Below are 71,184 nucleotides of genomic sequence, written 5' to 3'. Positions count from 1 at the left end.
GTTTTATGTTCTCAATAAAGACCTACCGCTTGCCTTGATAGCCGGGTTCCCTTCCAACATGTCATGAATATTCCCAGAGGGTCAATGAGGCTTTGCATCCACCCCGGCACTCTGCGCTACTGGAATGAAGTGTGTTGTCTTAAAGAAGCAGCTCCTGGCAGATTCCTGCTCCCCAGATGGGCTCTCCTGTTCCACGGAGGAGGGGGAGCGCATCCTTATTTTCCTAGACTTCTTGTCTGTGTCTGCTCCCTCATGCCAAGCGAATGCACCTGACCTTATCTAGTCCTCATTAATCCTCCCTAGGTGTTTTGGTTTAGAGTCAACGTTACTCTTCGCTGGGCACCGTGGAGCATGCCTATAATCCCAGTGGCTCGGGAGGCTGAGGCAGGAGGACTGTGAGTTCAAAACCAGCCTCAGCAAAAGCGAGGCACTAAGCAACTCAGTGAGACCCTGACTCTAAAGAAAATACAAAATAGGGCTGGGATGTGGCTCAGTGGGTGAGTGCCCCTGAGTTCAATCCCTGGTTCCCTCCCCACCAAATATAAACCAGGTTCTCCCTTTCCTGATTTACTAACCTATACTGGGAACTCCTGGTAAATTAAAAGCCAGGCTGATTTAAATTAACATTGTTACAAATCTCAGGTGGCTAGCAGTAAGTAGACCTTCACACAGAGCTTCTCTTTCCCCTTCCATTTTTCCTTCTCCCTCCTTGGTGCGATGGCCTTTGTTCATAACATCTCCTTCCTTACCTGATCCCCACTTGCTAGAACTATAATACTGATGAGTCTTTGCCTCCTAAGGAAAGAACATTTTGCTGAGTATTTTCCTTTTAAACTATCTTCTTGCAGATTGAAAAGGCTTCAATATATAAATAAGTGACTTTTTAATGGTGGAATTTCCAGTAACAGGGCATCCAAACTAAAAGTTATAGTCTATGATCTTCCCAATATTTCTCAAATCATAGCTCACAGAAATTCACCTACTCCAGCTGCTCCGGGGGTTAACTCAAATTTAGAAAAAGAAAGAGTTGGTGGTTGATGGTTCTTACACCCATGACACATGCACACCCTAACAGTCCGGAAGATGCACCACCCTGAGTCACTGCTGGAGGAAGCATACTTTACACACCACAAAGCACTTTTCAAAATTTAAAAATAGAAAATAATTTAGAATAATAAAAACAGAGCACAAGACTTACCAAGTTCTTCTTGCACATCTTTTTATGTGCATGACAAAAAAAAAAAAAACTTGTTTCTTACTTTTCCTTTTCTGTAGTTTAGTGCCTAACTTTCCAGATCTGTCTGCTACCCACCATCCCCCTCCCACAGAGGACGGAGACAATCCCTACAGCCTTGGGGAGCACCTCAGAAGACACTAATTACAAGGCATCTAGAGGTTCCCTGCTTTTCTATTTGTCTGCACAAATATATTAATCCAGAAAATACAAAAAAGGCATGTGGAGAAGTCACCTTTACAGAAGAAGATTATGATTGAAACACTGACCCCGGTTTTAACTGGATATGTCGGCTCCTGAGTTCTGGAGTAGTGAAACAAAAACTAAATAAGAAAAGAAAAGTTATATCAGTATCAAGTGTCACTTGCTCAAATGTGGCAGCTGCACACCCTTGTCACTGGGGTGGAGGTTACTCACCCTTTTGAATATGTCTTGATTATCCTAGAAAGAGAATTGAGAGGGATTTTGACTGAATTTACTCATGCATTATGAAATATAGTGCAATCTAAAAAGTAATTCCTCCATTACACAAATTTAATAAGACTACAGTTGGTGCAGGATCTTACAATAAAGAAAGTTGCCAGCAATACATCATCATTTTAAAACAAGATCCCTTTGCAATCTTTCAAGGGGAAAACCTACTCTCTAATGCATGAAAGAAAGAATCTAATTGAGTCCCAGATGGTTACTTGACTATGCAGTGAGACCAATTCACATCTGCAGCCTTTGGTTTGCTGCTGGTTGTATCCTAGTAATCAATTTTTTAGGTTGGGTTTAAACTAACCAACTATTTTTGTTGTTTTCCAAAAGTTTTCTGCATGAATTTTCACTCTTCTTGCAGAAAGCTCAACTCTTCATTTTTAACTCCCTGTTAGTGCCTCACCCTGCCCTCGTCAACGAGGTTAGCAGGCATCTACGTGACATATCTGACTCACTGGTGTGCTGTGAAGGCGTTTGCAAAACGTTGGTGTCTGTTTTCACATCCATACTTTATGAAATTGCCGAAGAGGACTACTGTGACATCACTACTGAGAACGATCTTTAAATACACTGATCCAGAAAGTGTCCATCATTCGAGTTATCCACAAACACTCTTGAATCAGCTCAAGCCTCAATCAAGACAGAAACTAAAGTTGTTAACAACACTTCTAATTTTATTTCTGTGAGTGCAGTTACATCTGTCTGCAAACTTTGTGGAGAGATTCTTTGGTGCAAGCTGACAGTAGCAATGCATTCTTGCATACGAGCTCAGTGGGTGTACATGCACAGACATCCAATAGAACTAACCAGCATTATTAATAGCAGAGGCTCTGTGCAAATTCACTACTTCCTTATAACCACCATTTCTTAAGTATTTATTGTTTATTGCTTCTGGTCTTTGTTTGTTTGTTTGTTTTGGGTATCAGGGATTGAACTCAGGGGCATTTGACCACTGAGCCACATCCCCAGCCCTATCTTGTATTTTATTTAGATACAGGGTCTCACTGAGTTGCTTAGCACCTTGCTGTTGCTGAGGCTGGCTTTGAACTCGTGATTCTCCTGCCTCAGCCTCCCAGGCCATTGGGATTACAGGTGTGTGCCAAAGTGCCCAGCACTTCTGGTCTTCCTGTTGGTATCTGTTCACAGTAGTGTGCATGTATGCATGTGCATGTGTGCACAAATAATTTTTATTTGTTCCATATTCATCAGCTTTACTCAATTACTTTTGTTTTTCAAGCTAAAAATGAGGAAGATGAGAATGGTTTTCCTGATTCTAATCATCCCTTCCCACATTTCCTAGGTACCTTCCTTTCATTATTTATTTTTCCAAGAAAAAAAAATCATGTATAAGATTTTACTCACCTATCTTTTCATTCATTTTCCCCAACTAAAATATACACTCCATGAGAGCAGGTGGTTTGGTTTGTTTGGGTCATTATGTATCCCCGGCCCCTGGCATGTGACATGCTCTCAATAAATATCTTTTTTGACTGAATAGCAGGATTCAGTTCACAACTACCTTTTGCCCTTTTACCCACTTAACATCTAATCCCATGTGGTGACATAAGACATGAAGAGTGTCTGTAGGTGGCCTTACTTGTAGAATGTCGTAACTGCTCTCTGAATTGCCTCAAGATAAAAGTTCCCTGGCATCACAGACCTGGCTTCTTTTGGAAAACAGAACAGGCACGGGCACAGAGGACACAGAGCCCAGGTGACTCTGGTAGCCCTTGGGCAACTGAGGGAGCCAAGCTCCAGGAAGGGAAGTGAAATGCTGAAGATCACATCTTGGGGCAGCAGCAAGCCCAGGAAGAGCCACCATCTCTCCATAGCTTGAAAATATTGGCACTTTTGTTTGTTTGTTTGCGCTCTGTAATCGGAAACAATGAGTGGGATCAACTGCAGACAAATGGAGATGCTAGAAGGAAAGTCATTCCAAGGGGGCCTTGCACTTAGGAACCCCACCACCCAGTTTAATGCTGTGGGTAGCACAACCCCACAGCCTCTGCTTTTGCAGGGAAGACCCTCACGGCCTTGTGTGTGAGATAAGGAGCCCCCTTACTAAGGGGGGGAGCAGCACCAAGGACATGGAGAACTCCGAGTTCTCTCCTTGGATTTTGGCTCCAGGAACCAAGGCTACAAGGACGGTCATGACAACTGTCTCCACATATTGCTAATGACAAACTGGAACCAAGAAGAAACAGGCAGGATCATTCGTGAAGTTTGACGAGTAAGTGATAGTTGAGTCTTGAAGAATGAGAATTACTTGCATCAAGAGGCCACGGTGCCAGGCACAGTGGCATGTGCCTGTGATCCCAGCAACTCTGGAAGCCAAGGTGGGGGGATTGCAATTCTGAGGGCAAATTAGTGATACCTTGTCTCAAAATAAAAAATACAAAGGGCCAGGTGTGGCGGGACATGCCTGTAATCCCAGTGGCTTGGGTGGCCTACATTGGAGGTTCAAAGTCAGCCTCACCAACTTAACAAGGCCTTAAGCAATTTAGCCAGAGCCTGTCTCTAAATTAAAAAAATTAAAAGGGGCTGGGGATGTTGCTCAGTGGTTAAGCACCCCTGGGTTCATCCCTGGTACCAAAAAAAAAGGGACGGGGGACAGGGTGTAGCTCAGTTGTAGAGTTCTCCTGAGTCCAATCCCAATATCACAAAACAACTTAAAAAAGACAATGGTAACCACTTAATGGTAAGTTATCGTGTATCATGTTCTGGTCACTGTTGAAAGCACCTCACATACGTTAGAGCAACTGATCTGCACAACACGGTGCCGGTGCAACCATTATGTCCATATTACAGATGAGGAAACTGAGGCACAGAATGGTTAAGAAAACCCCAAGTTTGAACAGAGCTAGGCGTCAAGCCAGGTAGTTGGTTTTAGAGTCTGGGCTCCTAACTGCAGCTGTGAAGGAGACAAAGGCATCTCTGGTGAAGGGAAACACCGTGCAAAGACATTGAGGGTCTGGTGCACCTGAGGACTCGTGAGATGCTGGCTGTGGCTGGAGCATGGTGTGTTGGAGGTGGGAGGTGAGGAAGCCAGAGATGTGGCTCCAGGTGAGGAAAGATGAACCAGGCTGAGACTCACAGACAATTCCCTTTTGAACTTTTGATTAAATCAATATTTACTTTTTATCCATTGATCTATTTTATTGGAGTTACTATTAGATCCTTTACATAAGATGTATTATTTGGAGTTACTATTAGATCCAATTTATAATGAATCATGATATGTGATTAATTTTATTATATGTGGTTATGATAATTGTAAGATTAGACATGAACTACTAATAATTTAGGTGTATGTTTAGGTGTGTATGTTTGTATGTGTAAGGATATGGTTTATATATTTTAAATAATTTTATGGTAGTTTATATTGAAGAGAAAAAATTTGATATTTCCTAAAACCATATCCTCACACACACAAACATACACACCTAAACACACACACAGCATTCTCCTGAAGGTAGAAAAATAAGGTATTTATTGAAGATATAAATTGTCATGTAAGATCAATGTAAGATCATGCATTTTTATAAGAACTATCACTATCAAGCTTATATTAGCTTTTTTTTTTTTTTTTACCTTAGGTTGGTTAAAGAGAGCTGCCCGCTGATTCAGACAATATACCAGCCTCTAGAGCAAAATGAAGGAAACAAATCAAAGAATGAGTTTCTTGGTCAATAAAATTCTATTAGAACATATTTAAAATTCTAAAATTCCACTTATGAGCACAGGATGATTTTCTTCTACAATGGCAGCGGATTTCAACCCAACCGTCAGCATGCCTTAAATGGGGCCATGGAAACAGCAGCAGTGAGTTCTTGCTGCAACAAAAAATCTGACCTTAAAATGAATTTAAGTGAACATGATCCACATGATATTTTCGAGACCCAGACTACATAAAAATCTCACCGTACTAACAATAGCGTACCTCAAGCTGCACAGTGTTCAAACCATCTGGAGGCTCCACTGAAGGTTGAGAAACTCCTAGGATGAGAAATCATAAAAACATCAATTAGAGAAAAGAGGTCATAGCACTTATTTTTATGCCTTTGCCATGAAAAACAAACCGAGATTTTATTGAAACAATAAACCCTCAAAGAACCATACAATGGGGTCAATGGGAAGGTAAGATGTGATACAATGTTGTTAAGAGGATTTACAAGAAAACACAGGTCTACTTACCACTAGCCACCTGAGATTTGTCACAATGTTAATTTAAAACAGCTTGGCTTTTAATTTTTAGGAGTTCCCAGTATAGATTAGCAAATCAGAAAGGGGGGACCTGTTTATCTTGGCGAGGTACCAGAGATTGAACTTAGGGACACTCGGCCACTGAGCCACACCTCCAGCCTTATTTTGTATTTATTTAGAGACAGGGTCTCACTGAGTTGCTTAGCGCCTTGCTTTTACTAAGGCTGGCTTTTAACTCCCAGTCCTCCTGTCTCAGCCTCTGAGCCGCTGGGATTATAGGTGCCTGGCGATCTGGTTTATCTTTTGATGAAACTTATAAAGTTAGACTATCAGAAAATGGTGTCAGCAGGGTCTGTACCTCAGACTCACCTGGAACTTTTGAGAGGTCAGACACCTGTCTCTTCCTGGTGAAGTCCTCCAGGGGAGGGGTTCTGGGAAAAGTTGGGGCCAGCATGCAGCTAGACTCCATCCAACTTTTACTGACTTAAATGAAAATGTCTTCCTATTTGCATGTGATAGGAAACATGGAGGAAAAACTAATACTGCAGTGGAAAGAATCAACCGGTCAGGTCAAAACTAACCAGGTGAAGTTCAATGGCTACATATCAAACCTCAAGTTTGGATTTTTCTAAAATGTGGGACAGGGAATTTACTCCCAAGAGCAGTTTGCATTTTTAAAAAAGACTATATGGTATTTTGCTTCCTGCAGTCTATTAGTCAAGAGAAATAGAAGGCCATCTTATGTTATATTTAAATAATAGTGTTTAAGCCTTGAAAAGTAATAGTCTGGCTTGAAATGAGAGACTATAAGGTAGAGTTTAAGTAAAGTAACTAATTATAAATTTCTCTGGAAAGAGAAAAATTAAGATGTGCATATTAGCTGCCTTCAACTATTTTGAGAACTGCCATAAGTAGGAAACCATAGACTTATTTTATATATTACCAAAGAACAGAAATAGAGCTCAAGGTTAGAAGTTACATGTGATCAAATTTCAGCTCAATATAAAGAAATTTTCAATGATGGCAATGATTCAATAATGCAAAGTGATGGAAACCAATATTGTAAGAATTTATTGAGATTGGTTTGTATTAATGAGAAGATAAAGATCGCCAGGGACAGTGGCACATGCCTGCACACCTGTAATACCAGCAGCTCAGGAGGCTGAGGCAGGAGGATCACAAGTTCAAAGCCAGCCTTAGCAAAAGTGAGGCACTAAGCAACTTGGTGAAATCCTGTCTCCAAATAAAATACAAAATAGGACTGGGGATGTGGCTCAGTGGTGGAGTGCCCCTAAGTTCAGACCTGGTACAAAAAACAAAAAAGGGATTTTCAACAGGGTAATATAAACAGGATTCTATTGCAGCAAGAAGACACAGCAGCTGGCTGTCTTAGGGTGGCAGTGAGTTGGAGGTCACTGAAAGAAATCAAATAGAATCTAAAAGACCTTTGCAGGGGAACTGCAGAGTGGAAACCTACACTCTGGGTGATGTCAAATCTGATGATCTCCATGGTTCCTTGCAATGCCCACGTTTTGTGATTAAAAATTGGGGCATGGAAAAACAAGCATACTACTGTTTGGAATATGTTTTCTCTTTGAATAGATTTGTAAGTATTTTCTACTCCTCTAAGTCAAAATTTGAATGGAAAAAAATCTAAAATTTTGCAATAGTCCATGTTTCCTACCATAGATTTTCTGCCACAACACACTTCCCTGCATCCTATGGAAAATTACTTGGAGATGCTGATAATGCATTAGGGATAAAAACCCTGACCCCTCCGCTGGTTCCCTACAAATGCACTGGTTCTCGCCATATACCTGTCCTCAGTATTTGTCCAAGAGAATTAAAGCCAGCATGCTACAGGGACATGTCTTTATAGCAGCACCATTCACAATAGCCACGTTATGGAACCACGCTAGGCGTCCATCAACGGTTCAAGAAAATGTGGTATCTATACCCGATGGAGTTTTATTCAACCATAAAGAAGAATGCAACTATGGCATTTGCTGGAAAAATGGATAGAATTAGAGAGCACTAGGTTAAGCAAAATAAGGCAGCCTCAGAAAGCCGAGGATCGTATATTCTCTGGCATGTGGAAGCTAGAGAGGCGCAGGGTGGGGTTTCATGAAGTCAGGGGGTGTCGATTTCATGAAAACGGAAGAGAGAACAATAGACGTGGGCCAGGTAAGGGAGGGAGGAAGGAGAGGTATGGGCCATGAAACTGACCAAATCATGCAAGTACGGGATCGAATATGCAACAACGAACCCACTATTGTGTGCCACCAGGATGCACTATTTAAAAGGAGGAAAAACAACAAGGCAAACTGCTCTCAGTTCAAGTTGGTGAGAGGCGCCCGCGCGGGGCCAGCACCTCGGACAGCGACCCGCGCCAGACAGATGCTGGGCTCTGCGCTCGCTCGGGGGACCTGCCCCGGGAAAGGCTTTGAAAATATTCTTTTTTTTTTCCGCTCCTGTGCGCGCTCTTCCCCCGACCCCTCTCCAGCCGCCGGACCATTCCCAGTCTTTGGGACCCCAAACTCAGGGTCACCTCCTCGGTTCTTGTGTCTTAAGAATTCCAGGACCACAAAGCGCTAAGTGGGGTCTTCCCCAACCCATATAGGGCCATGCCTCACCCTTCACACTCCAATCTCAGCAGGACACCTCTGGGGTAGGAGCTGTGAACGCACAGTCCCGCTCCTTCGGTAACAGGCGGCGGCATCTCCCCTTGTCCACTCTCCCTTAAAGGGTCAGAAATAAACTGAGCCAAGGATCGTACCAAGGATCGATCGAAAAAGGGGTAGGTAGGTGAAGGAGTGAAACTTGACCCCCTCCTGAACTGCCCTGAGGGTCAAGGTCAGTCTCAGTGTGGCTGAGAGGCCAGGTGAGCCAGACGGTGGTCCTCTTACCTGAGGAAGGGATCTGCAGCATGCAGAAGCAGTAGACAGCCAAGACAGGAAGGAACTGGGGAAGAAGACGAGGCATCTTTACCGCCTGGCTTCTCTCTGCTGGCCACAGACCTGTGTTGCTAGGACAAGGGTCCAGCATTTCTCCAAGTTCCCCAGGCGCAGGCCACCCCCGCCCCGTGTCTGACCAGCCCAGTCAGTAGGTGCCTTTACTTGCAATATCCTGGAGCCCATTGGCTGAGCACCGATCAGCTTTGACGCAGGAGGACCCTGACTTTCTCATAGATGTCACGCTGGGCCCTTATTTGTAGAATAATATCCTCCTGGTGTAAGCATTGTAGAGCGTCATCTTTTCCAACCAGCAATAAAAATAAAAAGTGGAGAGTCGTAATTGTTAGGCTATAATGGCCTGAGGAGCACTTCTGACTCAGGAAGGGCCTTTTCTCTATTTTTTTTTTAATCAAAGAAATGGACATAAATCTACAAGCTCGTGCATGCTGAAATCTTACTTCCTAGGAAGGAATTTATTTTCCACCACTAACAAAGGGTGTTTGGTATCCTTTGGTGCACCCAAGGAGGACGACATTTGGAGCCCTAGATGTCGTATTTCAAGAAGCCAAAAGTTCAGTTAGAGTTCTGTTGTCCTTTCAATCACAGTTAGAAATCTGCCTCTTTAAGGTTTTTCCCCTATTGGTTTCTACGAACCAGTTAAATATTTATAATTGCTGGTATTCAAGAAAGCCTGGTGATGTTGTTATTTAATAATAATAAAAATAAAATTACCCTGTCCGCTGAGTTCCTCCATATTGGGATCTGTTTTAAGCATTTCACATGGATTGCTCCATGCAGTTCTCGCAGAAAATGCATAATAAAAGGGTTGTTGTCCTTATTTGCGGACTGAAGAAACGGAGGCTAGGAGAGATTAAGGAATTCAGCTCTCAAGGAGAAGAGCAGGAATTTGAACTCAGAGATGCCTGGGCCCAGTCACATCTGTAAAGATTTTAGTTAAAAATTTTGTGTTGTTTTAAGTTTCCTTAGGGTTAGATATAGGACAGAAGGAAGGAAAATGAACTCTTCTATATCTTGCAAAAATAGTAACATATATATAGCACACATGAGATAGTACCCCACCCCCAGGTAGGCCCACCTCTAATTTTTGCCCATTTTGAGACTAGGGGGTAAGTAAAAACTGTTGAAAGCTTTTAATGCCTCAAACACGTTAATATGATGTGAGTTTGTATGCATGTGCACACACACACACTTTTTAAAAGTTTTTTTTTTTTGGTCATTTTTTAGTTTACTTACCTAAGTCATGTTATATAATTTTTTTTAAGTCAATGAACTTTTAAAAAATAATTTCAGGTGACAATTGCTCAGAAGAGATTATTTATTTGTGATTTAAAATGTGATATTTCTGAAAAAATTCAATTCATAACACAGAGGGAAATTTGAATTATTTTACAGCCATGATAGTTTGCCTACTTCCTTGAGTTACCAAGAAATAGCGATGTCTATTTGTTACAGTATTCAGCACTTAGGTTCAAGGAGAACCAACCAAGTTCTTTATGTCTTAGGCCAGAGATTTTGCCATTTGTATTAAAATATACCCACCGCCTAACAGCAGATCTTTACTGAATCCAAAGAAAACATGAATGACTGCTTTTGGAATGTAAATCACTTACCTATGTGATACCAAACACAATTACTTCAAACATTTTAGATGACACACATAACGGCAAAGTTATTGCGGTAGTTCTAGTAGGTATTAATCAAGTTCTTCTTGAACATCTGGTCTAGGTCCACCACTAACTGCTGTTGTATATACAAACACACATTTTTTTTTTCAAATAAATATATGTGACAACTTCAATTTGTATCAAACTTAGGCTTCCTTTACATTTTGTCCACATTATTTCTTGGCTATTCAGGACAAAACATAAAAGTTTTATTTTTAATGTTAATTCAGAAAAGGAAAAATATAAGGAAAAAATCTGCATTCTTACTATTCAAAAACATTGGTAGGACCATGCTGTGTCCCCAGAGAATCTGTAGGTTAAAATCCTATACCCTAATGTGACTGTATTTAAAGACAGGGCTTTCAAAGAGGCAACTAAGGTTAAATGAGGTCTTAAGAGTAGACTCTAACTAAAGAGGACTGGGGTCCTTCTAAGAACAGTAAGAGACCCCAGAGCTCTCTCTCCTGGCTTGTGCACAGAGGAAAGGCTCTAGAGGACACAGTGAGGAAGGATTCTGTCTGCAAGCCAAGAAGAGAGACCTTGCTGGAAACCAACCCTGTGGCTCTTTGACCATAGACCTGCAGCCTCCAGGGAAGTAGAAAATAAATTTCTGCAGTGAGAAAATAAATCTCAGAATGAAAATTAAAACTACACTGAGATTCCATCTCACTCTAGCCAGAATGACAATTATCAAGAATACAAGAAACTATAAATGTTGGCGGGGATGTGGGGAAAAAGATACATGCATACATTGCTGGCAGGACTGCAAATTGGTGCAACCACTCTGGAAAGCAGTATGGAGATTCCTTAGAAAAACTGGAATGGAACCACCATTTGACCCAGATGTCCCACTCCTCAGTTTATACCCAAAGGACTTAAAATCAGCATATTACAGTGATGGAGCCACATCAATGTTTATAGCAGCTTAACTTACAATAGCTAAACTGTGGAACCAACCTAGGTGCCCTTCAACAGATGAATGGATAAAGAAAATGTGGTACATATACACAATGGAATAGTACTCAATCATAAAGAAGAATGAAATGATGGCCTTTGCCAGTAAATGGATGGAACTGGAGACTCTCATGCTAAGTGAAATCAGCCTTTGATAAGAGGATGCTAACCCACGATAGGGGGAGGGGAGTAGAGGTTCACAGGAATGGATGGGGGAGGTGGCAGGAGAGAGGGGAATGGGAATAGGAAAGACAGTAGAATGAATCAGATATAACTTTGCTATGTTCATATCTGAATACACGACCAATATAACTTCAAAAATGGGATGTTATATGCCATGTGTATATATCAAAATATACTCTACCGTCATGTATAACTAAAACGAACAAATAAAAAATTTTTAAAAAAAGAAATCTCAGTCTGTGGTATTTTGTTATGGTGCTCTAAGCAGAATAATACAAACATAAATGATTTTTAACCAATTCAATACATAAAATAAATGAAAAATAAACTTGGAAACTCTCCTTGTTTTCAATGCTTTAAATGCTATAAAATAACAAGAACTAAATGGGATAATAAATATGCAACACATTAAAGAAGAAAACTAAAAAATTTTACTGAAGAACTGAATATTCATTTATTCTTGAATAAATGAAAGGGTGCTTATTGTCTTAAACAAGGTTCAGTCTTGTTAAAGGTACAATTAAGTATGAATTTATAAATTATGTATGATTCTTAATGAAAATCCAAAATCACTTTTTCATGGAATTTTAAAACTGATTCTAAAATTAATTTGGGAGAGAGAAAATATTTAATAATATTTGACAAATTTGGGGGGAAAAACCCTGAGATTTTGTCAATGTCAAAATGAATTATAAGGCAGTGGTAATTGTGGGAGTGATTTTTGTTATTGATCCAGTAACGGGCCAATAGATCAAGAGAATGGAGGAGAGTCTCGAAGCCAATTAATTTAGTACGGAAGAAAGGTGGCATTTCAAATCAGCAAAAAGGGTGAACTGCTCAATAATGGAGTTCAGGACAATTGGCTAGATCATTTAGCAAAAAATGTTTTCCCTATTTCACACTCTACATTAAAACAAATCCCAGAAGATTAACACACTACAAACTAAGCCCAACACACACACACATTCTCTCTCTCTCTCTCTCTCTCTCTCTCTCTCTCTCTCTCACACACACACACACACACACACACACACACACACACAGTACTGTAAGGGTTTTCACATCGTCTGTATATTATGCTGGTTGGACATTTCCAGAAGCCTTGCTGGCTGCAGGGAGACCAGCCTTCCCAGGGCTAGACAGAGACTCAGCCAGGAGCATGCCTGTGTAGGTTAGATCCAGAGGGTCCCCAGAGGCTTGATTCCAGTCTGAGGAGCTACTGGGAGGTGGTGCAACCTTTTGGTTCCAGGGTCTAGTGGGAGGAAGTTAGGCTATTGGCAGTGTGTCCTTGAAAGGGACATAGGAGCCCCAGTTCCTTCCTGTTTCCCTCTTTGCTTCCTGGTCACGTTAAGGTAACTTCCTCGACCACACACTTCAGCCATAAGGTACTGTCTCACCCTAGGCATAAAACCAGTGAAGCCAAGTGACTGTGGAGAGGAAACTGAACCCATGAGGCAAACAAAACAAAACGTTTTTTTCTTTTAAATTGTTCCTCAGGTGTTTTGTCACAGCAACAGAAAGCCAACGCAATGCATTCCATATGCAAACTCACAATCCATGATGGAACACCTCTGTCTGGTCTCTGTACTGTAGGAGCCAGTGTTCCTCTACCTGAGTCATCCCAGAGCCAGGTACCAGGGAACTAGGCGCCATTACTCTAGCCCAAAGCCTGGGAAGTTATTTAAAGGAGCCACTCCTAAACCATTCACCAGGTCCGCCTTGCCTTTCCCATGGGAACCCCAGTGGTGGTATTGGCATCAGTCTTCCCCTTGCCCCTCCTTTCTGCCTCCACGTGTCATGTGTCTTTCTCGTGCTGTCCTTTGTAATGTGGAATGTCACCAGTCTCTAGGACCTATCAGAGCAGACGCTGTTGGACAAACAATAGAGTTACAACTCAACAAACCCTTCATACGTTGAAAACCTAAACTGAAAAGGCATTGAGTGCACCTCAGCTCCCAGGCATCATTGGCGCTCTGCCTCACAGCACTGGGGTGTCGTTGTGTCTGCCCGTGATTGGGGGCTACCTGGCAGCTCATTCTTCCTGCTGCAGTCAAGCACTGCCAAAAAGAACTGTGCTGCATGTTGAAAAGATCAAAATCCAAAATTGGAAGCGGAATTCTCAATGGCTGAGCCTTGCCCCCGCACCATTGTAAAGAAATCATACATAAGTCAACATCATAGTTGGGAATCATCTGCCTGATGAACTGGCTCTGCCTGCACTTCTGCCTGTGTCTTCTCTTGTGGCCACACTTGCCTGTCCACCACCTAGAAGGATACAAGGGTTTGGAGTGTGGGTCGGTGACAGAATGCTTGCCTAGCATGCATGAGACTACTCGATTTGATTTTTTATTTTATTTTTTGGTACCAGGGATTGAACCCAGGGGTGCTTAACCACTGAGCCACATCTCCAGCCCTCTTAACATCTTACTAGAGACAGGGTCTAGTTGAGTTGCTTAGGGCCTTGCTAAGTTGCTGAGGCTGGCTTTGAACCCGTGAGCCTCCTGCCTCAGCCTCCAAGCTGCTGGGATTGCAGGTGTGCGCCCACTGTGCCCAGCTCAGTTTGATTTTTTTTAATACAAGCCCCCAAAACACAGAGATACTTATTTTTTAAAAAAAAACTTGTAAAAAATAGTAGAAAATTGCTCTTGAGCAAAGCATAAAATAGGGAAGCCATAAAAGTAAAGATTAATGAATTTTATTATATTTTCAAAAGTTCTAAATTTTAAAAAGGAGATTATGTTCAAAATCAGCATGGAAAACATAGGACAAGTACTCACAAAAGCTGTAGGGGATCTTAGGGAGAGGAGGAGGAGGAAGAGGGGGTAGATGATGAGGGCGTGGAGAGAGGAGAGGGAGGAGGAGGAGGAGGAGGAGGAGGAAGAGGAGGAGGAAGAGGAGGACTGTGGCAGGAACAAGCCATGCTGGAAAGAAGCAGCATAACTCCCCATTATAGAGGAGATATAACTATGGAATATTGATGACATGTAAATGTCTGTGACTGTAGGAAAGTTCTTTATAGCATAATGAGTAAAGAAAAAACTTATAAAGACTGCATTCCATATGCTCTAGTATCAGTTTGCTTCTGCTCATAACAAGCCACTCCAAAATAGCCAGTTCAGCCATCCGGGCTGGGCTCCATAGGCAGATCTTAGGGTCTGGGCTGGACTCAGGTGATGACAGGTGGGCTCCTTACACACTCACACTCACCTGCTGAGCAGACAGGGCACCTGAGTTCTTTTCCCATGAAGACTCTTGTTCTCCAGTTATCAGGCCCAATAACAGTATTAAGAGGGGTGACCTTTGGGTGGAGGTTCAATCATGAGGGCTCTGTCCTCATGAATCCATACTATTGTTCTCAAGCTTGTTTGAGAATTCTAAGACAGTGAGAGTCGGGGTCACAAGGCCTCTTGAGTCCCAGGTTTGGAGCTGGTACAACTTCACTTCTCTTGTACCATATGTCACCCAAGGTCGGTCACAAGGCTAGCCTAGATCCAAGTGGTGGGAAAATAATTCCACCTCTTAACGAGATGAACTGACAAGTGTTATGGCCAATTCTGCAATCTACCAACTTCCACTTATATAAAAATCTATTCAAAAAATAACACGTGATTACATACATATGTATGTAGGAGAATGCAAAGTCAGAGGTCGGGGTATTGCATGCCCAGCTCCACCAATATCAGTGATTCTTAAGAGGAGTGAGAGGGTGCAGGATCATTAAGATCTTTGGCATCCACATGTGCTTTTTGATTTTCACGCTGACTACTTATGAATAACTTGTGTAAGTAAAGCTAAATATAAAAAAGTAATAAGCTCTGAAATAATCTTTGAGCATCTGAATTAATATCCAAAGATCTGATGTTACATATAAAATAGGCCAATTCCATACATTATTTCATTACTTTTCTTTTTCTGAAGTATTTTAATGTGTTAAGCACTATTCAGAGGGTTGTAGCCAGTGGATTCCTCTGTTCCAAGCCAATTTAATAAGATGTAACTGTTTTTGAATAGATAAGCTCACCCTGTAGCGATCCCATACTATTTGAAACACTCATTTGCAGAGAACTCCTTCTTCCACCTTAAATTAGTTTCCACTTTTGTAAATGGCTATTATGATAAAACTCAGCAGGCTTTCAAGAAACTGAACTTCAATCTCCAAGATATAAAAAGTGGCATTTCTAAATCGATGAGAAGTTTCCACACTCAAAGTATAAGTTCCTGAGTTCTCAGTGGTACTTGATGTCCTTTGATAACTATGAGTCCAAAGTAAATTAAGATGCACATATGGAAATTGATGTTTGAGGGCACTGCAGGAAGGAAAAAATGATTTTCCCTCTTAGTTGGGATAGAACCCTGTGAAGAAAGGCAAATTAACAAAGAAAAAAATAAATAGAACTTTGACAACAATGTGCTATGGTTTAAATGATGGCATCTCCTCCCAAATTCATGTTGAAACTTAATTCATGTTGAAATAAAATTAATCCTGTAACAGTATTAAGAGGGATGACCTTTGGGTGGAGGTTAAATCATGAGGGCTCTGTCCTCATGAATGCAATTAGCTTCCTTACAAAAGGGCTCAAGGTTGACTGGAGCACTCTCTTGCCCTCCCATCCATGTGAGGACACAGTGTCCCACCCCTCTGGAGACACCATCTTGGAAGCAGAAAGCAGCCCTCACCAGACAGTGCCATTACACTGATCTTGGCCTTCCCAGCCTTCACAGCTATAATAAAAAAAAATTTTCATTCTTTAATTATCCAACCTCGGCTATTTTGTTATAGCAGCACAAACCAACTAAGACATTCATTCACATAACCTCCAGGATACATGGAAGGTACCCAGAAAAAAAATGAGTGAATCTCAAAGAGATGCCTTAAATACTATCTTCAGTTGAAAAAAAAAAGTGGGGGGAGGGGGATGGAAAGGGTTCCATTATGGGGTATGGGCAGGAAAAACAATATAATCAAGGGAAATGTTTGTTAGGCAGGGTCCAGTCACTACCATCTCCATTGATAAAGAGTTTCTGGTGGTTTAAAGTTATTTTTCTCTTCCGGGTACAGAGAGACACACTTCCAAATGGAGATTTCCTTTATAGTTGTCAATTTGTCTTACAAATGGATGACTTCTACTCTATTTTCAGAACTTGTCCTGTGTCTGCTGTTTCCCAAAATAATCAGTTCAAAATAATCCTTATGCAAAAGAGGCGTATTTTGGAGTGGCCTATTCTGGTCTCCTGCAGTCATATTTTGGGGCGGTGTATTCTGAGCTCCCTCAGTGTCTATCTATACAGTAGGAATTCTTAGAAAGGTTTATTTCAGATTCTGGCTGTCAAATTCCCCAAAGCTGTTGGGTAGCAAAAAAGGCCAGCTCCCCCCACACACACACTGGTTAATACTGTCCCCACCTACCCAAAATGTACTCTCTCTTCTCCCCGCCTCCTGGGCTTTCTCTTGGCCCTGACACTGGCCTCCATTCTGGGCTGTTTAGGAGTGAAGGGGCTGGGAAAGCCATGTTATCTCAGGAGAACCAGGATGTGCTGGCAGATCAGGTCCCTGAAAGTCAGAACCCATGGCTTTCCCTAGATGGACACCTTTCCTTACTCCCTTCTGATCATGCAGAGTTGGAAACCTGCAATGCAAACCCCCTTCCCAGCTGGCTTCTAGTTCCATTCTGTCAAGGGAAGAGGGGGTTGGGAGGCGGTTGGAAGAGAAAAGGAAGAAAGGAGCCATTTTCCCCTCCAGCAGCTCCTGTGCATGACTTCAGGTCCCTAGCCCTGCAGAGGAAGGAGGGTCTGTGCTCCCTGAAGAGGAAGGACACCTGTGGTCACTGAAGCAGCAGCTCCAGCAGGGCTCCATTAGCCTTAGTGGCCACACAAATATGGACCTCTCTTCCTCCAGCCGTGGCCCAACTTGGGTGACCTTCATTCCCCTTCTGGGATGATGTCCTTTTTTACTGCTCTTGACGTATAACTGGCACATGATGAGCAGTGTATATTTAAATTCTATAATCTGATAAATTTAGCTCCAGTAAACATTGTGGGCACTCTGTAACAGGGGAGGGAAATTTCCATACGTCCTCTCAAGTTTTGCTGAAATGAACTGTTAATAGATTAACAGGATTTTTTTTTTAAATGTATTCATGTGCCTGGGAAAAATCACAGGACAGTGATACCCAGAACCTCATGAGGTTCGGGGGTACTCATATACCCCTTTTCACAGGGGAGAGAGAGACGGGGTCATGCGGGCATTGAAGGGGTAGGAAAATGGGTTTTAGGGTGAGTGGATGAGCTGAGAAGACACACAATCGTTTGTCAATGATTCTCTTTGGAAGAATGAATGAAGCTGGGGGACAGACCAGAGCTTGTGACAAAGCCTACCCAGGCATGGTTCCAGTCCTCTATCTTCCTCCCTACAACCACCCACCCACCCTCGGGAGAGGGTTCTCTGAATCGAATGTAGTCTCCCAAACCTCCTGGGACAGGAATCAAAAATTCAGGTTTTTGGGTCTCATTCCAGACTCTGAATCCGAATCGCTGGTAGTGCGTACGGATCTGCTGTTATCCAAGCTTTGTAGGGAGTTCTGCTACATTCTGAGTTTTAGAACCCTTGCCTAGAGGGTCAGGTACCCCAAGTTAATCATCTCAGCTCAAGTCGAACCAGGCAATGCGTCTTGTTTACCCGACGGCTCACCTCCACCTCGACCCACACGGCTCTGCTCCTGTCCCCTGTCTGCCGCCTGCACGACCCTGGGCTCCCCTCTCATCCTGCTCTGGACTTGAAAGGGTATTTTTATACTGGTTTGGGGAAAGCATGAAGATAGATTTTGTATCCAAAACTGTGGTATAACAGAAAATTCCTCCGCATCCAAGTGCAAGGTTGGATCCACGGGTGATCTATGCCATGACCCAGCTTCGTCCCAGCTGATGTCATCTGCATGATTTGTGCACGGTCACCTGACCACTCTAAATGTCATCCACACACTCGCCTAAGCAGCCCCAGTGGGTGGAAGTTTCACGGCGTCTTTGATGACTAGAATCTGACATTTAGAGAAGCAGGGTGGAAAAGGCAACTCTTGCTGGAGACTCTGTGGTCACCAAGGCCTTTCCATTTTCCAACCCACCAGGAGCAATCCTCATGATGCTCCAACTCACTCTTCATCAGATGTCCCAGGCTCACCTCTTTATCCCAGGGCCACACTCGAATGCCAGTAGCTGGCATTTATAGCCACTCCCTTGGGATTCTGCGCTTATTGCCTATAAAAACAACAGAGCAGTGTGCTTCCCAGAACGTATGGGGACCTACATGTCAACCACCCTGGAGGACGCAATCAACTCACAGGAAATAAAATGAGATGGTGACAGCACATTTATTCCTCCACTTCTTATAATAGTAATTTTATTTATGAAGAGTTTGCAGCTAGGCAGGGTGGAGCTCGCCTGTAATCCAGCAGCTCCGGAGTCTGAGGCAGGAGGATCACAAGTTCAAAGCCAGCCTCAGCAATATGGAGGCACTAAGCAATTCAGTGAGACTCTGTCTCTAAATAAAATTGGAACCAACCTAGATGCCCTTCAATAGATGAATGGATAAAAAAATGTGGCACATATACACAATGGAATAAAAGAGAATAAAATCATGTCGTTTACAGGTAAAAGGATGGAGTTAGAGAAAGTAATGCTAAGTGAAGTTAGCCAATCCCCAAAAACCGAATGCTGAATGTTTTCTCTGATATAAGGAGGCTGATTCATAGAGGGAGAGGGAGAAGGAGCATGGGAGCAATAGACAAACTCTAGATAGGGCAGAGGGGTTGGAGGGTAGGGAGGGGGCATGGGGTTATTAATGATGGTGGAATGTGATGATTATTATTATCCAAAATACAGGTATGAAGACGCTAATTGGCATGAATATACTTTGTATACAACCAGAGATATGAAAAATTGTGCTCTATATGTGTAACAAGAATTGTAATGCATTTTGCTGTCATATATAAATAAAAAAAGAGTACATACAAAAAAAATACAAAATAGGGCTGGATGTGGCTCAGTGGTTGGGTGCCCCTGAGTTCATTTCCTGGTAACAAAAAAAGTAAAAAAGAATATGCAGACCAGTTCAGAGATGGATTTCCTTTCCTACTCTGTGAAGGCTCTGGAATTTTTGCAATTGTACTTACCCAGATTTAATATCCAACACAAACATCTTTGTTAGAAAGCAAAAATTCAAGTCCTAAGCCCATGTCATTAAGTATTTGTGTGAAAAGACTCAGCCGTCTTATGAATCTCTGAAGGTTGAAATCTTTCATCAGATACAAAAATAAGTATTTATTTTTGTTTCACATTAGTCTGAAGCATTCAGACTATTTATTTCCTTTGGACATTTGAAATCCAGAAGACAGACAATATTAGAGATTGTCTATTTTATGTAGATGATTATAGTAGCTATCATGTTCATGGACACACCTCAGCCTTTAGGGGTCTTCAGTACAGGGGATACTACTAATCCCTTGGAACGATGGGTGTCTGAGAGGTGGAGAGAAGAGGGTCAGTCAACTTAGAACCTTGGGTCCCAAAGACTGACATGGTGGTAAGTTCCCTGGGTTTTTAACTAGGGATTGGTGAAGCCAACAACTCAGAAATGCAAATGAGGCTCTGACACACACACTTAACAAAAACAAAAAGCCCAGTTTACTTTTTGTACACAAGGCTAGTTCAACATTTGAAAGTTATTCATTGTAATCCACCACATGACCAGACTAAAGAAGAAAAACGACATAATTATATCAACCCATGCATTAAGCATTTGACAAAGTTTAACACCCATTCATGATATTTAAAAAAGAAACCCTCAAAAATAGGAATGGTGGGCATCTTCCTCAACTTGTGTAAGAACATCTACAAAACAAACAAACAAACAAACAAAAACCCTTACAGCCAACGTTACTCGGAATGGTAAAAAGGGCCTGAGTGATCTCCCTCTAGATCCGAGAACACAGGGATGTCTGTATTCATGACTCTGATTTGACTAGGTGCTGTCAGTTTAACTGAGCAAAAGGGCAAGAATCAAATAAAAGACAGTCGTACAGATGAGAGGACAAAGTAAAACTGCCTCTGTTTTCAGATGACATGTTTTTTCTTTCCCTAGAAAATTTCACAAAAAAAGAGAACAAGCAAACAAACAAAAACTCCTAGAACTAATAAGCACAGGACTCTCCAGACCTTATTCATCTTGCTTATTCAAAATTGTACACCCTTCGACCACAGCATTATTATTGTTGTTGTTTATAGCACAAGGGATTAAATCCAGGGGTGCTCTACCACTGACCTTCATCCCCAGATTGTTTTATTTTATTTTAAGACAGCATCTTGCTAAGTTGCTCCGGGACTGGCCTCCAATTTGTGATCCTCCTGTTTTAGCCTCCCCAGTTTCTGGGATTACAGGTGTGTGCACTAGCACATCTGGCTTCTCAATTTTTTTATTGTTAAATAAAAACAGATCAAGGAAACCTCACAGTTAGGACACATAACTGGATGAGTGATCATAAGGCCAGGTCAAGAAGCACCCTGTCAGCCACCTTCCACACCCTGCCACGGGGGCCCCTGTTCTCATCATAGCCTCCACTCTTTCTGATTTTCCACTCTCCTGACTCTTAAAGTAATCACAACTTTATGGTCTTTTTATGACTTTTTCACCATATTTCTAGTTCAAGGTCACAACCATGAATCTCTGTATGAATGAAAGAAAAGTCAGATATAATAGGTACAAGCTTAAGTAAAAGCTCTAGTCTCAAATTAAAATTGAAGTTGCAGAATTTGCTTATAAAAAATATATATATTTTTTCCCCATATATTTTTTCTTAGCTTGGCTGACAAAAAGCAAACAGATAATGAGCAATTAATTAACTATGACTCGAGAAACCAAACAGGGTCTTAAATTACCATCTGTTATGGGAGGGACAGAACTTCTTAAGAAAGTGGCCTCCAGCTCTGGAATAGGATGACCCTGCCACATCTGGTCATAAGAGACAGTAAGGAAGGTCTCAAAGAACCACCAGTGCCATCGCTGAAGGACTCAGGAGCTAGCTCAAGGAGACTTCAACAGAAGCATGAGAGAGTCTAAGCTTCAACACAGCTCCCTGCAGAGAACTGAAACCCATCATATATGCTTGAATCTGAGAACTCAGAGCGGTACTTAAAAAAAGACATTCTTAACCTCAGAGCATAATGGGGGATCCTTTCATTATACTGAAAACTAGTAAATAAAGGGGGGAAATGTCTGACCCATTTCCTGCCTTTTCTACATAAAGCAGACCACCAGGTAACCAAATTACAGAGTGGAGGTAGTATCTTTTTGTAAAAGCATGACAACTGAATAATGCAAGTGATGGTTAATTTTGAGAGTCAGCCTTTCTGGATGGAGGGATGCCTAGAGAGTTTGGTTTAGCACATTTCTCTGAGTGTCGCTGAGGATGTTTCTAGAGAAGATTGGCGTGTGGGTCAGCAAACTGAGTGGAAGAGCTCTGGCCTGCATGTGGGGCCTGGGTGGCGTGGGAAAGTGGAGGCCTGAACCCACTGGCTCTCTGTGTCTTCCTTCTGGATTGGACAAGTGTTTTCTGCTACTTTCAGACACCAGGCTCCAGGTTCTTTGGTCTTTGAACACTGTACTGGCCCCAGGGTGGTGGTGGGGTGAGGGGTCAGGTCTTCAACCTTGGACTGGGGCTATGTCCTTGTTCTCGTTCATTCTGATGATCTCAGCTTCCTGGGCTTCCCTGGATCTCCAGATTGCAGGTGACCGTTATGGAACTTCTCAGTCCCTGTGAGTGTGAGCTCATCTAATAAACCCCCTCTTATATAAATATACACTCTATTGTTTCTGTTTCTCTAGAGAACCCCCAACCAATGCGACGAACAAGAACTGTTGGAACTAGAATATCATATTTTGCAACTCTGCAAGGAAATGGTAGTAGTTATTAAGCATTGACGGTTGATAAGATCCCAAAAGACAGACAACCGGAAATCACATGCCTGCCATGGGCCACACAACCCAGAATCGTGACAGAAGAATTGAACCAGATTCTAACACAGTCCGTGAACCGGCTCCCAATTGGCAGGATACACAAAGGGCATGGTGAAGTGGAGCGTGAGAGTGTCGTTAGACTCTGAGAAACTGCCAACCACAGGGCCCACGTTCTCCCACAAATAAGTTGGAAAGGATGAAAGGGTGAAGGAGGAGCCCATAAATCAAGAGACTTAAAAGTGGTATTAAGATAAGGCTAAGAATACACATGTATTCCTCCATCTTCTCCTAGCAGAGAGCACTGTTGTCAAAAAGTCTAAAAACAATCTAATTTTATATTTCTTATATGTCACAGGCTTACCCCCCCCCCGCCCCTAGATACTTTTTCATTAAAATCCAGTCCCTTTCTCAGCACTGATCTCGGGATGGATCATACCAGTCTAATCATGGTGTGGACAGAGTGCGCTTTCAGGCTAGGTGTGGTAGTGCACACCTATCATCCCAGGGACCTGGGAGGCTGAGGCAGGAGGATCGCAAGTTCAAAGCCAGCCTCAGCAAATTAGCAAGGCCCTAAGCAACTTAGCCAGACCCTGTCTCTAAATAAAATTAGGGATGTGGCTCAGTGGTAAAGTGCCCCCAGGTTCAATCCTCAGTAATAATAATAAAAAAAAAGCAAAAACAAAAACCAGAGAGCTCTTTCACATGTAGTTTCATGTTTTCCTTTATTTTGGGAAAGCTGATTCAAAGGATAGTTTTTTTTTTTTTTTGCATATTACCAACTTCTATTTTTGAATATCACACACTTCAATCAGGATATTTTAAAAAATATTATTTTGCATGCATTTAACAATTCTGACAAAAAGGATAAGCATCCAGTCTATTTGCATTATTAGCTGTGAAGTTTGAACTCAACAGCCAATTAACATATATTTAAAATAATTAGGTACAGGTAACGATGGAAAACTTCAGTGCATTGGTCAGATGGGGCATTCCACCACTATGCACATGCTCATGTAACTCAAGTTAGAGTTTTCAATATACGTTTTCCTCCCTGGTTTGGTTTTCTTCTCTGTTCCTTGTTCATCTTCAATATTTGCTATTTTTCTCTTAAGTCCTTTTTTTTTGGTGGGGCTGGGGATTGAACCCAGAGTCTAAGGCAAGCCCTCTACCAACGGAGCTGTACCCCAGTCCACTTACGCCCTTTTTGACCTTTTAAAATTTGGTTTCTCACATTGTATTTATCTTCCTACATGTTGTTTATTCACTCCTGAGGGTTTTTTTTCTAGTTTGTGCTTTTTGTCTGAAATGATTCTTTCATTTTATTTCTAATTTTATCCTGAATTCTGGATTTTGTCACCTCATTTCTGAGTTTTAGGATGTGTTTTTCTTTCATGTCTTGTGTTAATTTCTTCAAGTCTTTAACTTGTTCTGGAATACTCTAATTCTTTTTTTGTGAGCACATCTTTATGGCATGCTTTTATTATAGAGGGATATCACCCTGTACCTTCTCTTCTTTTTCTTTCTCCTGTGCTGGTTTTTGTTTGTTTGTTTGTTTCTTTTTATCTACCAGGGATTGAACCCAGGGGCAATTAAGCACTGAACCACATCCCCTACCCTTTAATTTTTTTTTTTAATTTTGGGACAGGGTTTCACAAAATTGCCCCGTTTGGCCTTAAACTTGCAATCCTCCTGCCTCAGCCTCCCAAGCTGCTGGGCTTTTATAGGTAGGTGTGTGCCACCACCCCTGGCTCCCTGTGGCTCCTTTTTAGTGGAATCATAGTTTTCTGGACTTTTGTATGAGGAAAGAATTTAGGAAAGTCTTTCTGACTCCACAATTCACTCTCTTCTGTCATTTGTGTGATTGTTAAAAAACAAAACAAAAAAAGGACATCTTGCTCCCCGCCCCCCCCCCCCCCCCCCGCTCCCCATTCCCTGTTACCTTCCTCCCTTGGGTCTGGACCATTCCTTTCCTCTTCCTTGTCACATCTACCCTGTTCCTTTTGATACCACACCTAATAATTTCTCCTAAGTCTGGGTCCCCATCCTGGAAGGGAGCCCTGGTGACAACCTGGAGAGGTCCTAAGGCCTGGACTGCCCCCCCCCCCCCGGCCCCCAGTCCTTATCTCCTCTCACTTGTTAGGCATGGGCCAGCCTCCCCAGTCCCACCTGCCATTCTTCACCTCATCCTCTGAGCTCTTGGGATTCTCGAGCTCTCTGGTCTTTCCGACGCTGCCTGGTTGCTTCTGTCCTTTTCTTCCTGTGCAGTCCCTGCCTGTCTGTGGTGTGTCCCTGACGGCCGGTGTTTGAAGTAGACACCACCCCCTCCTATCCCTAGAATCCCTTTTTTACTTTTAAGTGTTCTTCCTTCCTGGCATCACTGATGATACTTCACGTGATTCCATCTCACAGGAGGATGATCTCTTTTGCTGGACAAATTCGGCTATTCCTAATTCTTTTCTGTCTAGACAGCAAGCGGGTGAACCTTACAGCTACAGGTGCTTTTTGATCTTTTTAAAATTTTGATCTTTTAAAATGACAGATGCTTTTCCTGGCCACGCACTCTGAGACCTCCACCTGCTCTTGGGGGAAATACCCGACTCCCGACCCAGCGTTGGTCAGATTCTTGCTGCTGTGTCATGGCAGGAGGGACCTTTGCCTCACCCCCACTGTGACACCAAACTAAATGAACTCCCTACTTAGAGGCCACTAGACTGACCCCCACATCTCATAGAGCTGTTTTTCTCCGTCACTGCCAGGGTCCCAGCCTCTCATACCTGGGGTTCCTTTTGCCACCCTGCTCAGAACGTTCCCTGATCTGACCTCATGATGTCCCTCCAGATCCCTTTCCTTCTGCCCTCTGGAACTCCTGATCTGTGGTCAACAAATCCCTCAGGAGGTTTCGGGCTACTTGGTAGTACAAGTACATTTCCCAGAACTGCCTGTGCTGTAAATGTTGGGTTAAGGTGGGACAGGAGAGCCATTCTGTGGCAAGTTTGGGCACAGAATGAAGTCAGTGTCCCTTATGTCCCATAATTATTCTTGCCACCACTGTTATCCCCACTGGACAACCCTGTTGTCACCCAAAATGGCAGTTCAGAAGCATCATTCAGAGACCATGGGACCGTGTCACTCGTGTGTGGCTTGAGGACGTACACAGAGCATCACTGATACCAACTCTGCCTCCCGTGGACAAAATGTGACTCTGACTTCTTCGTCTCTGCAATAGATTGACAAGGTGGGAAATTCCCACAAACATGCAGGGGCTGGCCAAAGGATCCCAGGTAGCCATCATTATGATAAAAGGGACCTGGCCAGGGGTCTCTAGCCAGGTCATTGTTGTGATGGGTGCCCTGGCTCCGTCTTCTCCTAGTTCAGGGAGGGTTTGGGGGAGCAAGATTTACCTCCATAGGATACAGAGGAAAAAAAGAAAAATAAGATGCTCTGATGTCAGGTGTCTGAAAAATCTCACAGAAGGCTCCATTATTCATTCAACTCTAAATCACTTTAAATGTAACATGAGGAGCTGGAGTTGTAGCTCAGGGGTGGAGCGCTTCCCTAGCATGCACGAGGCCCTGGGTTCAATCCTCAGCACCACATATAAATAAATAAATAAATAAATAAATAAATAAATAAATAAATAAATAAATAAATAAATAAAATAAAGGTGTTGTGTGTCCAACTACAACTAAAAAATAAATATTTTTTAAAAAAATGTAGCATGAACTTTTTTATGTCATGAAATAGTCATCATGAGCATCACATTTCTACCTAATCATATTCTGATGTAATAAACTATTACCTAATTTATAACTTTTTAGGCTTCTTGCAATTTTTATAGAATTATAAGAAATATTATTGTGGACATCCTAATACTAAACCTTCACACATTAAAAACAGTTATTTCCTTAGAATACAGTCCCTCGATAAGGACTTGCTGAGTCAAGGGATATGCAAAATGTTAAGGCTGCTGAAGCAAATTTTCTAACAACTTCAACTCCTTCCTGAAAAATCTGGTACTTCAACTAACTAGAATTTCAACCTATTATGTGCCACAAGTCAAGAAATGTCAGTAGCAGGCTTGATGCCATGGCACAAGCCTGTAATTCCAGCTGCTTGGGAGGCTGAGGCAGGAGGATCATGGGTGCAAAGCCAGCCTCAGCAAAAGTTAAGCCTCAGCTAAGTAACTCAGTGAGACCCTGTCTCTAAATAAAATACAAAAACAGGCTGGGGATGTGGCTCAGTGGGCAAATGCCCTGAGTTCAATCCCCAGTATACCTCTAACCCCGAAAAACATCAGTAGCAGGAGGTAAAATTAATCTTTAAGGAGCTTCCACACTGCATCAGATGACCCAGAAGAGGAAAAACATCACCAGTTCTGCCTTTTCATAGGCCAAAACTCCTGTTCTCTGGCCATTCCATGTTGCAAGATTTAAGTGTCCTGGGCTTGTCTCTTCTCCCAGGGCTTCGGGAGCTCCTGTGCTTAGCCTCAAGGTCCTACTAACTACATAAGGTATCGCAGGAAGAAAAAAAAAAAAACTCTTGTTTTCTTTCAGGTTTCTGGGGAAAAGATCCGTTTTGCATGATAAACTGTTCATGCAAATGTAACTGGGCTTCCGAGTAGTGTTACTGGAAAAGTACTTTTTTATATGTAAAAGTCTATGATTCTGATTGATTGATCATCTTAATAATGGGCTGTTCTGGTTATAATGTGTGGCATCTCCATTTTCTGGAATGTTTGAATACTTTGAGTGTTATTTATTAAGATGAAGGAGGATGATTATTATTTTCATATTTTCCCAAATACTAAGCCACTAAGAACAAATAACATTCAATAGTTCATATTTTTAAAAGACATCAAGATTTATTTTTTCACATTTTTAACTCCTCTCAAAGAAATATGCATCTCACATTGCAAGAAGAGAAGAACTATACAAGAAAAGAGAACTATAGATGAATAGCTCCCCAAGACACAGAAAAATTCTAAGGTAAAACAAGAGCAAATTAATTCAGTGATATTAATTATAATGCATCATGACCAAGCAGAATTTATTCCAGGAATGGAAGGAGGGGTTTAATATTTGAAAAGTGATCAATATAATTCACATTGAAAGTATGTAGGGCAGGATCGTGTGATCATCTCAGAGGAGGTGGAAAAAGCATTGAATAAAATTCTTACCCACTGTTGAGTGGCAACTGTGCCCACCCCTCCACCACCAGCTTCCAATGCCCACTCTGAATAAAATTCTTGGCAAATACGACACAGAAGAGAATTTCCATAATTTGATGACGGTCACCTGAAAATAAGCAAAACCCCAAAGCAAAAACAAAGACGCAAAAATAGCTTATACCATAGTAACTGAGTGAACAAGGAAAAGACTTATACATTGTCACCATGTCAGTGAGAAGAAAAAGTAAAATTAGCTTTACTCCCAGATGGCCTGAATGGGTACAGATAAAATCCAAAGAGATGGATTACATTATACTGTCCTTTGGTCCTCCTATCAACCGTGTGAGGTAGGTAGAGATTCTGTAAGATGAATATTATCTCTCTCTTATGTGTTCGGAGATGAGACTAGGAAGTCTATTGCTGGAATTTTCTGTGCAAAAATATTTACTTATGAATTCAATGCATTGAAAAGATAGAAGGGTAGTCAGATTTTTTTTATTTTCTCTTGTGTAAATTTTGATACACCATGTTTTGGGGGAATGTTGCCTTTTGTCTAAGTTTTCCAACATCATTTGCCTAGCGTTATTCATAATAGCTCATTATTTTATTCAATATCTGGAATAAATTCTACTTGGCCATGATGCATCATCATTACTAGACACTTCAGAATTCAATTTGCTATTCTTTTACTGAAGAGTTTTCTGTGTTTGGGAGAAATATTCATATTTTCTTATAATGTGCACATTGGTTTGAGAAGAGTAAAAAATGTGAAAAAATGCATGTTAATGATTCCCGTAATAATGTTCTAGGTCATTGGTTTTAAAATTATTTTTGTTAGACCACGACGCAAGAAAAGACCACTGACTCCAATTAAAATCAAATTAAAGCAAGCTTATTATTTCGACCGGCCGGGCTGCCTTGCCCCTCAAAATCCTGGGAGCCAAGGACAGCCCCGAGGCTTCTTTGTGGCCCAGTTTTATAGCCCAAAAAGTTACACAAAGGGGGGTTACAGAAACAACACTCTGAGGAGCATAACACAAGTTTACATTTTTGCTGGCCCCAGCATCAGAATTTATGGAGATCTTAGAGACTCAGAGAGGGTCGTTATCCAGCCAGGGAAGGCCAGAATTTATGAGGCGTCACTAAGGTTTAGGAAAGGGTTGTTATCTGGTCAGGGAAAACCGGACCTGGGTGAGTTCAGGGCACGCGCAGGCATTCCAATCAGCTTTACAACATCAACTAATGGCCAGGCCCTACAGACATCCTGATATTTTTACAGAAAACAGAAATGAATCCTTCATAACTTGTGACAAGCTGGCTTCTATCTAATGAGATAACTAGGCTAGGTATATCATTTTGATCCAAACAGTGTGAGACACATGTTATATGGTGACCCTGTACATGTAGGTGTGTGTGTGTGTGTGTGTGTGTGTGTGTGTGTGTATACGAAATGAAAGGTTCATGAAATGATCGTTACCCTCCATAGGAAGGAAGCACTTTGTCATTTCCAATTCAGTTCTCTTCTATTAATTCAAGTGCCGGTTTCGAAGCCCTAAATTGATTTCGTGACCCATTAACAACAGCTTTCTGCGATTTGAAAAAATTGCTGCTTGCATTTAGCAATCCCTCTATAGGCGTTTGTTGTTATTAGTATTGGTTTTCATCTATGGGTCACCAGCCCCTTGTGCAATACATGGTGTGTCATAACCATTGGATAAATGTCTGTGAATGAATGAATCCCGTCATTAGCAGCTTTTAATAGAGAGTTTCAGTAGAGGCTCTGAGTACTGTCCCCTTTTCAAACATTCTTTACTTTGACGCTTCCAAGAAACTGCGTGTGACCTAGATCGGTTTGCCTCTTAAAATTAATAGCAAAATTAACTTGCCAGCCAGCAGAAGACAGAGAGACTGTCCTGTGGCTGTCACTGCCTAAACATATTCAAACTCACTCATGCAGGCAAGGCACCGGCATCCCACAGTCACCTCAAGTAAATTACCTTGGTGACCCCGTATGTGGTTGAACTTCAACTTGAACTTGAGTTCCTAATTTTCAACAGTGGAAAGGCTGATGATGACGGTGCAGCAGTGACACTGTCTTTGGGTATACAAATCATAGCAGCTTAAAGGCAGGGATAATGATCAAACCTCTTCTACCACAGAATTTCCAAAGCTCAGAGGGATGATGAGAGCCAGGACATACTTTGCTCTGTTGCTCTGGCCTGGATTTCTCTGTCAAAATCCTCCGGCCGGCTTTGAAGAAGAGCTTTGGAACATCCAGTAATGTGGCCCGATGAGGAGGTGGTGGGAGAAACAAAATCGCTTTGATCAAATGAAAAACACAGATAAAATACTGAAACTCTTTTATGTGCTTCAGAATCCCTGTCTCCATCCTGAAAACTCCCAAGCCATGGGGACCTTGCACTCAGGTTACTAATGGCCACTTGTTTCCACGACACTGTGTGTTACTGCCAGGGAATGGGTCAGTCTTTAGACTCTGAGAACAAAGAGGACTTAGGCTGAAGCTTTGAATGTGGCCCTAAAGTAGAAAAGTAATGTAACCGCAAGAAAACACGAGGACCACGTTCCCCCAGCAAAATGAGTTTCAGTACAATTACTGAAGCGTTTCTCTGCCCAGTTTATACAGAACTGTTCCTAAATTATTTAGGCTCTTACAGTCAGCGGCATGTGAGCACTGAGAATATCCAGTCATCTGAGGCTCTGATTAAATCAGTTTTCCCTAAACTGACTCTCACTGAAATCATCTGGGGATCTTTTCAACATCAGGGTGAGCAGGCTCGAGGAAGATCATCAAAGGAGACAGGGCCCACCCATCTGCATTTTCTTTACAGACTCCAAGAGGTCTCCTTGTGGTCTGAAGATTCAATGCACCTGTATTGCAGTTAATTATCACAAGAGAACAGTGAAGGAAATAGAGCCGATGCATGAAGAGTTTCCAACTTTCCGTTTGATGTAGAGCTGTTCTGACAATGACCTTAGAACAACCTTCAACAGTAATAGAGCAGGAGCTTGTCACTCTTTGACACTTACGATCCCTTCACGCTTTGCTATTAATAAGTCTTATCTGAGATGGAAACATTTTTCCGAGTTATGTGAACTCAATAATAAAAGAGAGATGAATCCCAGCCGCTCAGGAGGCAGGAGGATAACAAGTTCAAGGCCAGCCTCAGCAACTTAGCAAGGCCCTGAGCAACTCATCAAAACTCTGCCTCTAAATAAAATATAAAAAGGGGCTGGGGATGTGTCTCAGTGTTTGGGCAGTGCTGGGTTCAATTCCAAGAAAGAAAGGAAGGAAGAAAGGAAGGAAGGAAGGAAGGGAGGGAGGGAGGGAGGGAGGGAGGGAGAAAATTTTGGGCCCAGAAATTAACTGATTTTCCAAAGTCTACAACAAAGCCAGAGGTATGCACAACTAAGTGCACACACAGTAAAATGTGCATGTACCAGAAACAGAGACCTAGAAATTTATTATCAGAATTGACTCATGCAATTGAAGAGGCTGGGAAGTCCCGCCATCTGCAGTCTGCAAGCTGGAGACCCAGGAAAACCAGTGGTATAATTTATCAGGAGTCCAAAGCTTGAGAGCCAGGAGCTCCAGTGTCCAAGGGCAGGAAGGTGACGGATGTCTCAGCTCAAGAAACCACCCTGTGTCAGCTCTTGTGTTCTATTCAGGCCCTCAAAGGATTGGGCGACATTGGCCCACATAGATGAGAACGGATCTTTTTACCAGTTTGTTGATTCAAATGCTACTCTCTTCCAGAAATACCCAGAGTAATATTTTGCCAAATATCTGGAAATTCCTTATCCTAGAAAAATTCACTCATGAAATTAACCATCACATTGAGGGCATTTCTTCAAGTTGCTACATACCCACCTTTCATTAATACCTTTACTGAGATGCAATTTCATGTTACATGAAATTCCCCTTTCTGAGGCCCATCCATGTTTTAGCACAGATCAGTACTTCATTCCTTTTTTTATTGCCCAATAATATCCCACTAGATGGATAATGGATATACCACTGTTTAAATTTTGCTCATCCCCTTGGTGGACATTAATTTTCACCTTTAGCAACCATGAACAATGATGTCTACATTCATTAGTTTTTGCATCAGCTTCTCTTCATTTCTCTGGAATACAGACCTAGGAGTAAATTATTGGGTCTTATGGAAACTCTATGTTAAGCATTTTGAAAAGATATTTAAAATTTGTCCAGAACAATTTCACCAGGATGAGGGTTCTATTTTTCCACAACTTGTCAAGAATTATTTCTGCTTTTTTTGTTGTTTTGCTTTTGTAGATAGCCATCCTAATACATATGAAGTGGCAGCTCATTTGGGATTTTGATTTACATCTCCTTAATGATTAATAAGGGCGAGCATCTTTCCATGTGTTTATTGGGCATTTGTATGTTTTTAGAGAAATTATATGCAGATCCTTTCCCCCATGTTTTTTTATATTTTTTATTTTTAGTTGTAGTTGGACACAATACCTTTATTTGTTTTTATGTGGTGCTAAAGATTGAACCCAGGGCCTCGAACGTGCTAGGCGAGCGCTCTATCACTGAGCCACAATCCCAGCCCCTGCACCTCTATTCTTTATAACTTTCCAGATCTATGGTATTTACTTACAGCAATGGAAAATGTGTGAAGACAGCGTCTTTCAAGCACAGCATTCTTCCATTTTAATGAAGTCTAGCCTCTCTTTTCACTTGTTCCTGCTTTTGGTGCCATACCTAAGAAATACTGTCTAGCCTAAGTTTGTGTAGATTGGCTAAATTCATTCTTCTTTAAATTTTTGGTAAAATACAATAATGAGGTCAGCTGAGCCTGTTTTTTTTTTTTTCCCTCTGGGAAGCTTAAAATTTTACCAATTTAATCTTATTAATTAGGATCAATTCATTTTTTCTGTTTCTTCTTAAGTTAATTTCAGTAGTTTGTGTCTGTTCAGGATTCTGTCCATTCCACTGTTTTCTTATAATCCTTTTTATTTATGTAAGATTTGCAAGAGTATTCACTATAGTATTCCTGATTTTAGTGATTTGATTCCTCTCTCTGTTTTCTTGGTCAGTCTACAAAAGAGTATACCCGTTTCAAAGAATCCACTTTTTGTTTCGGTGATTCTTCTCTATTTTCTCTGTCATATGTCATTATTAGTCTTTATTTTTGTCGAGGGGGTACTATGGATTGAACCCAGGGGCACTCGATCACTGAGCCACACCCTCAACCCTATTTCTTATTTTATTTAGAGACAGGGTCTCAGTGAATTGCTTAGTGCCTCGCTTTTGTTGAGGCTGGCTTTGAACTCGCGATTCTCCTGCCTCTGTCTCCCGAGCTGCTGGGATTACAGGTTAGTGCCACTGTACCCAGCTGTTCGTCTTTAATATTTTATTTCTTCTTGCTTTGGGTTCAGTTTGCTCTTCTTTTTCTAGTTTCTTAGGTTAAAAGATTGGCTTACATTTGAGGGTTGCTTTCTTTCTTTGCCTTTTTGGCATTTATAGGTATAAATGTCTGAACACTGAGTTCAGTACATCCTATAAGTTTTAATATGTTGTGTTTTCATTTTTGTTCATTGGAAAATGTTTTCCAATTTCACTTGTGATTTTTTTTCTTTGACTTGTTGGTTCTTCAAAAATATGCTGTTTAATTTTCATATATATGGGAATTTCCTGGGCATGGCTTAGCACATGGCACATATATATTATGGAGAATGTTTATTTGTTCTTGAGAAGAATGCATATTCTGCTGTTTGGGTCAGGTATTCCATGCATATTTATTAAGCCTGATTTTTATGGGTAAGAAAAATGAGATCCAGATGAGGTTAGTGGATTAGCCAACAAACTTGGCTGGTGCTATGATTTGGATCCTGGCTGCCTCTCAAGAGCCCATCTGTTAAAGGCTGGGACCCTAGAGTGGCATTGTTTAGGAATGGCGCTTTAAGAGGCGGGGCCTATTGGGAGACACTTAGGTTATTGGGGGTCAGCCCCCCAACGGGATTGTTGGCCCCAGCCCCTTCCGCTTCTCTTTTGCTCCCTGGCTCAAGACGGAGTGGTTTTGCTCTACCATTCACCCACACCATGCTGCCTTACCTCAGGCCCCACAGCAATGGGGTCAACCAGTCATGGACCAGAATCTCCAAAACCGTAAGCTAAGATAAATCTGTCTCTATAAGTTGGTTACCTCAGGTGTTTTTTGTAATAGAAAGCTGGTCACAGAGGTCATATGAAATATCAGGTGAATCATCAAAACTGCTGTTCTTTTTTTAATGCCTTTATTTTAATATTTTATTAATTTTTCTGTGGTGCTGAGGATGGAGCCCAGGGCCTCACACATGCAAGGTGAGTGCTCTACCACTGAGCCACAATCCCAGCCCCAAACTGCCATTCTTGACCATCAAAATGCTTGGCTATCAGCCAGGTCTTACAGTCCAGTGTCCTAGAACTGAAGTGTCCTAGAACTGAAGTGACTTTTAGTCCAGTGTCCGTCCCACAGAACCTGAGTACTGTGTTAGGGCGTGCTGTCCTATTGAAGTCATATACTCTCAACTATCCTTGGCAAAACACAATGGATATTGATTACTTACTCATCTCACTCGACAAAGATAATACAACTTTCCTCCAAATGGTGACTCAAGGTTCACAGCTGGGTCTGTCTTTTGGAACACCTGGCCCACATCAGGGGAAGAAAATGCCAGGGTCACATGTTCTTAAGCCCCAGGTGTGGCTTAGATCCCACCTGTGCACTTCTAACTGGCCAGAACCCACTCCCAGGAGCAGTCACCTTGCTTCTGATAGAATTTCGAGTCCTTCGCTAATGACATTGGGAATATGGTCTGTCCTGTTAGTGGTGGTGTCAGCAGTTGCTTTCCACCGTGGGGGTTCAGCACCTCTTTGGGTTACTCCAGTTTAAGGGTTTTAGTAATTTTTTAAATATGTTTTCAACATCTCAAACTGCAGGTTCTTGAAAATGCTTCTTAGACCTTAAAATATGAAATAAGTGCTGTTAGTGAATTTCTCCAGGTGTGCAGCCCTGTCGTATCTCAGCTAATTTAAAAGTGTCTAACAAGCAGAAAGCCCCCACAGAGACCCTAATAAACACAGTAGAGGTTTTCCATTAGAGGCCTAAAAAATCTTTGAAAGGCGTGGCCATCTGTAAACAGGAAAGAAGAATTGACTTGTGTGGGTTTCTGTCATTCCTGCCTCTAACTCTCCGTCTACTGAAAACTGTCCTCTAACTTGACATCACACAGCACTGGCTCTCCACAGATGCCTGCTGTTGCCATCACACCATGGCTCTTTTGTGGCCTTCACGGGGACAAATCTCTTTTCAACTCTGGTAAACTTTCCCTTACACACACACTGAGGGAACCACGAGCCAATTTTCAGTGGTCTCAGAAAGGAACTGGATTTGCATTCTCTGGGTGCAATTTTGTTGGATCCATAGTAGCTACAGAGTCATTCACCAAACTGCTTCTTAAAGAAACCTCCAGTTGGCCTGAATGACTGCTCTCCCTGAGAGGAGACTGCATGAGCAAGGAGGCCAGTGGTCCAGGTACTGTTACCCTTTACAGCTCATGTGATGCTTTAGTTTGGATCTTAAACGTCTCCCTAAAGGCCCATGAATTAAAAGCTCAGCCAGCCCCTAGCCCATGGCACTGTTGGGAAATGGCACAACCTTCAGGAGGTGGACCCCAGTGGAAGGAAGCTGCACCCTTAAAGGGGATATTGGACCCCCACCCCCCAGTCCGCTCTCTGTCTTTGCTTCCTGCCACGTGTGCAATGATGTCCCACCACATGCTCCTGCCATGTGTACGTCCTCGATGCGTTGACCAGCCTGGAAGCTCTCCAGACCCTCCTGTTAGAGGTTTTTCATGGAAGGTTCCTTCTGTAGGCATGGCCTATTAACTCAGCTTCCAGTCCCTCTCCCCTTCCCAGAGAACAGGCTGAAAATTCCAGGCTTCTAATCAAACTTGGGCAATAAGTTCCCCTGTGAAGCTAGCCATGGGCCCACCCAGAGTTGCCTCCCAAGGACAAGAGACATTCCTAACCCTGTTTTGCTTCTGAGATTGTTGCTAAGTGTGATTGGTTTCACCTGCCATTCCTTTGTGCCATCAGAGCAAATATCTAAACAGGAAAGAGACCAAAAATCATTCTGGTGATATTATGAAAACAGTTTTGTCATTCAGACCCCCCTAAAGTATCCTAGAGACCCCCAGGGGAGGTGTCATGTTCAAGCTTTGAGAACCCCTATATTAGAAACGATTCTCCTTCCATTTAAGTCTAAAGCAGATATTTTTACTATTTGTGGTGAATAATGTCAACAAAAAGTAACAACTCTGCCTTAAAGGAAATTTTCAAAGTCAGTTCATTTGGAGCCAAATATGAATGTTGATGGCCCGGGAACATGGATTCAAGTTGCCATGAATAACATATTCCACCGAGGAAGGGGTTTTGTGAACCTTTATAGCCATAGAACCAAAGAAAATCAATGTATTTACTGAATGTGCAATAAATGCACTGATGGGGGCATTAGCCAGGTGGGCTTCAGAACAGCCAGGAAATCCTTTCGACAGGCTGCAGACATTACCTTTCAGCATGCTTAGCTTTGGGGTTGGTGGAGGCTAGATGTCTACTAGGCTCCGCAGGACATTCCAAGAGCTTTACCTGGCAATCAGAGGATGTTAGATCGGGTACAGAGGTGGAAAGAAAAGGGTATCAAAGAATTACAACAGCCCAAGATGATTTGGTTCCCAACATTTCATCTCTCCACAGTCACCATGATCTAGTCATTCAAGGTCAAACCGTCTTCAGGATCTTACAACACAGATGCAGCTTCTTCACAGAACTTCAGTTCACAATAAGGATCTGAATCTACAACATCGGATTCCCAGAGTTGGATCCTTACACCCTGAATAATATGTTACGACACATCTAAAACTCAAATTTACTTATTGCTTTTCTCCCATGCATGTTTGTCTAGTCACATCTTCAAAGAGAAACCAAGCCTCTCATCTCAACCTCGATCCCAAAGAGAGGGCTCCATTAACATTTTCTGAATGGGGAGGCCAAAAAAAACCAGGAGGACGGCCCTGCCATGTTTAAACCATGATGGTTTGCAATGGTGTTTAAAAGGAAAGTTTCAAACAGGGAGCCCTGGCCATGTTACATTTACTCATTAATGAAGTAACCAACAGCGATAGCAAAAAACAAAAAAAATCGAAAAACCCGGTTGCTTGAAAGCTTGATGAAAATTCTATGTGTGCATTCATTTGTGAGTAGATAGATCCCTTTTATCTACTTGCTAAATAGGGATCATTAGATGGTTAACAAACATGTAGGTTAGTTCAAAACCAAATGCATTTACCTTCCTCAGGACTGTAATCCCCAAAACTTCTTGAACTGATTTTTCGCCAGGCTCTCAGATCCTAAGGCCTTTCCCATTTCTGCAGGTTAATGGGTCACTCCATAGGACTGTAAACCGTTCAGGCCTTTATCAGTTGTTATTTGTGAATCTACTATAACCTGACAATTGAGTCTCAGAGTACTCTTGATATTCAGAGAAAACTACAAAAAATTGGCCAGAGGACTTGAGGCTAACCTTTCTCAACTGGTGGAGATTGCCTTTAAGGTTTTCAACAACCAAGATGTGGCTGAAGAAAAGAGAAAAGGATGAGGAGACCGACTGCCCGGCTGCCTCTCACCCTCCAATTCACTCAAGGCAATCAAGAGGAAGATATAAGCCATCACCAGTGAGTGCCTCCTCCCCCAGCTAGGACCCAATAGCTCTCAGCAAAGATGGAGCCAAACCAGTAGGAACTTTGCAAGCAGGAGGAACCCTGGATAAGGGAATGCCCGAATCATCCCCAGAGAGGGAAGCTACGAGACCAACCAGAACTCTTACCAATGTCCCCTTGCAGAAGATGAAGGTGGATGGGACAAAGAGGCTCATCATTTGGCTCCTTTAATATGATCCAGATTTCTTCCAAGGACCCCTGTGTTACCTTAGATGTAGCTGGAGAGAAAGTTGAGTTTTCACTTGATTCTAGAGAGTAGAGTCACCTACTCTCTACTGACTACTAGAAAAGTCACTACCCAGAAAACAACACATCCAGGAAGGGAAAAACTAGTTTCTGAGCCTCTGACATAGAAGTGGGTTCAAAGATTTTAAAGCACTCATTTCTGTATGTTCCTGAGTACCCCGTTTCCCTTTTAGGAAGGGATCTATAGCCCTTCTTTTGGGGCAACAGTGAATTTTGAACAGGATATAATGGAAACAGGTGTTCTTAGAAACTAAGGAGCCGAATTCATGGGTACTACTTGCAAAGACAAGTGGAATCAGCTATCAGCACCAAACCTGTAAAAGTCATCTTACAGCAAATTAACAGCTTGGATAATGTTTGACGTTATCCACTAAACCTGAACCAGAGGCCAGGCCTAGAATCAAGGCAGTGCTTGATGGGCTTTGTTTATTTGTTTTAGGCAGTACTAGGGACTACCACTGACCTACATTTCTAGACCCCTCCCCTCCTTTTTTTCCTCCCTTTTAATTTTGAGGCAGGGTCTAGCTAAATTGCCCAGGCTGGCCTCAAATTTGTAATCCTCCTGACTTCAGCCTCCAGAGAGTGGCTGGATTTACAAGTCTGCACCACCTCGCCTTAAGCCACTTCTTAAGCAGGGTTATTAAGACCCTGTAATACTTGTCATACCTGCACGAGAAGAAACCAAGGACAGATAATAGAGGTTTGTGCAGTATCCCGACTCAGGTAACTTGCCTTTTCATCCAAGTTTAAAATTTAAAAAAAAAAATCTATTTTCTGCCTTTTTCTATGTTTGGCATTTTCTTTGCTGTCTGCATGGAGACCCGGCGGGACGCGCTGGGCCGTCCGCGTCCCTCTGCCTTTGCAGCCCCAGGCAGGGAGGCGCGAGCGCGGGCGGGGGCAGGGCCAGAGCCCGGGGTCCCCGCCACTGCCGCCGCCACCCCGCGGCTCTCAAGGCGCGCGCACGGGGCAGGGCGGCGGGGGCGCGCGCAGGCGGGGGCGCGCACGGCCGGGCGGGCACGGAGGCCGCGGTCGGCGGCGGCGGCCTCGCCCCCCCGGAGCCAGCGTCGCGCACCCGGCTTCCTTTTTCCGGCGCTGCCGCCGCCGCCACATCCCAGGGCCCGGCTGGGCGCCGGCGGCGGCGCGGAGGCCTGGGGCGGGGCGGGCCTCCGCGTTCCCGGGGCGCCTGGACCCCGCGTGCTGACCCGCAGGCCTGGCGAGGCCGGAGAGGAGCCTTCGGGGCCGAGGAGGAGCCTGAGGACTCCATCGAGCGCCGGCTCCACGGAGGGTGAGCTCGGGGACCCGCAGGGAGGCTGGGTCTCGCGGCACCGCGGACCCCCTCCTTCTCTCCGGGGTGGATGGAACAAGGGGCGAACCGGGTCTTTTTTTCTTTTTCTTGTTTTGTTTTTGGCGAGCCACGTCCCAGGGTGTTTTGGCGACCGAAGGACCCCCTAGTTGGAGGAATTCACCGTAGAGCCTTCATCACTTAATTATGCAATAAGGCGGCGTCCTGGTGCTGGATGCTGGATGGGCGGCATTACTGAGAGTTGGACCACATTGCATTCACTTCTTTTATCCCTAGCTGAGAATTTGCATGTGTCATTGGGGGTAGAAAGGAGAGGAGAATGCCCCACCTGGGTCTGAGGAGCATGCTGAGAGAGAAGGCAGGGAGGAAGGAACCTGGGCAACCTTCCCCAAGTGCACCATCTAGCGCAGCGGCTCAGGCGGGCACCAGGGGAAGGATGGGTTGGAAATGCACATGCACGCGCCCTGACAGACGGGCTTCAGAGCGCTCCCAGCCTCTGACTTTGACAGTGGAGAGGCCTGTCAGAAGTTGGAGGTTGAGGCATCAATTTCTGCACTTCTGGCTGGGAAGATGAACCAGGTTTTCCAAAAGCTGTCGTATTTTGTTCTCCAAGTTTTTGCTAAAGGCAAGAGAGGGCTGGGCAATGCATAGAAAGAGGTGCAGCCAGGTTTTGGTTAGCTAAGTGGCACTGTCACAAAGGTTTATTTGTCTGAAACACCCAAAATCTGGGGCTTTGGGCCATGAGGAGTTGGATTATTGCACTGGTCGGTTTTAACTGCCAGAGTGAGAAATGTCTCAGACATTCTTAAAATTAGGCAGCTCAGACCTTTGTCTTGTTGGTCACCACTCACTCACTTGTCCTTTTAGGTGGCTGGGTTAAAAAAGAAAAGAGGAGAGAAATACCCCTCCATTCCACCCCAACCCACACACAGACCCCTTAGTATATCTGGGACTCAGTCCATCTTGGCTCAGCATTGGAATTGCAAGATGAAAAGAAAATTCCTTTTTCCATCTTTGCTCTTGACCCTGAAGAATAGAATCTTAAATACCCGAGAGAAAAATTCTCTTCTTCCCTGGAATGAAAATAAGAGTGCTTGCAAAACTGTACAGGGACTAGAATTTGTAAATATCCTGGGCCATTTACAGTTTTATATTCAGATTATTTTCTAGAGCTTGAGGAGGTTGTGCAGTAAAAAGGGTGGAGAGAGGCAGAAATAGAGTCAGGGGAGATTGGCGAATGCAGGACCTTAAGAGATTGCAGAACCAAGAGAGTCAGTTTTCTTCTTATGCAGGTCTGGAATCATGTGGATGAGCGTATATGAAGCTTAGCCTTTAAAGCTGTGTTAACACGAAGTTGCTTTTAATTTTTGCATTGAGTTTTTGGAATCAAGGCAGTTGTATGTTTATTTTGCCAGCTAACTCAATTAAGTCTGTAATCTAATTCCATGAGTTTGGCCTGTTTCCAGTTATTCATTCATGGGATGACATTTGTCTAGAATCTGCCAGATGCTATAGCATCCAGAGAACATCTCACGTTGTAATAATCAATCATTTTGTACAGGAATCCTTTACCCCATATGAAACATGTAAAACAGGTAGAGTAGTATTTGATTTTTTTTGTTACAGACATGTTTCATTTGTCATACTTGGTTACATGGAAGACTTCTAAACAACTATTTTAAATAAGTATTTACAATATTGATTCATTTACTAAGAAATCCAAATATCACCTGCTTTGTAAGAGACCTGTTTTGCAAAATACCCTTGAATAATCCAAGTAGTAAACTGTTTTCCAAGTGTAAACCAAATGTTAAGAAAGTGGACCTACCAACTTTTAATGATGCTTATTATTTTTAAAATTAATCTATACAGTAATAGGCAGGGAATTACAAGCAAATGTGACCCCCCACACACACACCTTAGAATATGCTGGAAGGAGAATGTGAGCTCATCACTTATTTGAGATTCTATCATTCAGTATTCTTATTGCCTCCTTGCTTGCATAGAGATTTTTAAGGAACTTAAAACTCTTGAGTAGGAATATGTACATACACATAGAAATGTTTCCTTAAATATAATAATAGGAGCACATCCTCAGCTTGGAGTGCGTTAATACCTGTTGAGGCCTGTGCCTGGCGTGCAGTGAACCCTGTGCCGGTATTTGCTATACTTCATTGTAATAGGACTTTCTGTTATAAATTCACATGCCTTTCTGTGCTTTGCTACAGTGGAATTTGGTGACTTTATGGATTGGGTAATACATTGCAGTTCAAAATAATGGCTGATGGTAAAACGTCCCCATTGTGCTTGTCCTCGGGTCTGGACCCTTTCTGCCTTGGTAGTCCTTTCAGGATACCTTGTGCATTACCTGGTTGGTTTTTTTTGTTGTTGTTGTTGTTTTGCTCGAGTTTCCTTTAGCATCTGGGTGTGTTTTAAAGTTGAATGCTGGGCCTGCGATGCCCAGGGTGTGTGTGAGATGGGGTAGATCCTGGGATGACCATCTCAGCAAAGGGCCATTGAGACACTGCTCCCTGGATCTCTCCCTTCCTGTCTCCGGCAGGCTGGATTCAAACCATGTTCTCTGCCAAGGGCTCTGCAAGGCTCTCTCCCTTCCTCTTTCCATTCTTCTCCATGTCGTCTCCCCCCCCCCCCGGGGGGGCCCTCACCTTCACCCCCCCCCCCTCAGTTGGCTCCAGTGGTCCTACGCATCAGTCACTCTGTTTGTTCGAGGCCTCCCTCAGGATGGAGTGCTGAGAGCAGGGTGTGTGTGTTGCTGTGTCCTAGGGGGAACTAGGACAGTCCCCAGCAAAGTAGGCACTAGGTGAATATTGCCAAATGAATGAAGGGCCTTTGAAAAAAACCTGCTGAAGCAGAATTAAGTGGGCTTGTTACTGTAGGACTTTGCAGAACCTTTACTAAGCCAGCATGCATATTGAGAGTAGGGCGTGGCAGGTGGGATCTACCTCTTTCTCACTGAAGGAAAGGCTTCGTGCTTCTGGATGACAACTCCAAGCAGGGAGAAGCTCATTCCTGGCAGGAATGTTATTGGCAGCTGAGCAAAATGAATTCGAAGTATCGTTCTCAAAACGCAGGGGAGGAAGGATTTGCGTCAAAAGATGGCATAGTACCAAAGCCTGTTAGTAATTACTAACATGTCAAATGTGTGCCGTTTTCTTTTGTTTGAGAGAGAGGAAAGAGATCAGGGCTTCTTGTAGGTTCAGTTATATTCTTGCTTCCCTGACCCGACTTTTCCCGTAATTAACCAATGGTTCTGTCTCACGGGTTTGCAAAGATCTTGACCCTCTGGCTTGGTATCAGATCCTGATATCCTGACCCGTGGAAATCCCATTTAACGACTGGAAGTGGGAAAACTCTGAAGATGGATTCTGCTGCCTCCTGGGGCCTCGGGCGCTCTTTGAGGGGGCAGCATACTGTGACCAGAGGGGACATGGGTCTGCTCAAGTTTGCCACCACCGTTAGCTGCAAGAGGCACGGTGGGAGTTGTCCTGGCTCCTTGAACAAAGGGGAGTTAATTACAGAAAATGTCAGGCTTTTTAAAGGCCATTTATCACCTGGCTGTGAGAGAAAGGCCTGGGCTTCTCAGGCCCATTCCCCTGGCAGACGGACGACAGGAGCCTGCACTGAATCATTCTGGGAGGCTGACAAGCCCCATGGAGAACTTCCACCTTCAAGGACACAATGCAGAGAGCCAGCCGGCCTAGAGGAGCTAGGACTAAGTGAATTTATAATGCCTTTCTTTTTGCTTAGAAAATGGGGCAAATTTTGATGTTTTTCCCCACCCAAGGTCAGACATCCTACAGAGTATGGTTACCCTTAGATGGGGGGGGGGCTGGAAATGAGAGTGAAATGGGGACATTGATGGAAGGCCTTAGATTCTAATAAAACCTCTCGATGCTGTTTATTTGGAACACATGGGATGGAGGATGTCACTAGACTCTTCTCTGACAAGCTGAGCTGGCGCTGCCAATTCTCCTGAAAATAGAGGAAGGTAGTGGGAGAGTGGGGCTCTTATTCGGAGCCTGGAATCTGCACTTCAACAAGATCCCCAGGGAATTTACTTGGCATTAAAATTGGGGAAGGCTGGGGGCCGGGACCTGCATTCCCCTGGAGGCTGCTCATTGGGAATCTCGTGCAGAGCTTTTACCACCCGCCTGCGAGCCACCTCCAGGGATTTGTGTTTGGCTGGGGTGTTCCTGGGGCCTAAGGCATTGCTATTTCTCAAACACTAGCCAGGTGATTCTCACATAAAACCGGGACTGGGAACCACCGCCGTGGACATCAAGTTGGGCACCATCAGGAAGATGTGAAGCACAGAATGTATGTCATCTTCCAGCGGATGACACCGTGGTTAGCTGGACGCAGCCCTCTTCCCCATAGCAGCATCTGTGGCGCTTACTGGTTTCTTGACTGGCTTGGAGAGACCTGGGCAGTGATGTGGTGATGTGGAACACCTGGTCAGGTCCCTGCCGGATCGGAACGCACCCTCCTCCGCGAGTGGATGTGGGCCACTGCTGGGTGGACGTTGGCCCTTTGCAGGTTCGACTGTGCTGCCAGAGGAATTGAAATCAGACTTTACAATCAGAGCATATCACTGTCATCCTTCTTTTCCAGTAAGACAGTTTTCAGTGGCTTTTCATCACATGCAAGGAAAACCTCGATTCCACTCAGCTCTGCCAGGCCCAGTGTTGTCTGACCCCAGGGGCTACCTTGCCCTTGACCGTGCTCTGAAACTCCAGCTACTCGGCTTCCTTGAGTTGCTCAGGCCTGGTCCTGGCCTGGAACCCGGCCCCCTTACCTCCTAAGGCAACCACGGTCCCTGACCTCTGCCTGGATCATGTCCCCTGTTTTCTTCTCATAGCACCGTGCCCCTTCCACACCTCCGTGCCCTGCTTCTCAGGTAGATGCTCTGACTCATGGTTCTCTGTTGGAGTTCCAGCTCTACAAGGACAAGGACTGTGGGTGTCTGTGGGACCTCACCCCCTGTGGTGTATCCCTGACACCTTGACTGTTGGGCGAGTGGATTTCATGGTGGACTTTGTCCTTAAACTTGTATGCAGTTCATCTGCTCATGACTGAGGGTCATTTGTGGTAAACTGTAGAGATAAGGGACTTACCTGAGGGCAGTGGGTGTCCTGAGAGGGACCAGGCTGCCTCTGCCCACTGCTCTCTGATTGGCTCACACATCACGTGACTTGAAAGCCAGTCCTGGTTTATCTAAATTTTTAACCAGGTTGCTTTGACAGATTTTCACTGGAGTCCATGTAGAATATGTGAATTTTCTCACTATAGATCATGGGAGAAAAACTAAGCAAAACTGTGCACTTGAAGGCCTGGGCCCTGCTTGTGCCTCTCTGGAAAGCAGCCACATGTCCTGTTTTCTTGTAGGCCTGATAAAGTCACCTTCCCACTTCCCCAGGCCACCTGGCCGTTATGTAGACAGTGAAAAATCTGCCTGCTGCTTCTGCCAGAGGTCCTGTGTCCCTCATTGAAAGCCCAGCCGCCTCCTGACACTCTGTTTCCTTAAAAAAAAAAAAAAAAAAAAAAGCACAGCAAAACCATTGGAGCAGAGAGTATGTAAACAGGTGTTTGTTACATTATTCTCTATAGTTTTGGCTTTAAAAATTGAATCTTTTTTTGCAACTAAATAAAATTACCTAATGAAGACAGATGTATCTGCCAACTATCCAGATACACCCTGGCTTTGCCTGCTCACCACACTTTTTCCTGGCGAGAAAATATTTCTCCTCCTTTCCCATATGGCATGAAGTGGCAAAGAAGCTGTGGTTAGTAATAGTGAGGTCGGGAAAACCAAACAGAAATAATAGCACCAGGGCACATGGGTAGAGGAGGCATCTTAAAATATTTTATTGGTTTTTGTTGTGAGAAGGTTATCTGTTTACTGCAAAATATTTTTGAATACAAAAATGTGTAAAAAAAAATGACCTCTCCTTATCTTTTTTTTTTTTTCTTTTTTTGGTACCGGGGATTGAACTCAGGGGCACTTGATCACTGAGCCACATCCCCAGCCCTATTTTGTATTTTATTTAGAGACAGGGTCTCACTGAGTTGCTTTTGCCGAGGCTGGCTTTGACCTTGCAATCCTGCCTCAGCCTCCCGAGCCACTGGGATTATAGGAGTGTGCACATGGTCGTTATCTTCTTAATATTTTATTCTGTGCATTACATATGTGTGGTTGTGCGTGTGCATAATCACATAATCACACACATATACAGTGTATGTATTTTTATTAGCAAATAAGATCATGCATTTAATCCTGCAGCTGCCTTTCTGTGGATTAATATTTCTGGACACTTCAGATCTGTACAATTGGCTTTAATGTGTTTTATTTTAAATAATAAAAGAATTGGGGCTTCACCATAATTTCTCAACCCCTCAGTCAGTGAGTAGGTAACCACTTCAAGTGGAGGTAGGAGAAATATTTTGAGACTATAAGGCAGCCTCATGCTTTATAAAGTTTGGGAATCCCTGGGCAGAGGCTTGGCAGGCTGTGGACAATTCAGTTTTCCGAACAAGTTGCCTGGTGGCTGTAGTCATCAGGAAATAGTGACTGTGGCTCCCTGAGTGCCAGGCACAGAAGCTCACATTCCCTGGGGGGATGCTGACCACGCCCAGCGAGAGCACTTGGGCTGGGCTGCCTTCTGTGAAGGAGTGGACAGGCCAGGTGCTGGAGAGGAGTGTTGGGACCCACAGAGAGATGATGAAGCCGGACACTGTTTTCCACGCAATGGCGAGCGGCCTGCTCACCCTGGGTTTCCAAACTCAGATCCCTGCAGCGGGACCCAGGGTCACTGGCCAGAAGTAGTCTGGCCTGGGTGGCTGTCACGAGGCATTGGTAAGGATCCATGCTAGTGTTCTTCTCAAGAGACCAGTGTTAGCAGGGGCTGGGGTTTGTGCTGTGAAGCTGTCCAAATCCTGCTTTAGTCCCTGTGTGTGCGTGTGTGTGTGTGTATGTGTGTGTGTGTGTGTGTGTGTGTGTATGACTAAAATACCTGACAAGAAACACCTAGAGGAGGAAAAGTTTATCTTGCTTCAGTTTTCAAGTTCCAGTCCATGGTCAGCTCACTCCGTAGCTGTGGGCTGGAGGTCATGCAGCTCATGGCAGAGGGAAGTAGCTCAGGAGGGACATGGCCACCAGGAAGAGAGCAAGTGAGGGACCGGCTGTGAGAGAGCTCTGCTCTTCCCACCAGGGCCAAAATATAAACCCAGAGGCACACCCCCAGTGACCTGCTTCCTCCAGCCAACCCTTCCTACCTATGCTCACCTCCAGCGAATCCATTTCAGCGGAGTCACCCTTTGATTGGGTCACACCTTTGATAATCTCATCATTTCACCTGTTGCATTGACTCACGCATGAGCTTTTGGGGGACAAATCATATCTAAACCATAGCATCCTAAGTCCCCACTGGAGTCCCCATACTACCTGGGAACCATCCTAGGGAGGGGAAGTTACCTGTGAGCCATAAAGGGTCGGGGAGGAAGGAGGGAGCCCGACTGGGAAGCACAGGGCTTCCTCACTAGATGGAAATTGAGCTTCTTAGAAAGTGAAAGCTTCACTTGAAGGGACACGTTGGGTGACACCGTAAGTCATGTGGTTGTGGAGGGGGCACATGCCAGGTGCAGCTCCCGGGAGCCTGTACACACTGGTGCATGTGCAGGTAGCTGTTCATCCTACAGAAGAGAGCCCTGGGCCCTGAGAGCCGTTCTGCGGGAACCCACAGCCACCCTGGGAAAGGAGCAGCCTAGCTCACACCCAGACCTGGCCGAGGGCAGGGGAGGCAGAACGGCCTCTGGACAGTACTGCTCTGGGTTTCACGCCTCGCTGTGGGAATCCTGCCCTAAGCCACCTGGATTCCTGCAGAGTGGGGAGGCCATCTGCGTTTCAGGGCAGGTTCTTTTTCCCTGTCTCCCTCTTGCATCTTGAGGGAGCTGGGTGGACAGACTCAAATCAGATCCCTCTGAAGACTAGAAAAGACTTTGGAAGATTGGAAAGAGAAGACTAGAATTTCTTTTTCCAATACTGGGGATTGAACCCAGGAATATTCTACCACTGATCCACAGCTCCCGTTCTTTTTATTTTTTGAGTCAGGGTCTCTCTAAGCTGCTGAGGCTGGCCTTCAACTTTTGATCCTTCTGCTTCAGCCTCCCAAGTCGCTGGGATTATAGGTGTGCACCACTGCACTAAGCTGAGATCCTTCAACTCTAAAAGCCCCTAGAGCCAGCCAGCATGCAGGCGGGGGGTGGGGTCAGGCTGGGACACCTAGGAGGTGTACAGGGAAGGCGCAGGACAAGTGAGAGAGTGGTATGACAGTGGGCATTGCTGAAAGTCCTCAACACCTACTCTGTACAGTGAGCACGTGTGTGTGTGTGTGTGTGTGTGTGTGTGTGTGGTGGGAGGCAGACCTGGGTGGTACCCTCATCCCTGTTCATTTATCCACAGCTTGTACCCCAGAAGAATGTGAGCCACACACCCCAGAGCCAGGCCATCTGTTCAGAGTCACCCACAGCCACTTGAGCTTGTTTCTGCCCTCTGCACTCTTCCCCAGCCACATTGTCCTCTTGTTAGAAAAGCTGGGCTTCTCAATGGGGCACCCCCCCAAGACCCCTGGAATGGACTCCTCCACATGGCCTTGTCTCGGCTGAGCTCAGTGGACTCAGACTGCAGGGCCCCATGTCCTCTGGCACAGTCTAAGCCTCTATTCCTCTAGAAGGAACAGAGTCGTCACCTGGGACCAGTGTCTGTCTTTCTTTTCTGTTCTTGGGGCAGGCCACACCACTGCTTGGAAGGACATGGATTGAACCAGAAGCTCACAGAGAGCACCCAGGCATTGGCCAGCCTGGTCCACTGAGGCTCGGCTACAGACCAGTGGGTGCTGGTCCTCTGCATCACAGTCACCCTGGGAGGTTGTGGCCAGGTGTCAGAGAGGGGGCTGTCACAGAGCTAGTGAGTGGTGGAGCGGGGGTTTGAACCACGGTAGAACTCTCTAGTTTGTGCTGTGTTTCCCCTGTAAGGAATTGGGGGAGGAGAGGGAGACTTTCTGGAGACTGGGCAGCTGACCCTGGCAGCTGGAAGGGGACTTGGCAAGCCCCTTGCTGCAGAATGTCACCAGGTAAATTCTGCAACACTCAGTTAAATTCAAATTTCAGAAAATAGCAAGTAACTTTTTCAGTGTAAGTATATCCCATGTGGTACTTGGGACATACTTATACTAAAAAGAATGTGTTTATTTACCTGATATTTAAACTTAACTGGGTACCCCATAGTTTTATTTGTCTAATTTGGCAACCCTGCTTGGGAACCCCCAGGAAACACACTGGGCCTGCTACATGACCACAATAAAATAGAAGGGTTTTTTTTTTTGTATGAGTTACATGAGTATATTCTGTGTGATATTTTGGGATATATCTTTAAAAGTTATTTGCTATTTTCCTTAAATTTAAACTTAACTGGAATCCTTTTCTAAATTTATTTATTCTGGAAACCCTAGTAGGGGACCACAGGAAACATACTGGGTCTGGCTCACGGACACCCTGTAAAGACACAGGTAGCTGGGTAGGTGGTGAGCTGCCTGTCCCTGACTGTATTCAGGGGGAGCCAGATCACCATTGGTAGTTACTGAGGAGGGAATTTGGGTTTTTGATGCTGGACTCTAGTGAGGTTTGGGGACGCAGATGCAGGGATGAGAGGAGGGTTATTCCCCTGGGTCCGAGCTGGGTTGGGAAGCTGTCTCTGGGCTCATCTGCCATCAGCACTGTGTTGAGGACTAGTTCTTCTACCCAGAGGTGACAGCTGGCCTCATTCAGTGGGAAACCAGTCCAGCCCAGGGAAACGTCATTAAACCGTCCAATCTGGCTTGAAGAAACACTGTTAAAGAAGAAATGAAACACACACATTTTTTTTTCTCTCTGTCTTGTTGAGAATTGGCAGTGACTTCCTGATTCTTTGTATGTCCCCTGCAGCAGAATGTGACTTCTGGGACGGGCCGAGGACCCCATGCATCACTCCAGGGCTGTGATAACATGAAAAGCACCCACCCCCAAGGTTCTTCACACACCGTTGCAGGCAAGTGACCCCTGGCGAGAGGCACAGGTGTTTATTTCTTTGCTGTTTCAGATGCTCTGGGTGTGACCGTACCTTGCGGGCCAGGCAGGACTTTAAACGTGGCCTGTCTTGATATGGCTTCTACCTTTCATGAATCGCCTCCAGCAAAGAGCTAGTCCTCAGCAAGCCTCCTGCCACTCCCCTGCTTCCCGCCCTCATGGAGCTCACAGTGACATTAGCCTGAGCCAGACCAGAGTCCAGAGGCAAATCTGCAAAGGCAAAATCTTGTCCTGGGTTCCCAGAACAAATAGGGTTGGCATTCTCTCCTGTGCCTATGCTATCTTCCGCTAGGATGTTTAAATTTGATTTAATTATCAAATGGATCCTTCAATATTATCCATTAAGTACAAAAGAGTCACAATACCCGATGTCGTAAAGGGAAAGACTTATATATTTGTATCGATTCTGATCATTGAAATTGCCCGTTCTTCTCGCTTTGGTTTAATCGATTTACTCTGAGCGGCAGAGGTCTCTCTTGCTTGTGTTTTCCAGGGAGAGTCCTTGAGTGTCTGGCGGCTGACAACATGCACCAGCAGTGGCTCCTGCTGGCCGCGTGCTTCTGGGTGATTTTCATGTTCATGGTGGCCAGCAAGTTCATCACGCTGACCTTCAAAGACCCAGACGGTAGGTGTGCCTCCTGCCACAGGGGCTTGGCTCGCTCATCTCTGCTGTAGTACCGCTCCCAGGTGCAGGCATGAGGGACAGCTGCCCCAGGGTCCAAGGACATGCAGAGAAGTGGCAGAGGACAGGGAGGTGGGAGAGACCGGAGGCTCTTCACAGAAGGTGCTTTCTTTGTGGCTATAACCAGAGGGAGAGCAGGGCCTCCTCCCAGCCCTGCAGCAGGGCCTCGCAGCAGGGCACACGGCAGGCTCCTGGCGTGGGAATGCCCCCTGCCTGAAGTCAGAGAGAGATGCAGCATGCCTGCTCAGCATGCCTGGGTGTCAGCTGGTGTCCCACGTGGGTGGCATGTGTGTTTTGAAGGTCACCTTCAGTGCCATGGAAGAAGGGTCATTTAAACATATACCCACCTCTTGGAGGATTTTTAACCCCTTAGTGAGCACAGGCACTCAGATGAGGGCGTGGTAAGAGCTCCAGACCGTCTTGGACGAGCCGATTCTATGTCTTATCCTTCTCATTCGCTTATGTGAGCTTCTGTTTTTTTCCTACAAAACGAATACATTCTACACAGACAGCCCCCTGGAAGGCGCTTGGTCTGTGAAGCACTGGGTGTGTGCAAGGAGTTCGTGATGGTCTCCTCAGCCCAGGGGACACTCAGAGTTTGCAGCAGCTTCAGCACTGTTGTGTGCCACCCAGAGTGGCAATCTGTGTTAAGGCTGAGAGAGGCTCTCATTCCAGAGCCACCTGCAGGACTGTGTCAGCCCTACACTGCTTGAGACCAAGTGGATTCTGGCTTCCGGGGTGGGGCCCCGTGGAGAGCCATGCAACACGTCAACATCGCCAGGAAATTGAAATGAAGCGCTGCTGAGAACACAAGATACATGTCTTTCGTGATTCTCCTGAATGTCACCTCCCAGGAGGGCAAGCACTGCGGGGCAGGCCATCCGATGAAGCTATTGGTGTTTTATTTTGTTTGGAAAAGTACGAGTGTCTGTGATATACTTTAGAGAGACTCCATCAATAATGGTTGGATAAGCTGGGCACGGATGGGCGCCTGCAGTCCCAGCCACTGGGGAGGCCAGGGCTGGAGGATGGCTGGAGCCAGGGAGTTCCCGACCATTCTAGGCAACAGGCTGTGCTGCCCACAGTGAGGCCCCACCACTCCAGAGCAAAAGTGGGAGTTAAATAGACCGTGGGTCCTTGAACTCATGTAATGGTCCCTGGCCAAAGAGCTTTTAAAGGACAGCTTGTTGCCCAGTGGGTCTGATAAACAAGGTGACATTCAGCTGGGAGGTGGCAGGTTTTATGCTCCATGTTTTCAGAAAAGTGTGGCTGCTCAAGTGGTTTCATGAAGGGGAGCAAATGCTGATGAGGGTAAAAGCCAGGAGGACACAGGGAGGGCTTTGGATTCTGACCTGCAGAGGCGGTCTGTGACTGTCCTCAGTACTGCTTGCTGGACACCACCTCTCAGCCTTGAGGCGGTGGGCGGAGGTGATTCCTCTGCACTTTGATATGGGAGGAGGCTGTGCAGAGACATCAGAGCCGTCAGAGCCTTGTTGCCCCTTCCCCCAGGGCAGCCTCAGTGAGGATGCTGTTGCCCAAAGTGCACTGGAGACCTGGAGGGAGGGACTGGAGGGAGGGACTGGAGGGAGGGACCTCGGTGGTCACATTGCTGAAGTGCGGCTTGCTGCAGCAGCAGAACCCAGCCTACTGTGACTCGCTAGGATCTTATCTGGTTGTCCTAGCGTACCTGGCTGGATCACGGGGTAGGTGTCCCTTGACTGAGTCTGACTGGAGGCAGTGAGCTCAGCTGCAGAGTCTTGGGTCAGTCAACTTTTTGTCATTGTGACCAAAATACCTGACAAGAACAACTCAGAGGAGGAAAAGCTGATTTTGGTTCATGGTTTCAGAGGCTCAGGCCATGGTTGGCCGACTCTGTTACTCTGGGCCCTTGGCAGAAGGCAGTGGAAGAGGACAGCAGCTCCCTTCATGGCACCTGCAGAGCAGAGAGAGGGAGGGGGAGGGGGACAGGGAACATGAGCCCTTCCAGGGAAACCCCTGTTATGCCAGATTCGTGGGACCCCAGTAGACCTTCAGGAGCCGAATCCGATGCAATCACACAAGAGTCTTTATTGCAAGCTCGAGCCTGGACTCACAGCTTTGTCCAGTGAGGTTTTATAGGTTTTGGGGGGATACTCCATGCGTCACAACATCACACAGCAAATCATTCCATACCACGGGAAAATCAAACAACGACTCTTAACATTGATTAGCACATTCAGTGGCGGAAACAAGTTGGGTAGGTGATTGGTTAGTACAAGAGGGGATTCCTTTGAACTGATTGGTTTAGGCCATGAGGGGTGTCCATGCTGAACTACATGGTTTCCCAACATGTTATCAACCACTGTCAACTACTGAGGGGTCACCTGGCATCCCTGGTATTTTCCCTGATTCATGCTGATTGGTGGTTGCTAGGGGTTGCTATGGGTCCTCACCTAGCCTGACTGAGTCAGGGACACCTGGAGCTGCAGACCTCTCCTGTTATTTGTAGAGAAACAACTCAACAGGGTGGGTGTGTGCCTAGGAGTGCTTTTTGGGTTTTTCCAAGGACAAGGTCATGTCCTCTCCTTGGACAGGCCTTGAGGAGGAGCTGGTTTCTCACCCCCAGTGACTTCCTCCTCCGGCCACGTCCCACCTGCCCACAGTCACCATTCAAACTAGGATGGGCGCTTAGGTCACAGCTCTCAAGATCTCATCATTTCGCCTCTAAACCTTCCCGAAATGAACACAGGAGCTTTGGGGGGACACCTCAGTCCAGTCATAACAGGTCTCTTGCCAAAGTGGAGGAGGAGGTGGGATCAAGCCCCGAGGGAAGCTCACCGATAGTGTCCGACCAGAGGCCTCCAGGAGGCGGGGGGCTGCGGTGCTGTGGGCACCTCCCTCCGCTCACCTGCCCCTGGGTTTAGTGAGTGTGGCCCTTGAGCCATACTGGGCCCTTCTTCAGGGGAGGCAGTCCACCTGGAGGACACTGAGAGAGATCTGTCCACCGTGGCCATGAGGGTGGCTTGTCTGTTGGAGTTGATGTCACCCATGTCACAGGGTTTTGCTTTTCCACCAAAGCCCCTTTGTGAAGAATCATTCTGAGGGCTGGGGCTGGGGCCCAGGGGAAGAGCGATTGCTTGCCCGGGCGAGGCCCTGCATTCCATCCTCGGCCCCACAAAAAAATAAATAAACAAAACAAAGGTGTGTGTCCAACTACAACTAAAAAAGTATTTTAAAAAATATTAGACTCATTATGAGGAAATAACTCACTTCTCACAAGGGCGCCTTCATGGTGAAGTTCCTTTCCCACAAGAAGGGTAGAGAGACTTTGGTGTCAGCGTTCAGGGACCTCAGGTAACTCGGGTGCCCCTGGGGCAGCTCCTTCCAGCTCCATCCTCTGGGAAACCAATCCCTGGTCCAGAATCCCAGTCAGTGGGCGGGCGGGTTTTCCTCCACCTCCTGTTCTGCAAGACTCCCCTCCACTGGAGCTGGGGATTGGGGGGCTCACCTGCTGTTTAATGCAACATTTGCCATTTTTTATGGTAATGGTTTTTATTTCACCTCAGCGATGGAGTCACAGTGACGTGCGCCGTGGTTTATCCTCAGCAAGCTTCAGTGTTGCATCAAACCAGGCTCAGTTAGGCTTCATTCTAGGAGGATCAGTCCTGCCCGGTGGGTCTGTGACGGCATAGTGTGCCCTGTGACGGCATAGAGTGCCCTGTGGTGGCATAGTGTGCCCTGTGGTGGCATAGGGTGCCCTGTGGTGGCATAGAGTGCCCTGTGGTGGCATAGAGTGCCCTGTGATGGCATACTGTGGTGGCATAGAGTGCCCTGTGGTGGCATACAGTGCCCTGTGATGGCATACTGTGGTGGCATAGTGTGCCCTGTGGTGGCATAGAGTGCCCTGTGATGGCATACTGTGGTGGCATAGTGTGCCCTGTGACGGCATAGTGTGCCCTGTGACAGCATAGTGTGCCCTGTGATGGCATAGTGTGCCCTGTGATGGCATAGAGTGCCCTGTGGTGGCATAGAGTGCCCTGTGGTGGCAAGAGTGCCCTGTGATGGCATACTGTGGTGGCATAGTGTGCCCTGTGATGGCATAGTGTGCCCTGTGACGGCATAGTGTGCCCTGTGATGGCATAGAGTGCCCTGTGACGGCATAGAGTGCCCTGTGACGGCATAGAGTGCCCTGTGACGGCATAGTGTGCCCTGTGACGGCATAGTGTGCCCTGTGACGGCATAGTGTGCCCTGTGACGGCATAGTGTGCCCTGTGACGGCATAGAGTGCCCTGTGACGGCATAGTGTGCCCTGTGACGGCATAGTGTGCCCTGTGACGGCATAGGGTGCCCTGTGGTGGCATAGGGTGCCCTGTGGTGGCATAGAGTGCCCTGTGGTGGCATAGAGTGCCCTGTGATGGCATACTGTGGTGGCATAGTGTGCCCTGTGGTGGCATAGTGTGCCCTGTGGTGGCATAGAGTGCCCTGTGGTGGCATAGAGTGTCCTGTGGTGGCAGAGTGTGCTCTGTGGTGGCATAGTGTGCTCTGTGGTGGCATAGTGTGCCCTGTGACGGCATAGACTGCCCTGTGGTGGCATAGAGTGCCCTGTGGTGGCATAGTGTGCCCTGTGATGGCATAGAGTGCCCTGTGACGGTATAGAGTGCCCTGTGATGGCATAGAGTGTTCTGTGGTGGCATAGAGTGCCCTGTGGTGGCATAGTGTGCCCTGTGATGGCATAGAGTGCCCTGTGATGGCATAGAGTGCTCTGTGGTGGCATAGAGTGCCCTGTGATGGCATAGAGTGCTCTGTGGTGGCATAGAGTGCCCTGTGATGGCATAGAGTGCTCTGTGGTGGCATAGAGTGCCCTGTGATGGCATAGAGTGTTCTGTGGTGGCATAGAGTGCCCTGTGGTGGCATACTGTGGTGGCATAGTGTGCCCTGTGATGGCATAGAGTGCCCTGTGACGGCATAGAGTGCCCTGTGACGGCATAGAGTGCCCTGTGGTGGCATAGAGTGCCCTGTGATGGCATACTGTGATGGCATAGTGTGCCCTGTGATGGCATAGAGTGCCCTGTGATGGCATAGAGTGCTCTGTGGTGGCATAGAGTGCCCTGTGATGGCATAGAGTGCCCTGTGATGGCATACTGTGGTGGCATAGTGTGCCCTGTGATGGCATAGAGTGCCCTGTGGTGGCATAGAGTGCCCTGTGGTGGCATACTGTGGTGGCATAGTGTGCCCTGTGATGGCATAGAGTGCCCTGTGGTGGCATAGAGTGCCCTGTGGTGGCATAGTGTGCCCTGTGATGGCATAGAGTGCCCTGTGATGGCATAGAGTGCTCTGTGGTGGCATAGAGTGCCCTGTGATGGCATACTGTGGTGGCATAGTGTGCCCTGTGATGGCATAGAGTGCCCTGTGGTGGCATAGAGTGCCCTGTGGTGGCATACTGTGGTGGCATAGTGTGCCCTGTGATGGCATAGTGTGCCCTGTGATGGCATAGAGTGCCCTGTGATGGCATAGAGTGCTCTGTGGTGGCATAGAGTGCCCTGTGGTGGCATAGAGTGCCCTGTGATGGCATACTGTGGTGGCATAGTGTGCCCTGTGATGGCATAGAGTGCCCTGTGGTGGCATAGAGTGCCCTGTGGTGGCATACTGTGGTGGCATAGTGTGCCCTGTGATGGCATAGAGTGCCCTGTGGTGGCATAGAGTGCCCTGTGGTGGCATAGTGTGCCCTGTGATGGCATAGAGTGCTCTGTGGTGGCATAGAGTGCCCTGTGATGGCATAGAGTGCTCTGTGGTGGCATAGAGTGCCCTGTGATGGCATACTGTGGTGGCATAGTGTGCCCTGTGATGGCATAGAGTGCCCTGTGGTGGCATAGAGTGCCCTGTGGTGGCATACTGTGATGGCATAGAGTGCCCTGTGATGGCATAGAGTGCCCTGTGATGGCATAGAGTGCCCTGTGATGGCATACTGTGGTGGCATAGTGTGCCCTGTGATGGCATAGAGTGCCCTGTGGTGGCATAGAGTGCCCTGTGGTGGCATAGTGTGCCCTGTGATGGCATAGAGTGCCCTGTGATGGCATAGAGTGCTCTGTGGTGGCATAGAGTGCCCTGTGATGGCATACTGTGGTGGCATAGTGTGCCCTGTGGTGGCATAGAGTGCCCTGTGGTGGCATAGTGTGCCCTGTGACGGCATAGTGTGCCCTGTGACGGCATAGTGTGCCCTGTGACGGCATAGAGTGCCCTGTGACGGCATAGTGTGCCCTGTGGTGGCATAGTGTGCCCTGTGACGGCATAGAGTGCCCTGTGGTGGCATAGTGTGCCCTGTGGTGGCATAGGGTGCCCTGTGGTGGCATAGAGTGCCCTGTGGTGGCATAGAGTGCCCTGTGATGGCATACTGTGGTGGCATAGTGTGCCCTGTGGTGGCATAGAGTGCCCTGTGGTGGCATAGAGTGCCCTGTGACGGCATAGAGTGCCCTGTGGTGGCATAGAGTGCCCTGTGATGGCATACTGTGGTGGCATAGTGTGCCCTCTGATGGCATAGAGTGCCCTGTGGTGGCATAGAGTGCCCTGTGGTGGCATACTGTGGTGGCATAGTGTGCCCTGTGATTGCATAGTGTGCCCTGTGATGGCATAGAGTGCCCTGTGATGGCATAGAGTGCTCTGTGGTGGCATAGAGTGCCCTGTGATGGCATAGAGTGCCCTGTGATGGCATAGAGTGCCCTGTGATGGCATACTGTGGTGGCATAGTGTGCCCTGTGATGGCATAGAGTGCCCTGTGGTGGCATAGAGTGCCCTGTGATGGCATAGAGTGCTCTGTGATGGCATAGAGTGCCCTGTGATGGCATACTGTGGTGGCATAGTGTGCCCTGTGATGGCATAGAGTGCCCTGTGGTGGCATAGAGTGCCCTGTGATGGCATAGAGTGCTCTGTGGTGGCATAGTGTGCCCTGTGATGGCATAGAGTGCCCTGTGGTGGCATAGAGTGCCCTGTGGTGGCATACTGTGGTGGCATAGTGTGCCCTGTGATTGCATAGTGTGCCCTGTGATGGCATAGAGTGCCCTGTGATGGCATAGAGTGCTCTGTGGTGGCATAGAGTGCCCTGTGGTGGCATAGAGTGCCCTGTGATGGCATAGAGTGCCCTGTGATGGCATACTGTGGTGGCATAGTGTGCCCTGTGATGGCATAGAGTGCCCTGTGGTGGCATAGAGTGCCCTGTGGTGGCATAGTGTGCCCTGTGATGGCATAGAGTGCCCTGTGATGGCATAGAGTGCTCTGTGGTGGCATAGAGTGCCCTGTGATGGCATACTGTGGTGGCATAGTGTGCCCTGTGGTGGCATAGTGTGCCCTGTGACGGCATAGTGTGCCCTGTGACGGCATAGTGTGCCCTGTGACGGCATAGTGTGCCCTGTGACGGCATAGTGTGCCCTGTGGTGGCATAGGGTGCCCTGTGGTGGCATAGAGTGCCCTGTGATGGCATACTGTGGTGGCATAGTGTGCCCTGTGGTGGCATAGTGTGCCCTGTGACGGCATAGTGTGCCCTGTGACGGCATAGTGTGCCCTGTGGTGGCATAGTGTGCCCTGTGACGGCATAGAGTGCCCTGTGGTGGCATAGTGTGCCCTGTGGTGGCATAGGGTGCCCTGTGGTGGCATAGAGTGCCCTGTGGTGGCATAGAGTGCCCTGTGATGGCATACTGTGGTGGCATAGTGTGCCCTGTGGTGGCATAGAGTGCCCTGTGGTGGCATAGAGTGCCCTGTGACGGCATAGAGTGCCCTGTGGTGGCATAGAGTGCCCTGTGATGGCATACTGTGGTGGCATAGTGTGCCCTCTGATGGCATAGAGTGCCCTGTGGTGGCATAGAGTGCCCTGTGGTGGCATACTGTGGTGGCATAGTGTGCCCTGTGATGGCATAGTGTGCCCTGTGATGGCATAGAGTGCCCTGTGATGGCATAGAGTGCTCTGTGGTGGCATAGAGTGCCCTGTGATGGCATAGAGTGCCCTGTGATGGCATACTGTGGTGGCATAGTGTGCCCTTGATGGCATAGAGTGCCCTGTGGTGGCATAGAGTGCCCTGTGGTGGCATAGTGTGCCCTGTGATGGCATAGAGTGCCCTGTGATGGCATAGAGTGCTCTGTGGTGGCATAGAGTGCCCTGTGATGGCATACTGTGGTGGCATAGTGTGCCCTGTGGTGGCATAGAGTGCCCTGTGGTGGCATAGTGTGCCCTGTGACGGCATAGTGTGCCCTGTGACGGCATAGTGTGCCCTGTGACGGCATAGAGTGCCCTGTGACGGCATAGTGTGCCCTGTGGTGGCATAGTGTGCCCTGTGACGGCATAGAGTGCCCTGTGGTGGCATAGTGTGCCCTGTGGTGGCATAGGGTGCCCTGTGGTGGCATAGAGTGCCCTGTGGTGGCATAGAGTGCCCTGTGATGGCATACTGTGGTGGCATAGTGTGCCCTGTGGTGGCATAGAGTGCCCTGTGGTGGCATAGAGTGCCCTGTGACGGCATAGAGTGCCCTGTGGTGGCATAGAGTGCCCTGTGATGGCATACTGTGGTGGCATAGAGTGCCCTGTGATGGCATAGAGTGCCCTGTGGTGGCATAGAATGCCCTGTGGTGGCATAGTGTGCCCTGTGATGGCATAGAGTGCCCTGTGATGGCATAGAGTGCTCTGTGGTGGCATAGAGTGCCCTGTGATGGCATACTGTGGTGGCATAGTGTGCCCTGTGGTGGCATAGAGTGCCCTGTGGTGGCATAGAGTGCCCTGTGACGGCATAGAGTGCCCTGTGACGGCATAGAGTGCCCTGTGGTGGCATAGAGTGCTCTGTGGTGGCATACGGCATAGAGTGCCCTGTGACGGCATAGTGTGCCCTGTGGTGGCATAGTGTGCCCTGTGGTGGCATAGAGTGCCCTGTGGTGGCATAGTGTGCTCTGTGGTGGCATAGTGTGCTCTGTGATGGCATAGGGTGCCCTGTGACGGCATAGTGTGCCCTGTGACGGCATAGTGTGCCCAGACTCCAAACATGGCACCTGAACCCCGGTGTGTGCTGCAGACACTGACTTCTCTCCCGTCTTACTCCTTTTCCCGTCTGTGGCCTCATCTCAGCCCCTCAGCTTTCTTGTGTGCCACCGAGGCAGAGCCTGTGACTTGTGTTTCTCTGTGCCACCCACGTAGCTCATGCATGGGTCGGAGCTGTGAGGTTTGGTGACTGTTAGTCAGGTTTTTGTCACTGTGACCAAAATACCTGACATGAACCACTGAGGGGAGGAAAAGTTTATTTTGGCTCGTGGTTTCAGAGGCTCAGTCCATGACTGGCTGGCTCCATTGCTTTGGGTCTGAGGTGAGGCAGAACGTCATGGCGGGAGGGCGTGGAGGAGGGAAGGTGCCCAGCTCACAGCAGCTGAGAAGGAAGGGGCCAGGGACAGACATAGTGCAAGGCCACGCCCCCAGGGACCTGCTTCCTCCCTTGGTGCCCCTCCTGTCTTCAGTTGCCAGTAGTCCATTCAGTTCATGGATTAATCCAGTGATTAGGTCACAGCTCTTACAATCCAGTCTCTCCACCTCTGAACATGGCTGCGTTGCCTGATGCGAGGCATTTGGAGGGGACATTCCTACCTCCAAACTAGAGCAGTGACTGAGTACACAGCATCATCAGTGAGGCAGGTTGTGGCTACTTTTAAAAAACAAAGCAGAACTTCACCTGGCAAAACGTAGACATTTTGTAAAACAGCATAATGATGACATCACGGTAAGACACTGCACAAAGACCCCGTTGCCCCAGGATCCGACGCCTCTCCTAGAAGCTGGAGGCTTGCTCCTGAGGGGCAGGGTGAAGAGAGCGACCCTTGTCACCCCAGTGGGGGTGGCGGCATCTGCTAAAAATAGCAGGCTATCCACAAAGCAACAGAAAAAGAAAAGCAAATATGAACTGGCTGCTGTTTTCATCTGAGTCTCGTTGAGTCAGGTTTGGGAGAGCTGGGGGGGTGGCTGAGCTGGGGGGGTGGCGGGTGTGGCTGCTGGGAGCTGAGGAGTTCTTCAGCCACCAGGATCCATTGGTGTGCTCTGAGGGTGTGAAGTAGGTTGCTTTTTCAAAAACTCACTGGTGAATCAGTTGTTTAGAATTCAGGACTCGTTTCCCCACCCAGAATGTTATTAAGGGAGCTTAGGTTTCTGCAAAACCCCGTGAGCATGTCCGCTCTCACCAGGAACCAGGCTGTGGCGGGAGAGGCTGGACAGACATTGCTCTCAGAGCCCCTGGAGGGCTTTCAGGGGTTCGGGGGCCGGTGGCCCTGAGGCCTCTGTCACTTGTACAGCAGACAGTGCTCTCCACCCTATTGGAGGTGCGTAGGACAGCTCTGGCTAAGTTTGCATTTTCACCGGAAAAGAGAAAAAAGGAAAAAGGCTTTTAGTGAGGTTCATAAAGATGTGCAGAGAGCTGGCTCTGGGGTCCAACAGCCAGGAGGAAGCGGGGGACAGGAACATCACAACAGTCAGGGCACTGGGGGCGGGGGTGGGGGTGTGTGGGGGTGTCTTCTTCCTCCTTGTGCAGCGAGGGGAGAAGGAGGGCAGGGAGGAAGCTCATTGTGCTGAATGGAGGGGTTTGGGGCCTGCGGGGCACAGCAGTACCTACCAAAGCAAAGCGTGGCTCTCAGTGACAGAAAAGGGGTAGACCTTGAACTTTTTTTTTAAGTGAAACATCCTTTTGTGTAATCAGCTTTTTAATTTTTATTTAACATCTACTTTTTCTAATTTGGAGGCTTTGAAAAATTTGGAAACTACCTGTTTCTTTATTTGCAGAACACCAAAGATTATGATCAAATTCTACCCCACAGGTTTCTGCAAAACCTACTGTTATAAATTATTAGTTTGGACAAGCACTTTATAAGATTCCTCTACTCTGAATTTGAGTACCACAGCTTCATAAACTCATGTGAAAGCTGATTGTTTTTGTTTTGTAGGTTAAATTTTTTTTTTTTTTTTAATCTGGAGATCCTTGTGGAGGCACACACAGTTGTAAGAAATAACACAGAGAAGCCAGGCATGGTGGTGGCACATGCCTGTCATCTCAGTGACTCAGGAGGCTGAGTCAGGAGGATCACAAGTTTGAGGCCAGCCTCTGCAACTTGACAAGACCCTAAACAATTGAGTGAGACCCTATCTTAAAAAAGGGGGATGGGCTGGGGATGTATCTCAGCGGTAGAGCACCCCTGAATTCCCTCCTGGGACCCCTGTTCTGTCTCGTCGATCTGTAATCCTGTTTCTTGGTGACAAGAAATCTCAACCTATCTGTCTTCCAGGGTACAGTGCCAAACAGGAGTTTCTGTTCCTGACAACTGTGCCGGAAGCCAGGAAGTCGCGAGAAGAGAAGCACTTTGCCGAGGATCCGAAGGTGGGCACGAGCTGGGGGCCAGGGCAGAAGTGCTGAGCATCGGGGAGTCTGGTCGTGGTAGAGCCACCAGGGAGGAGTGGGAGCCAGGGGACAGGTGGAACTTGTGTCGTCCCATGTCCTACTGTGGGGTGTTCTAGAAGGCCTGTGTCCCGGGAGGATGGGCTGTTACAACCGCCCCTTGAGTGGACTGCCTGGAAACCTGTGCGTTTTAAAGCAGAGCACAGGAGCATCTGGGCCCTCTGAATAGGTCTGATTGGAGGAACCATCTGCTCTGAGATCCTGGGAAGAAGCTCTGTGTAGCCGCCAGGGAAGATAGAGAGGCAGCAGCAGATGTGTTCCAGAGTGCTTAGAAATGGGGCCACAACTGGAGGGGGCCCACGGAGCGGTTCTGGGAACCGGGCTCACTGTCTCAGCAGCGTCTGGGGCAGACACACCACTGTGACGCAAGCAGTGGGGACAAGGTCTGAGAACACCTGTGTGTCCTGCCTGTCTCCTCTGCCCTCCTCAGCTGGGCCTTTCCGGGCGGCTCCCTGAGACCCTGAGCTGCCCCTGAGCACCGAGTCCAGACTGAGCCAGGAGCTCTGGAGTGACTCTGCCCACCGTGCACAGAGCCAAGGCTGGATCCAGTGGAGGCCTCTCGGGTTGGGGGGAGGTTCTCGGGCTCTGGAGCAGCTTCAAGAGGTGTGGGCTCTTGCCAGGAACTTGAGTCTTTTTTGTTTCTCTGAATCACCCCTCTCTTGAGAAGGGAAGTCTCAGGAACCAAGTCTCTTCTCCTGGCCACCTGGGCTGATTCATCCCAGGGACTTAGCAGGGCAGTGAGGGCCTGGGAGGGGGCTGGAAGGGGGGATTGCCACCCATGGAAAGGGGACCGGCCTGTTCACCTACAGATCAAGGAGCCTGTGCCAGTTGGGTAGGAGGAAATAGCACCTTATTTTCCACTAAGCATCTGTATATATTCAGAGGACTGAGTTAGCTTGCTTCAGGAGATCTGATGTTCACTCAGGAGCAAATGAAATCATAGAAAAGAAAAGGTCCTGTGGATGGGCAGAGAAGGCCCGGCCGGCTCATGCTGGGCCCTGCTGTCTCTCCGACCCGCTCCCCCCCATGAACCCTGGTGCCTGTTCTGTTCCTCCACGCACAGCCCACCAGGAGGATGCCTCCGGCTGCCCCTCTGGTCTATATGGAACGCCTGGAGCTCATCAGGAACGTCTGCCGGGACGAGGCCCTGAGGAACCTCTCGCACACGGTGGTCTCCAAGTTTGTCCTGGACCGCATATTTGTCTGCGACAAGCACAAGATTCTTTTCTGCCAGACCCCCAAGGTGGGCAACACCCAGTGGAAGAAAGTGCTGATCGTGCTCAATGGTGCGTCCACCGTGACATCAGGGTTTGCCTGGGGAAGGGTCCCAGCAGCTGGGCAGGGGAGAGGGGTCAAAGGAGGGAGTGGTTTCTCCTGAAAAGACTGACAGCCTTCCAGATGGTTCTCTGTTGTCCCTTTTTTCCCTGTTGGTGCTGTACTTTGGGAGTTGGGAGGATTAATTATGCAGGCCAGGCAAGTGTCTACCCCTGAGCTCCACCCCGACCCTTGGTGGGGTCATTGTGGGTGGTGAACATTTTCAAAGGCACAAATCAACGACAGGATCTCCTGGTTTTCCCAGTGGAACCCCCACCTCAGGCAGCTTGACCATCCGGCTGATATTGATGCATTTAAAGTCATATGCTGAGTGTGTCAAGGCCACCACACTCTGAGGTCACCAGGAGGCTGCACGGTGCCTCTCTCTAGTGAGAAGGGCCCACACTCCAGATCCTGGGAGGAGAGCCCCCTGCATGAATCTGGGGCCTGTTCACCTGCAGATCAAGGAGCCTGTGCCAGTTGGGTAGAAGGAAATAGCACCTTATTTTCCACTAAGCACCTGTATATATTCAGAGGATTAGGTTAGCTTGCTTCAGGAAATCTGATGTTTACTCGGGAACAAATGAATCATAGAAAAGAGAGTTCATATCCTGTAGTTAGGCTTACTCGCTGCTTCAGATAGCAGGTTCATTTGTTTGTTAAAGTCCAATTAGTCTGAGCTGATCCAAGATAATCATGGACTCTGTCAAGTTCAGCTTGAAAAGGGACTTCTTTCCAACCACTAGCAGTGGACTCCTGGTCGGGAATCAGACCCCGGGCGCTGCGGGCAGGTCTTGGGGTTCCATGTCCTCCTGCCCACGGCTCCCTGGGCTGCTCTCAGAGGTGCTGGTCAGTGTTGGCTGACATTTGCCTCCTCACAGGGTGGTTGGGGAAGAAGAGGGTGACTCATCGTTCTCTGGCACTATGTCAGGATGTTCCGAATCAGAGAACAAGGTTAGAAATCAAGTTGAAAGCGAGGAGTATACCAAAAGGCCCACAGACAGCCATGGCAGTGTGCAGCATCTCCAAAGACGTGCCCTCTTCAAGGGCAGAACAGGAGTGGCCATGGGGGGGTGTATGTCAGAACAACAACAGAATCCCAGCAGCTCTGGAGGCTGAGGCAGGAGGATCGAGAGTTCAAAGCCAGCCCTCACAAAAGCAAGGCGCTCAGCAACTCAGTGAGACGCTGTCTCTAAATAAAATACAAGATAGGGCTGGGGGTGTGGCTCAGTGGTCAAGTGCCCCTGAGTTCAACCCCTGGTACCAAAACAACAACAACAAAAACAACCACCAGCAGCACCCCAGCAATATGTGTGGTTTCTAGGTTTTTCATGTAGTAGCTAAAGATTAGCTGAAATTAAACATGGAAAAAGTAAAAAGCACCACCCTTGACCTCAACAGCTAGTCACAGTCGGTTTGATGAGAACAAAATTAAACTGCTTTTGAGAGGACATTTACTACCCAGCTCGTTGCTGATTAAGAGGCTTCACCTGGAAATCTTCATTTTGTTTGTTAAAACAAACAAGCAAACAAAAAACATGGGCTTATATAATCTCTAAGTTTCTTAAAAAATGAAAGCAAACTAGACAGAGGGAAAAGCTGGAGACGCCCACAGGTAACCTAGTAAACTACGGGTGGTCGGGTGGCTGTCCTCAAGGTCCCGACAGGGACGGGGTAAGTGGGCCTCGGTGCAGACCACAGAGCTGGTTCTTCTGCCGTCCCACTTCTACAAGTTCTTCTTTTCTTTTTTGACAGTGAGGTCTCACTGCATCGGGTCGGCTGGCCTTGAACTTGATCCTCCTGTCTCAGCCTCCTGGGTAGTTAGGGTCGTGGGCATGCACCGCTGCACCAGCTCTGCGGTGCCCTCAGCAGCTGCTCCTCTTGGTCGTTTCCTAGCCAGCCAGCCCGGGCAGCACAGAGTCCTGGACTCGGTATTCTGGGGGAGGGGATGAATGAATAAGCAGGCAGGGACGCTGTGGGCCCTGCTTAGATTCGAGGCCACAAGAGTCTTCCCTGCCAGAACTTGGAGCTCCACCTGACAGGGTTCGCCCAAGTTCAGTGTGAAGGTTTGCAGGGGCGTGGCTAGGCCCTCCTCAGCATCGTGAGCATTTATTTCCATTTTCTACTTTGGAAAAGAAAGACCTGCCTGGCCACCAGCCCTGAGATGGACACCGAACAGGTTCCCCGCAGCAGCGTGGTCCCAGAGCCGCCTCCTCAGACGTACCCATCCTCCTTCAGCCCCTGCTGTTTACCTGGGTCACGCTCTATAATTCAGCGTTCTTTTTTTGTTTTGTTTTGGTTTTGGTACCAGGGATTGACCTCAGGGGCACTTGACCCCTGAGCCACATCCCCAGCCCTACTTGGTATTTTCTTTAGGAACAGGGTCCCACTGAGTTGCTCAACACCTCGCTGTTGCTGAGACTGGCTTTGAACTCACAATCCTTCTGCCTCAGCCTCCTGAGCTGCTGGGATTACAGACGTGCACCACTGTGCCGGGAACTTCAGCCAGATTTTTCCAGCACCAATCGCCTTTGGTGCTGTTCTGGGATGCCCTGAGGTTGTCTAGGAACCACCTAGGCCTGGGGTGTGGTGCTGCCAGAGTACAGCCTGCCGGGCAGGATGAGGACCATGTGGGCATAGGTGGGCACCACGTTTCCCAGGCCTGCCCCCTGGCGATTCTCCCAGTCTTAAAGTATCACTGGTTTTAGGAATTCTGTCTGCATACCCCAAGCTTTATTTAATGGAAGGTTTGCCAGGGGTGGACACTATCCTACGTCTACCTTGTCCCCTGCCCTCTCCTCCCCAGGACCCTCTCTGCCCGGGTTGGTGTGTGCCTAACCCGGAGCTCTCATTCCCTCTCCCGTCCTGCCCTTAGAAGCAATTGGAATTCAAGGACATCAGCGTGGCTATTGGGGGTGGCTTTGCCCGGTGTGCCCCGGGGAATGTGGGGCCCTGAGGTGAAGAGGGTCATCTTGAGGCCACCCACACGCCTTTTCTCGTCTCCTAGGAGCGTTCCCTTCCATCGAAGAGATTCCCGAAAACGTCGTTCATGACCATGAGAAGAACGGCCTCCCTCGTCTCTCCTCCTTCAGCAAAGTGGGAATTGAGAAGCGGTGAGAGCAGGGTGGGGTGGGGGTTGGGAGCCCGTGAAGAAAGTCTGCTAGAATCCGGCTCAGGTTGCACTTGCTGCGTATTCCAGATCACACCCCGGGGACCACGGGGACCACAGGGTGCAGGCTGTGCTGGGACCAGCAGCCGGGCTTCGGTCTGCCCCTGCGTGACCACCATGTGCTTACACTCTCAGCCCCGCTGAGGACTTCAGAGCACCTTTTCCAGCCTTGCCATCGGACAGGCCCCTACAGTTCACATTATCTTATTAACAGATGAGGGGTCACTTTTGTCGTGCTTTGGTTTTGTGAAGTTTTGTGGGTTCTCTTCATGAGAAGGGGACTCGGGTTGTCGGAACCCTCATTTCCCCCTCCGAAAGCATTGTGCCTGTGTCACGGGAGCTTCCCCCGGGAACCTGGATCCACACAGGCAGTGTGTGTGTGTGTGGGGGGGGGGGGGGGTTTCGTGCTTCTGATTTGGGCAAGAATGGAGTCGTAGCCAGTGAATGGAACAGGTCTCCCATCAGCTGTGAAGTGGCCCCGGACAACAAGGTTTAAAGGGCCCAGAAAGCTGAGCAGCACCTAAACGTCAGGCCTGGGGCTGGGCTCTGGCCTCCCTGGCTTGGCCACTTCCCTTCATTGTTTCTGGCTCTGGCTGATTGAGTACAGAAGTCCTTCTGGGTGCAAACCCACCTGTTACCTCCTGAGCACTCCCCGCCCCCCCCCCCGGGGGCCTTTGGGGGAGACTCAGCAAGTCAAGGCAGGCCAACTGGGGCAGGCAGTCTCTGTATGTAGTAGGCACTCCATTCGTGCAGTGTCGAACTTGATGCAGGATTGCTGTCATGCTGGCCACCGCCCCAGGCCTCAGGGCAGCCGTGACCAGTGGCCCACCCAGGCTGGAGTGTGCGTTTTCTCCCACCCCGGCTTCGCTCTGATTTTCTCTCCCCTGACAATGTTGAATTGCATCCTGAAGGACAGGCCCATGGGTTATCCCTGGCTCACTCAGAGTTCCTGCCTTGACAGTTTTCTGTCCAACAACAAAATTGTTCAAGTTTCTTGGAATTTTGAGTTATTCATTAAAATAAAGCATTGAAGAAAGAGTTTTCCCAGACTCCCAGGAACGAGTACTGGCGACTTTTCTGAGCCTCGTTTTCTCACCTGTAAAAATGGGTTGAGAATAGGATCAACACACAAAATCTCGCAGTGGATTAAGGAAGAGATGCAGGGGATGCATTCGGGCCGGGCTTGGCCTGGTGAGAGTTCAGCTCTCTGTGGGAGCTGCCCCATTTGCTCTTGGCTCTCCCCACCCCCTCAGCCATGGGCTCCAGGAGCACGCAGTTAACTTCCTGTTTTCATTTTGTTTTTCTTAGATTGAAAACGTACTTCAAGTTTTTTATTGTAAGAGATCCCTTCGAGAGACTCATTTCTGCATTTAAGGACAAGTTTGTTCATAATCCCCGTTTTGAGCCTTGGTACAGGCACGAGATCGCCCCTGGCATCATCAGGAAATACAGAAAGAACCGGACAGAGACCCGGGGGATCCAGTTTGAAGATTTCGTGCGCTATCTGGGTGATCCAAACCACAGATGGCTGGACCTTCAGTTTGGGGATCACATCATTCACTGGGTGACGTACGTCGAACTCTGTGCACCTTGTGAGATAAAGTACAGTGTGATTGGACACCACGAGACCCTGGAGGAGGATGCCCCGTACATCCTGAGAGAGGCCGGCATAGACCACCTGGTGTCCTACCCCACCATCCCACCGGGCATCACCGTGTATAACAGAACCAAGGTGGAGCGCTACTTTCTGGGCATCAGCAAACGAGACATCCGACGCCTGTATGCACGTTTCGAAGGGGACTTTAAGCTCTTTGGGTACCAGAAACCAGATTTTTTGCTAAACTAATGTTTAGGACCCATGAATCCAGATATCTCTGTTAGACTGGGGGCTAGCCAGGTAGAGGTCTGAGCACAGAAATGACACTTTCTCCATGACACCTCTCCTTTAGACTCCTGAGGCCTCCCCTGATCCCGAGGGCCTCTCCCCCACCTGTTATCAGGAAGCCGCTGGCCTCACCTCGGAGAGGAGTGGAGAAGAGACATCTGCAGGAGGAGATGTGACAGCATTAGAAGCCATCGCCCTCAGTTGTTGAGTTGGCAGGCACAGCCGAGGCCCTCCTGGCCGCCAGGGTGGTCTCGCCTGTCATCAGTGGATGGCAAAAATGGTACCTGGCACTTTTAGGAGGGGTGGAGAAGCTGAGGTGCTGCAGAAGCTGCCCAGGCCGGGCAGGATCAAATCTGAGTCATAAGATGACACCTCTGGTCTTCACCTTGGTGTTGCTATAACAGATGGTCCTTTCTGGGACCACTGAGTCCCTGTGACATTCAGTGATGACCCCGGAGCAGGGCCAACGGTCCGTCTTTCAGAACCCATACCTGTGCAAGGCAGGTCTGTGTGTCTGGACCGCTGCCTGCCAATCGCCTATCTCATCTAGCACCAGACGTAAAATTTTGGAAAGTGATTGGAGGGGAGGTTCCTACAAAGGGGACACCTTGGGGGGGGGGGGGCTTAAAAGGAATGTGGCACAGGAAAGGAGGAGCAGGCCAGGCTGGGGACTGATTTGGGGACCTCCATTCCACCTGACTGACACGTGTCCCATCTGGGTGGGCAACAGGGGAATCTCCGCCCGGCTCTCCCAGGGCCTCACCTTCCCCAGAGCAGGGAACAGACTAAACAGTTTTAGTCTGGAGGAAGCCAAACAGAATTCACACCAGACCCATGTCTGATGATGCCACCATCCTGGACTAACTGGCCAGAAGTGAGGTCATCAAGTTCACCAGCAATAAAATCCAACGCCAAGGCACAGAGAGAGCCCCCACGAGGAGCACGTCACAGCCACCACGAGGGCCATGTAGAATCCGGGAGCCCAGCCGGGAGGGGTGATCCGGGCTTTTCTCAAAGGCAGCCTCAGCCCCCCTTTTCTCAAAACTGCTTTCTGGATTTGTAAATGTGAAAGTAAAATGATATTTAAAATATGTGCCAAACCTGATCCTTGCTGCAGTTCCAGGGGGAAGGGGCACCAGGGCTGCGTGTGACCCTGAGGCTTGGTGACCGGAACGGGTGTGCACAGCCTGCTGGAGCCGGGATCGTGGACGGGAAGCGAGGCTTGGCCCTTCACCCTTGACAGACACGCCAAGGATGTAACCTTGAGTTATTTTTCTATGAGGTTTCTGCTGTGTCTTGTTAAAATCCTTTCGGACTCAATGAGCTGATTGATGACCCCTTTCCTGTCTGAAGAGTAACAGTGTGAATCATGTATGTGAATTTAAGGCCTTAAAGTTAGTCCTAATTAAAATAGCCTTTTCTCTCAGAAAGCAAAGATTGGATGCCTGGTTCTTCTCTTACTTTTTTTTTTTTAATCTCCCTCTGATATTTGAGTCATTTTCCAATGATATTTTGCCAAACAAGTAGAGATTGCTATCGAAACATCTCCCGGACATCTCAGTATGTCTGGGACAGGCCACCTCCACCCACTGTGGCTCCTGACCCCACACCTGGCCCTGGACAGTCAAGCCCTGAAACGGTGTAGCCCTCACCCCTCCACCGAGGTCCTGCAACCCCCTTCTGGTCTTGCCCTAAAGCAGATGGTCCTCCCACCATCTCACTCCGAGGCACCACCCCATGTGCTTCTCGTGGTGCTGCTCTGACGGAGATTTACTGTCAAACCAGGCCTCATGCTCCCCGGTGGGTCTCTCCCACATGGACTGGCACTAGGTCTTATGGTTCAAGAATGATTCTTTTGGGTTTGATGTTCCAGTTCCCCTAGGGCAGCAGACCCTCCTTCCAGACCCACCGGGGTAGCCAAGTCACCACATAGCTCCACATGGTGGCTTGCCCTTGGGCTTGTACTTCCCCGCCCGCTCCAGCACTGCCCCTGTGGTTCTGCCAGGCTGTGGTCCCACCCTGCGAAGCAGGTGGAGGGGCCTCAGCCTCTGGCAGGTGCATTCTGTGCCTGTAATAAGAGAAGCAGGGGTTTTTTGTTGTTTACTTTTTCGGGGGGTACTGGGGATTGAACTCAGGGGTACTTGACCACTGAGTCACATCCCCAGCCCTATTTTTTTTTTTTTTTTTATTTAGAGATGGTCTCACTGAGTCGCTTAGGGCCTCACTTTTGCTGAAGCTGGCTTTGAGCTCCTGATCCAGCCTCCGAGCTGCTGGGATGACGGGTGTGTGCCCAGCAGAGTAGCCGTTTTGATGAGCTCTGAATGGCCTTTGGAATTCCTCCTCCCTTTCTCAAGGAATAATGAATGTTGGAAGCCTTCATTGCCTCTCGTTTAGTCTCCTTTAACACTGGTTCCCATGGACGTGGCCCATCAGGACCCCGGTTCACATCTGATGGCCACATCCTTGGTGTTCTCATTCAGCCATGATGTCCTTTCTCTCTCCTCACATTTAATGTTGAGCTGCCTGTCAACTTGCAGTGTGGTTACTTCCTGTTAAAGCCATCATCCCCTGAGAATATCCTAAGCTGAAAATGCATCTGGTTCACGTAACACACCCAGCGTCACAGCAGTAGCCTACGACGTAGACTGCAGGTTGTTTGCCCTGTCGTCTTGTGGCTGGCTGGCAGCTGTGGCCGCCTGCATCACATTGGTACCCTAGGAGAAGATCAAAGTGTGGTTTCTACTAAACGCACATCACCTTCGCACCATTGTGAGGTCAAAAGCACGTTGGGGACCTTCTGAGTTGGTCACCAGGAGGAACCAACCCAGTCCTCTGACACTTTGCCTGGGAATCTCCTTAGTTACATACTCAGTTTCTTCACTTGCAACACACGAGAGCACAAACAGATCATCAGAATTATGTAGTGCTTTGTAACAATGATTTGCCTTTCCTGTTTCCAGTAACGGGAGCCTCGCCTCTGCCTAAGACCTTCCCAGAGTGGTCTTTCACCAATATTCATCTGTTCCCCATGATGTATCTTCTAAGGAGACAGAGGTGGCCTCCACAGCTCTCCTTTCTTTTGGAGTCCTCACCGGAATCACCTTTGGTATCTGTAGTTCTAGCACGTTCCCCCAAACTCCAGTCTGTACTCACTTTTTTCAAAGCTGTTCCCACATTTTTGGGTGTTATGGGAGCATCCTATTTCTCGGCCCCACTTTCTGTCTCAGTCTGCTTTGGACTACCATAATAAAATACCCATTTCGATTATTTAGACTTAACAAAGGAGGTTCATTTGTCATGGTTCTAGAGGATGGAAATCAATTTTAGGAGGA

General features: G+C 46.9%; 2 protein-coding genes across 3 annotated transcripts in view; one reads left to right on the top strand and one right to left on the bottom strand.

The window, feature by feature from the left end:
- NMS (neuromedin S) overlaps window positions 1–8,899 on the bottom strand; it is a gene marked incomplete at both ends in the record, with an annotated part of 13,459 nt that extends 4,560 nt beyond the window's left edge. The window contains 4 exons of the mRNA XM_081264566.1: window positions 1,504–1,557; window positions 1,652–1,675; window positions 5,655–5,710; window positions 8,824–8,899. Of these exons, the coding sequence (XP_081120692.1) occupies window positions 1,504–1,557; window positions 1,652–1,675; window positions 5,655–5,710; window positions 8,824–8,899 (210 nt within the window). The remainder of the gene's footprint in view (window positions 1–1,503; window positions 1,558–1,651; window positions 1,676–5,654; window positions 5,711–8,823) is intronic.
- A 30,009-nt stretch (window positions 8,900–38,908) lies between these two features.
- CHST10 (carbohydrate sulfotransferase 10) lies at window positions 38,909–68,793 on the top strand. 2 transcript variants are annotated; one of them, XM_081265192.1, is made up of 7 exons: window positions 38,909–39,203; window positions 49,221–49,327; window positions 49,859–49,986; window positions 61,315–61,406; window positions 62,548–62,770; window positions 65,806–65,911; window positions 67,276–68,793. In XM_081265192.1, exons 2-7 carry the CDS (start codon window positions 49,281–49,283, stop codon window positions 67,811–67,813), a joined length of 1,134 nt encoding a protein of 377 aa, XP_081121318.1. In that variant the 5' UTR covers window positions 38,909–39,203; window positions 49,221–49,280; the 3' UTR covers window positions 67,814–68,793. The 2 variants fall into 2 exon arrangements, with proteins under 2 accessions (XP_081121318.1, XP_081121317.1); XM_081265191.1 differs by having other exon boundaries at window positions 38,910–39,203; window positions 49,221–49,323; window positions 49,855–49,986.
- Window positions 68,794–71,184: the final 2,391 nt, after the last annotated feature.

The sequence above is a fragment of the Spermophilus citellus genome (assembly GCF_964194105.1).
Source record: "Spermophilus citellus genome assembly, chromosome: 13".
Lineage (NCBI taxonomy): Eukaryota > Metazoa > Chordata > Mammalia > Rodentia > Sciuridae > Spermophilus > Spermophilus citellus.
The sequence above is the reverse complement of the archived record's forward strand: the minus strand, read 5'-3'. Positions and strand labels throughout refer to the sequence as shown.

Excerpts from the sequence above, each read along its gene's own strand:
- CHST10 (XM_081265192.1), top strand. The coding sequence starts at position 49,281 with ATGAAAAGCACCCACCCCCAAGGTTCTTCACACACCGTTGCAGGCAA. Across the intron at positions 49,987-61,314 it reads GACCTTCAAAGACCCAGACG|GGTACAGTGCCAAACAGGAG; the intron begins GTAGGTGTGCCT and ends TCTGTCTTCCAG. Across the intron at positions 62,771-65,805 it reads AGTGCTGATCGTGCTCAATG|GAGCGTTCCCTTCCATCGAA; the intron begins GTGCGTCCACCG and ends CTCGTCTCCTAG.